This window comes from Lactuca saligna, chromosome 4 (genome assembly GCF_052625555.1).
Source record: "Lactuca saligna cultivar CGN05327 chromosome 4, ASM5262555v1, whole genome shotgun sequence".
Lineage (NCBI taxonomy): Eukaryota > Viridiplantae > Streptophyta > Magnoliopsida > Asterales > Asteraceae > Lactuca > Lactuca saligna.
This window is the reverse complement of record NC_136420.1, coordinates 110026708-110098796: the sequence shown is the minus strand read 5'-3', so window position 1 is coordinate 110098796 and position 72089 is coordinate 110026708. Positions and strand designations below refer to the sequence as shown.

Below are 72089 nucleotides of genomic sequence, written 5' to 3'. Positions count from 1 at the left end.
ATTGAGTTCTTAATAGTAGCAACATGTCAAGAAGTTAAAATAACAATTTCAACCTCAAAGCATGCTTCAAGGTACATTTCTTTTATGGGAAAAACAAGGTGAATTGCTAAAAGAGAACACCATTAATGCTTGAGTTTTCTCCACCATTAAGCCTCATTAAAAGACTTTTAGGAACTGTTTTGAAGACATTTTGGGTGGCTCACAAGATGTTCCTTTGATAGAAAATTACTCACTTGAATCAAGATAGCAATAACATGCATTTCAACAATCAACAAAGAAGACAATGTCCCCCAAACTTGGAGTAATTCGAGGACATGAACAATATCATTCATGAGATCATTCATAACCAAATTTTGAAAACAAAAAATCATTAGTACTAAATAAAATATGAATGGAGTGTTATCACATAAAATCATAAGATTGAAGGTTGAAAGAAGTATGATCAATAACACTAAAATGATCCACCAATTCTCAAGATTGAGATGAAAACATGAGAAGAAGAAGAAGGAGAGAATTTTACCAACAATTAGAATGATTTTCACAGTTTAATACACCTCTAAGAGTTGACAATTGTAAACCTTCCTTCCCTCCCTCACTTCTCGGTTTGATGGCAGCGTTCCCCCTCTAATCGGTCACTTTTTTCATTGTCTATCATCGAGCAACGCATACGAGAGACAAGTAGGAATCAATTGCTTCTTTTTTATGAACATGTGTAGGAACAGATACAATGAAAAGGATCAATCCTTCTCCTTAGGGGATTATACTACATTTTTCCAATTGGTACTTCAAGAACCATGAGAAAATTTCAACACTCCTAACCCTATTTAGTTAACAATTAAAGTTTCCTTTTATGACATCTTGACCCCTCTATTAATGTTAAACCTTTTAATGACCATAAATTAGCCTAAATACCCCCACAACAAAGTTTTAGGTATAAAATAACACCTCGTTTATTTTAATTTAATGAATTTATACACTCAAACTTTGAAATCACTAATGCAGATTAACATTCAAGTAACGTAAACTAACATTGGAAACAAATGGGAGTTTTTGGGTCGTTACATCTCATACGGTACAAGGTGATATGACCTCTTGGCAATATACACTGCACCAAAAATTAGATCGATCTTGAACTCAACCTGCCTTTTTAGATGCATGCCAGGAAAATCCTATGGAAAAACATTTGGAAAATCGCATACCAGTGACACATCTGAACCCAATCTCTTATTCTCTTCCCGAATATCAACCATGTACACAAGATATCTCGAACAACCATACTGCAAATATTGACCAACCTGCTGTAGATGGTTAGTTCTCCCCCACTTGGGGTACAAACCACCGCTAACCGTCGCCCATAATCAATTAGAGCCCCAAACTAGCTCAACAAATTGATACCCATAATCACACAGACATCACCGATTAGAATGGGAACTAAATTAATCGAAAACTCCAAACAAAAGATCTCGAACACACAATCCCGATAAACTGTCGTAGCTAAAGCCGTATAAACATCCCCGATGGTGACCTCCAAAGGAAAATCCAATGTCCCAAAAGGCAACATGAAGACCCCTACTAAAAGAGGGTGATACAAAATACCAAGTCAAACAACACTAAAGCATGAAATGAACCACTAGAAACATACCTAAGAAGAACCACAACGTAAGCATGTAGTAATAAAATTTAAACAAAAAGATAAATAGATACATACCAGTAATAATATCATGCGCTGCCCTCACATCCTCTGTTGTCCGCTGATAGGAATGACCCTTGTCCTTCTAGGCTAAATCTCTCTCATGGCGGCTATCAGTGATTTGTAATGTCATAGGTGTTGGAGCCTATATTAGTCTAGATGCAAGTAATGGACAATCCGCCACAATATGGTCCACTTAGTTGTAGTTGAATTAAACCTACATCCCTTGAACCCCTTGAGGAAAATCCTTTGTATGATGTCCTTCATTGCCACATTTGTGGCACCCGATCCCTACCCGGAAGGAACCTTCATAACTCTTCTTTCACTTGCTACAAGCAGGACTTCTCTGTCCTCCCGAACACGGGTCAACAGGTATGAACCTCTTAGTCTCTAGATGTGACTAAACTTGGGTCAGAGTCTTCTCTTTCCTCTAGGTTTCCAACTTTATCTCCATCATCTTGGAATGTGACTAACTCTTCTATAGTCTGGTACTGGGTATTCACCACGAACTCCCTAATCTTAGTCTTGAGCATACTGGAGTATCAGGAGATCTTGGCTTCCTCTGAAGCTACATCCTCAAAGAAAAACATGGCCCTCTTAGTGAACATCTTTTTGATCTATGTAGTAGTGTTGATTATGATGCCATGTGCATAATTAGAAAAGATCTAGTGAATCATCATGTAAACTATGAACACATGGAGTAAATAAATAGTGTTAACCTCTCATTAGATCTAGAAAGAACATACAAATAGGTCTTGTAAAAATTCTCTCTCTTGTTTAACACTCCAAAATGATAATTACATAAATGAGTGCCACTCACTTCCTTATAAAGGAAAGACAACTCATTACACACATACAAAGGAGTAAATCACAAATACATCCAAGCGTAAGTTTGCACCCTAACATTCTCCCCCTCAAAGTTAGGATATGATGTCCGGATTCAGTATCCAACGAGCTTGCACGATCAAGACCAAACTCCCCCTCAAATTAACACTAGTCTTTAAATCCGTAATGAATACCCGAAAAACCCGCTTCGAATACCCATCATTCTCCCCCTTTTTATAATTAAAAATGATTATAAAACCCATTAAGGGTGATAAGCACCCGAGGAATGAACTTGACAATACTCCCACTTGATGTGTACAAAAAATGGAACTCCCTAAAAACTTGTACGGAAAAACAATCACAAAAAAGCCATGAAAAAATTTCCAATTTATGAAAATTTTCGACTTTTGGGTAAGAGTTGCAAGATTTTCCAAAATCCGGGTAAAAACTATCAATTTTTGAATTCTGCAGTGACCTGTTGCGCAAAAAATAGCTAAAGATGCGAAACACTCCCCCATTTGTGAAACTGGGCATAAAGTGAAAGTTTACATCAACTGTAGGGACTAATCTTGTAAAATCTTCAATTTCTCAGCTTTATTACCGTAATTCTTAAGTTGGGTATTTTCTGCCAACATTTCGAAACTGTAGGGACTCACTTCGAAACTTTTGCATTCTTCACAATGTTTTTCACCGATTTCGAATTTGGATCGATTTTGACAAATCTTCGAAACATTAGAGACCAATTTCAAAACTTTATTTGGCTTCTTCCCCGATCAGTGTTACCAGTGACGAATTCGCTTTTCTCCTACTACGACTTCGACGGTCGAAGCACAACCCAACATGCAATCCTTCACTTTTAGGTTCAAAGAATTCGTTAATCGAAGCGAAAATCAACAAGCCTTCGACTAATGAACCATCAAGCCTTCATTCGCTTTCAACAAGCACACTTCGTTTTTCAATAACCTTCATGAATCGAACTATGGTGACTCGACCATCGACTACAATGCTTCACACATTGACTTCAAAACACGATTCCATGGCCTTTGAACTCTTCGGTTTTTGATACTATCCCTTCATTTTTCATTCATCAAAATATGACATACCATTCACTATACCAAAATCCATTACAATCGAACAACCACAATCCATATCAAAAACTTTATAACGAAAGTCGACTAATTCCAAAATTAAATAGAGTTTGTTCTTAACCATCAGCATCAACAACGAATCCAAACCAACTATCGACATCAGTTCGTCTACAGGCCCATCAATTTGTCAATTTTGCAAGTCAATTCTTCTTCTTCGAAATTCAATTATCGAATTCTCAGTACCTGTTCATCGATTGACTCAAGGCTCCATCGATTCCAAACTATCGCTTTTAACAAATCAATTTAATTCAAAAATCATTCATCCTCCATCCTTTGTTTTTTGATTCCCAATCCAGTCCATATCCCCTTCATCTTCCTGCTTTGTTTTCAGATGAATCAAAATCAAACTTTGACTTTTACTTTGACTTTCTTCATCATCAAATCGAACAATTATCCTCCGTTAATTCGTATATCATCTTAACTCAGACTGAGAATGAGAACTACAATCGACTCAATACTTCGAATTTCAAATCCAAATCATGATTCAAATATCGATTTAGTTATTTTCTTCACTTCCAATATGACGTCGACTCACAGTAAGAACATTCCAGTTGACATACAACCCAAAATCAACATTATAACTCCGTAAGCAATCTAAAATTTGATGTCAACTAGAGTTCGTATCAACCAATTTTGAATCAAAATTCACTGAATCATTGTGAAAATTTTGATTTTGACTTTTGTTTCCGATTTTGACTTCCAACTTTGACCATTAAAATCCAATTGCAGAGACACAACAATGTCATTTTTCAATGTCAAAATTCAGATCAAAATACTGATAAAACCAAATTCATCTTAATCTTCAACTTTCCATCATCTATCATTCATCGAAAATCATCAACTAGTTATTTTCTAAAAAATTTCATTGAATTGATTCAATCACAAGATTCGATTCACACATCCACATATCAATTTATACCCAATTGAACAAAAGAATACCAAATAACCGATTCAATTTCAAAAATCAGGAATATATGAAACTGAATAAAAATACGTTCAAGATGTAATCAAATTGACTAACTCGATTGATTGTTGTCTAACGAGCAAAGAAAAGATCGCAAAATGAGTTGACTAAATATAAAGCAAGATGAATCGAAAGAAGGAAAATAGATCTGTTTGACTTCAATGAACAATACCGAGATCAAATATTTAGGCTGAAACCGTTTATCAACAGTATTGTTCATTTGGGCTTACATTTTGAATTAATGAATAGTGATGAATTCAGCAATTGGGCTTCTAAGATTAGTTCATGAACAGTAAAAACAATAACTGTTTTGATTTTGATTTTGGTTTGGATTGATCTAAACAAAAAATAATTGGATCAATCAATGAGGTTGAAACGGATTTGATCCAATGAGGCAAATCGATCGATAATGGAAAACGCAACATATGAATTACAATTATGGACGTTTGGAATCCATTTGAGAATTTGAGATAACTTTTTGACAAATCGTGTTCCATTTGCAACGAACGAATCAAATTTAGAAGATCTTGGTTCTTTTGATGGAACGAGAAAATCTCCAATGTGAATATTATACCACCCACGATGCGTGTTATACAACTTGTTCTTCGTGTTCTTCAACGATCTAAGAACATCTTCATAAGAACCACCAACACATTTTGGGTTTTGACTTTAAATTCAATGCAACACTTGGAGATTGTTGCTTCGGAACCCAAACTTGCTTCACGTATTTCAACTTCACAACATTTGATGATTTTTGTGAGTAAACCCGCTTGTTTTTGCGTTTAATCTTCTTCTTCTTTTTATTTCTCATCTTTTCTCATCTTGAAGATTTGATTTCATGAACAAACCCACTTTCCACAACTTTAATTTTTTGAGTTTGAATCAAATCTTTTGGCGTTTGATACTTGTGAATTTCTTGGATAACCGGCTTCTGCTAAGGAATCATTCCTTCAAACGAATCATAAGAACACAAAATATCATCGGTTTCAACTCCAATCGAGAAAAAAACTTTTTCATTATGAGAATCAACTTAAACTCCTTTTCTTGAACATCAAGAACATCAAGAACATGATGATCATCATCAAGAACATGTTCTTGAGCTTCATGACAATTTGCATAATATTCAAGTTTATTTCTTCCAGGTTTACATTCAACAAGAAAAATTCCTTTTATGACTTCACATTCTCTCTTATTTCTTCTTCTTTCTTGATATGTTGTAATCAATTGATCAAACAAATCTTTGGTTTGATAAATTGGATGACCAATGAAGTCTCCCTTTTCATTCTTTTCTCCATTTGAAATGAGTGCGTCTTCACTTTGCAGTCCAATAGTCAAGCAATAAAGAATGGATTCAAAACAAGTGTATTCGTATATAAAATTTTCATTTCGAATCAACTATTTCTCCATAATTGCTTCTTTTCTTTTGAATATGAACGTGAGTTTTCTAAAGAGAGAAAGTAGAAATCAAAGAGATCTTTAGAGAGAGAAAGGGAATATGAACCAAATTCTAGTGAGAGAAAGTGGTACAAACAAGTATTCTAGAGAGAGAAAATCAAATTATGGATCAAATCAAGGTAAAATACGATTTCTAGAACATCGAACACTCTCTAAACACGAAGCTCAATAAGAACATGAAGGATCACCAAATCGAGATTGTCGTCATGGATCAATTCTTGATTGAATCAAGATCACCCGCTCTGATACCAATTGTAGTAGTGTTAATTATGATGACATGTGCGAAATTAGAAAAGATCTAATGAATCATCATGTAAACTATGAACACATGGAGTAAATAAATCTCGTTAAGCTCTCATTAGATCTAGAAAGAACATACAAACGGGTCTTGTAAAAATTCTCTCTTTAGTCTAACACTCCAAAATGATCATTACATAAATAAGTGTTACTCAATTCCTTATAAAGGAAAGACAACTCATTACACACATACAAAGGAGTAAAGCACAAATACATCCAAGCGTGACTTTGCACCCTAACAATCTCGATCACCAACTCTGTTGTTTATTTGAGCAGTATATAATCCTAAGCTAGTCGATCCCTCTCTATAAACTCTAATCTAAACATCTCAGTGAACTGCTCCCAAGTCATAATAGCTTGCTCGGTAGGAGAAAGGGCATTGGATGCCAAGCCCCACCAATCTTTCGCTCTCAAGTGAAGAAGATTTAAGAACACATATAGAAACATCCATCCACATATGAAATCCACATCGTAGGAAGAATTGGGTCATTGACACCGTCAAACTCCATGGGTTTCGTGTTGTTGAAATGATGAGAATTAAAGTCAAATGGCCTTTGATTTTCCATTAGGGATGTGAGGGGAGCACTAATGGATTGGGAGGAATTTCCACGAAGCATTTGAAGCGATCTTCATTTTTTTTCCTGAATTAAAAGCAAAACAACATCAATACCAGCAAAAAGAATCTATAGGTTTTGATTTGGCCTCTTTGGAATCTGTATCAAGGTATTTATCAATCCACGTGATTATTTGTTTCTAATAGATATACAGTACATGCCAACAATTTGTGGACTTGCCCAAGAGAGTCTATATTTTCAAAGGTAGACTCAGACAATGAACTTAGAATGTCATACATCAAAGGTAGACTCATACAAAGAACTTTTATTAGTTATATGTGTTGCATTTATCTGTCTTCTTGACATTTACAATGTCATAGATAAAATGGATGTTGAGATTAAGCCGCAACATATCCGGAATGATGAAAAAGAACTTGGAATTGTTGCCGCTCTACACTATAAAGTAACTCAAGTTTATAACGGCCTTGAATGCTTAGTATAAGTAATTATACAGTATAATAACATCTATTTGTAGGATTTTGACAAAGATGAGTTTGATAACTGTGGGCATGAAAATTACATAGAGTTAGGTACAAGTCTTCTTCCCCGTATTCATATCATCTATGCTGAAAATGCTAGTGGTTCTGGGAAGGTACTTAAATACAAGAAATAGCAATTTGCAACACACTTTCATTAATTTATTTATTATAGCATCCCACTTCCTTTTTCTTTATTCAATGCCTTTTGTGCATTTTTGAGTTGATAAATTTCAGGTTTGGAATGAAAAGGAGTAAAAACTAAAATCATATTTGGGTTTCAAAAAAATGATTTATAAATTAATGTTTTCATTTAGATGGATTACCCCTTAAGGTGGTTTTCCTTATTAATCACCGTTTACTAGATTCATAAATCTAGAAGACTTACAAGGCATTGCCAAGGTACCTATACTTATTTTCATTCTAATTAACAACTATCAATGGGCTTGCCGTTACTTGGTTTTTTCGCTTCCTATCTAATCGTTTCTCTTTAAGCGGGCCATTAAAGGCATAGTTTCTCTTCATGAAAATGGTGTTACCATTATATCTTTTAGGTAAGAAATCACAATTTCAATTTCTTATGACTTTTTCTTTGATTCCAAAAGTGAAAGCCATCAAGATAAGGTTCAAATAACTATTGCTTAAAAATTTACATATATGAAGGTTGCATTTATTAATGTTTAGTACATGGGTGTGGTGGATGTGAGATGATCATTGACAAAGCATGATTCTATTGTGTTGTGGTTGTTATGAAATAAAGCCTTGATACTTATAATATTTTGCTTATTGCTCTTGAGTTATTCTTTATTTTACTCAATTTAATGATTGCTAATAAGTGAGTGAGTTTTTATTTGATGCACTTACTTTGGGTTAAAGGAAGAAACAACATCTTACTTTCTTTAATTTATTTATCTTTGAATTTTTGTACAGGGGTAAAATAGGTCCACTAGATTACAAGGAAAAAATGAAAATTCAGTTGAAGAGGGTATTGTGCAACAATGAATTGTCATGGTTCTACTATTAGTAGATAGATAGTTCTAGACTTTTGCTAACATTTGTCTTTAATCGTCTTTGTTATTTCTTTTGGATTTCCTATGTAACCTATACTTTGTTTCTACCGTGTAATGAAATTTATGATATTTTAAAAAACACTGTGTATCTCTAAACATAAAAGAGACTATGCATCTCTAAACATAACTCATCCACCCGATGCAAAGGATGGGCAAATCCTCTAGTTTTTCATTAAATGTATTTATTTTATCCTTTAAAATATATTAAATATTAAATATTTGTTATTTATTTACCAATTAAATTGCACAAAAGTCACTATGTTTTTATGTATTTTTTCCTATTATGACACTAAATTTTTTTGTTCCAATTAAGTTGTATTTTCCAATTTTTGCAATCTTTACTATTTTCCCATTTAGCCGGTTGCCAATGTTGACGTGGCATGGGATGCAGATATGACACGATAATAAGTAATTATTTGCTTATCTGGTGCTGTATGATATGATTGTGTGTTAAAACTGAAACAAATGGTATAAAATATACTAAGTTTTCATTTTAAAAAAAAAACAGTTTGTGAATAAGTTTTTACTTTTTTATTAATTTACTTTCACATTCTATTTTTTGTTTCAAATCGTTCATTTTTTTTAATATGGTTCAATTTGGTATTTAAATGTAAAAAAAATGTCTACATTTTCTAATGTAAAAAAAAAAATTATGTATATAGTTTCAAATGGAAAATGATGAACAACGAACGAAACTGAAAAAATGATATACGACTTGATACAAAATTAATAATGTCAAATTGACAAACATAAAAATTTTGATATCAAAACTGAAAAAAGTGAAAACTTAGTGCATTTTGTGCTATTTTTTTCAATTTTAAGACACTACCATATCATGTTAGCGTCAAATAACCAAATAGTAATATTTTAACACATCAAGTTAACATGTCACGTCAATATTCATGTCAACGTTCATTGCAACATGAGTCATGACAATTGGGAAAATGATGAGGATTGCAAAAAATTTAAAAACATAATGTCTAAATTATATATAAAAAAAACTTAATGTTTAAATTGAAAAAATTGAAACGTAATTACTTTTTTAGTTTATCCTTACATCTATGTAACAACTTGTTTCTTTTTTCTACTTTTTCAAATAAAAATCCTATATTATTGTATTTAAATATTAATGTATATGAATAATTTTTTATTAGAAAGATTTGTATTAAAATATGATGTGTTAAAGACCGGCAAATTAAGTAAGATAGTTTTTTTTAAACATCTTAGTTAGGTGATGATAAATTAGTTAAATTTATAAAATCATATATTAGAACAGAGTAACATTTGAATGTAAATATTTAATTAATGGTTAAAATTAATAGAAAAATGATTTGAAAATAGTTTTAAATTATCAGACAATTTGTATAAAAGACACTAAGTTTACATATAATTTTGATTTTGGCACTGTATATTTTTTTCTCAATTAAATCACTAAGTTTATAATTTTATTGTAAATTTAATTAATTGACTGATTTGCTTAGGTGTTTCATGTTTCTCATTTACTGATTTAGTAAAAAGTTGAGATGCTTTCACATATTATCCTAGTTAGCAAACATTTTGATTAAATTTGAACCCTTAAGTAGATTTGTACTTACTTTCCCTTATTTCTTATTCTTTTATTATTTCACAGTATCATGATTTTGTGCAATGACTTTCGAAAGACCGTTCAAGTGGTTCATTATCCTTAAATGGTGTAAACAAGATAATGAAGGTGGTCTACAATAACATCTCTAAATGAAACATTCATTTCCTTACACCATCCGAGGATGATAAACCACTCAAGCTACTTAAGAAAACATTTATACAAAATCATGATGTTTTAAAAGAAGAAAAAGAATAAAAAATAAATGAAAGTGAGTACAAATACGTAAGTATTCAATTTAACCAAAATGTTTGTCAATAAAGATCATATATAAAAAGCCATATTAACATTTTGCCTACTCAGCAAGTGAGAAACCTAAAACATCCGAAGAAAACCGACCGATTGGTTAAATTTGCATTAAACTTATAACAATAATGAGTTAATTGAGGAAAAAAAAAACAAAATATCAAATTCTAAATTTTATATAAATTTAATGTGTTCTGTACAAATTTCCATAAATTGTAACATTAATTAACTTTGGATTCTCAAACAAATAATATTGAATCAAAATCACATATTATGACATCGACAATTACATTACACACGACTGTCTTGTTTTGATAGTTTTTAATCAAACATACAAAACCCAAAAACATTATGACCGCTTACATACTAAAGTGACATCACTCTGTATGCCATCTCTAATTAACTATGTTACTTGTTTTCTTTAGAATATTTCGAGCATGTAATGAATACAAAGCGTATAGTCCATTTTAGTATCTCAGGACAAATTGTTTCCCACATAAAAAGAATCTTCATCCATGTTGGCTCCGTTAAATACTCATCTCCACGTCTTATACCATCTAAAATCACCTTAGCACAATCTTCTGTTGACACTATGGGTGCCCAATTTAGGTTTGTATGCACAACAATAGTCATGTCACATGTAAATCACTATCGGTGCCCAATTTAATTTTGTATGCACAACAATAATCATGTCACATGTAAATCGAGTAAACAATAACAATAGTTAGTCCAGACTCATAATCCATAGGCCTGACAATCGTGTCGTGTTCGGGTTGGCATGTTGCGGGTTGGCGGGTTGGTGGGTCAAAATATGCCAACCCAAACACGACCCATTTAATATACAGGTCACGGGTTGGCAGGTCACAAGTTTGCGGGTTTAGAACATAAACCCATATATGACCCACCAACCCATTTATTTATACGGGTTCACAAGTTGGTGGGTTCGTGGGTCAGATTTGGGTTCATGGGTCCAAATTTTAGATATTTAAGTCTTAAAGATCCAAATGAAATTTAAAAACATTCGTAGAAATATGTTACAGACTTAACCTTATAGGTTACGACTTATGACCTTAGACCATCCACCACGAGTAATAATATCAAAACAATCAAATGGTCTATGAATAAATGATATATATTATATAATACTTATTAAATATTAATACTTGATACATAAATATATTTAAAAATATAATAATTTTTTACTAAGAATATAAACGGGTTGGCGGGTCAACCCGTTTATTTTTTGAGAAACTCATATATGACCCGTTTAATAAACGGGTTGGCGGGTTGATGGGTTGGCGGGTTGAAAAACCCAACCCAAACCCATTTATTTCGTGTCGTGTCGCGGGTCGTGTCGCGTGTCGTATCGAGAATTGCCAGCCCTAGTAATCCACATTGAAATTAAAACTTCCACAATACGATTCATCTTTTTTACAAAGATGACATCCCAAAACCATCTATTTTACCTGAGATAGCCATTTGTCGTTTGTAATTTCTGATTTGACAACTCCTGGGGTAACAATTGTCACCCTATGTAACGCCTGTGTTTCTAGGCTTGCCATTTTTAGCAATGTAATGGTCTAGGTTAACCTTTGTAACCCGTTTTGAAATAATAAGATTGTATTATTTGAGTATTATGTGTTTTGTGCTTAATTGCTTAATTATGTGGTTCGATTAATTAAGAATAAAAATGAGCGTCAAAATTTAAGTGTAAAATAAACTTGATATCTTTAGATAATGTTGTAGTAGTTAAGGTTTCCGAAGATATAAAGAATGCCGAAATCCGAGTTATAACGAGGAAGTTATGACCTGTCGAAGTTTTGCGACAGAACCGACAACGCTGAATAACGTAAAAAGTGAGATTTACGTTAAAACGATATTTAGCCTTAGTGATCTAAACGAGAATCGAAGATCTCGTTGTTAGTATCAAAGCGATAAAAAGTTAGGCGAGAATGGACGTCAAACGAAGAAGTTATGAATTTATAACGAAAGTTTCTGTCCCGGCCTATTAAAAATAAATAATAAAAATGAAGTCAAAATTAGCCGACGGAGTTTAAACGAAAGTTGTAGAGCGTAGTCTCACCTTTCCGTGGATATAAAGAACGTCGAAAACGGAGTTCGTATGAAGAATATATGAATTTCCGAAGTTTGATAAATAATTTGTATTTATTTTTAAATCAAAAATCCGGCATTATCCGAAGGGGGAGTCACAGATCTGATCCGAGGTACGCGCCGCGTACTCGAGTACGCCCCGCGTACAGCCAAAGTGTCGACACATCGGATGACGCATGCAGTGACGCATTTCGGAAGCAGTACGCGCTGCGTACTGCTGTACGCCCCGCGTAAATGAGGCTCCCAGCCTCCTATAAATAGGATGCGAGGGCAGCCGGCCAAATTGCTAATTTCCTCTCGTTTTTGTGCCGAAGCTCTGCGTTTTTACCCCCGAAGCCATCCCGAAGCCCCGGTAATATTCCCGAGTCCCGAAGCGAGTCCCGAGATCCCGAAGATCCCGAGAAGTGCGGTTTCCGAGTCGAAGCTCTGCTCGCGAGAAGTTCGATTTTCGTAGAGATCTTCCACATCTGCTGAGAATTACTACTTCTGCAAGTCGTAGTGCTGTCCGATCATCTTCTGATCAAGTGAGTGTATACTACCTTTCATAAACGCAATAATAATACAACTATGGTTTGAGTGTATTAAGTTTATCGTCGTTTATACGTGCGAAGGTGTTGTTACTTTCTCCTAACGTATAACTATAAAGTATTTTATACGAGATACGTGTTATGTGTATATTTTGTTGTTATGTGTGTGAATGTATATTCACTATCTTCTATCTTACAGATATGATTATTTCTATATGAAATACGTGGTATGTGTATGTGCCTCATTTGTTATATGGAAAATGTATTGATCAAGCATGCTATACAGGTTTTGAAAATATGTATAAAAATGTATGTTTTTATCTACTAATATGTTGGGTAGAACATGGGTAGATAGTTGGTGTGTAATAAACAGATGAGAGGTCTCGTTGTTGTTTTGATCCAGTCATCTAGCGGAATTTAGATGATGACCACGGACTTTTCTAGATAGTCCAGTGGAACGCTAGCAGGCTCATAACCTGTAGGTGTTAATGAACTTGGGTGTTCATTCGCTGTATTCCATCCCCCTCATGGTTGCCTTATTTGACTTATATTGCTGAGGAAACCCCGCAGCATGTGTTGTCACCCCGATGAAAATATTCTTAGATTAGGTCCCTTGTGTTAGTTATTTTAAGGACGTAAAGTGAGAATAACGGGAATGGGTAACTGGGTTATTGTTGGTTGATAATAATTAATTTAATTATTTATTGTGGGTTGAAAACCATATATGCTCACCAGGCTCCCAAGCCTGACTCACTCAGTTTTATTTGTATTACAGGAAGTGGCGCAAGGGCGTAAGATGGATGAACCATCAAGTTGTTTTGTTTACAAGTCTACATATGTTTATATTTGTTATATGACTTGTAATGTATTCGTTTATGCTTATTGGTCTGTATCGGAACATGACACCCCGAGTTTTGATTATAATGAAAATACATTTCTTTTATGAAATGCTTCGGTAAACATTGTTTTATCATGTTTTGTTTTTGGGAACAAATTCCGCAACTCTTTCAAATCAAAAGGATTTACTCTGAATTTATTTTAAAAGCATAAATGAAAATCGGTCTTTTCTGGCCGAGATTTTGGGGATGTCACAGTTGGTATCAGAGCATTAGTTTAAGCGAACTAGGAATTTTTAGGATTTCTAGACTTAAACTTAGAATGCTAAGTGGAATTTTGAGATGTGTGTCTGTTATGTTTTAGACACGAACACTAGTTTATTTTAGGAATGTTGCCTAAAATGCTTTATGTGCTAAATGTTGTATGTTGCCATATATGATATTATTGGTTCGCATCTATGGTCTGTTGCCGACCGGATCTAGAAACTTTATGTGTGTAGGATTCTAAGCGTACGTCTACGATATTAGAACTAGCATGTAAACGTTTCGGAGTGATAAGGATGATTTGAATATCTATCGTGAATAAGGATCTAATTTCACCTTATTCGGTGTGTAGATCAAAAATGGTGAGAACAAGAAGTGGAGTTGGAAATGCTGATGAAAACAGGAATCAACCACCAGTGATTGAACAAAGACCTGTTGTAGCAGCAGCACCTTAGCCAATAACCATGGCTAGTGTGCAATTGATGATTCAGACGATGTTGGATCGTCAGATGGAGGAAACTAGACAGTTGCTTCAACAAAATCGTAAAGAACTGTCGATTCGTGTGGAAGAGCCTGAATTAAATGAAGGGCACTCGGAAGGTGGAAACTTCAGTGGATCAGTTGGTCAAGCCAACCCACCGATAGTTAGGCAAGATAACCGCGATGGAAGGAATGATGGAATGGGATGCAAGTACAAGGAATTTTTGACTTGCAAACCATCGACCTTCAATGGAAAGGAGGATCCGATTGGGGTTATGGATTGGATCTCCGAAATGGAGCTAGCCTTCATGACGTGTGGCTGCAGAGGTAAGTTGCAAACTATCTATGCCGTGCGTCAATTCCGAGGTGGAGCTGTTCGTTGGTGGAACACTCTAGGGAAGACTTTGAGCCCTAACGAGCCACTGCAATTGTCATGGGCAGAGTTCTTGGTGCAGTTTAAGCGCAAGTTCTGCTCGGCTCAAAATCTGTTGGAGTTGGAGAACAAGTTCCTGACATTGACTAAAGGCAGTATGTCAGTTGATGAATACACCAATAACTTCACCGATAAGATGGAGTTTGCCTTGCGTATCGCTCCAGACGAGCTGACGAAGGTGGACCGGTATGCGAAGGGACTCCCATGGGAGTATGAAGTGCCAGTACGTCAGGCACATACTTTAGAGGCAGCTATCTGGGCTGCCAAGTCTGTTGAGAATATGATAAAGGGGAGAACCACCAACAAGGTTGAGGTTGGTGAGAAGAGGAAGTTTGAGGGAACATCTGGTTCCGGTAAGAAAAGCAAATTTTCGAAATCTGATTCGAAAAGGTTTGGTGGGGGAAAAGGGGGAGAAGCGAAGTGGTGTGATAAGTGTAAGAAAAAGCACTTTGGGAAATGTAGCGAGGATGTGACCTGCTACAAGTGTGGAAAGGTTGGACATTTTACCAATAAATGTCCGAACAACAAAAGGATGTGTTTTGGCTGTAATGAAGAGGGGCACATTTTGAAAGACTGTCCGAAGAAGAAGGAGGCAGCTAAGCCCAACATTCCACCAAAGTCGAAGGCGAGAGCATTCCAGATGACACTGGAAGCTGCTAAGGATGAAGCTGATATCGCTTCAGGTACCTTTCTCGTTAACAATTTGCCTGCCCAAATTTTATTTGATTATGGAGCCAACTACTCCTTTATATCGCATGAATTTGGTAGAAAACTAGCTTTGCCTATTAATAGACTAGATAATGCTTTATTAGTCGAAGTTGCTAGTGGCAAGTTTGTACCTGTTAGGCATCGTATGAAAAACATCTTAATTGACTTGAATGGGAATAAGTTATGCGAGGAATTATTGCCTATCAAACTTAACGGTTTCGACATCGTGTTGGGAATGGATTGGCTCAGTGCCAATGATGCCGAAATTTTATGCAAGAAGAAGATTGTTAAAGTAAACCCGCCTGGGAAGGAATCGTTTATGGTGTATGGGGACAAACGCCGAGTAAATTCTGGAATCATTTCTCTAATGAAAGCCAGAAAGTGTTTGACCAAGGGATGTACATCATATTTAGCATTCGTGATTGATGCTAAGAAGGAAAAGAAGGTGATGCAGAGTATTCCTGTGGTGTGTGATTATCCGGAAGTATTTCCCGAAGATCTTCCTAGATTACCACCTGATAGACAAGTAGAGTTCAGAATAGACTTGTTACCAGGAACCACGCCAATAGCAAAAGCACCTTATCGATTAGCACCGACGGAGATGAAGGAGCTGATGATGCAACTTCAGGAGTTATTGGACAAAGGTTTCATTAGACCTAGTTCATCGCCCTGGGGAGCTCCGGTGTTATTTGTGAAGAAGAAAGATGGAAGTATGAGAATGTGCATTGATTACAGAGAGCTGAACAAGGCAACAATAAAGAATAGATATCCGTTGCCAAGGATTGATGACCTATTTGATCAATTGCAAGGTTCGAGCTATTTCTCGAAGATCGATCTTAGGTCAGGATATCATCAGCTGAAAGTAAGAGAGCAGGATATAGAGAAGAATGCATTCAGAACTAGATATGGACACTACGAGTTCTTGGTTATGTCGTTTGGACTAACCAATGCTCCGGCAGCATTCATGGATTTAATGAATAGGGTTTGTAATCCGTTCCTTGATAAATCCGTGATAGTGTTCATCGACGACATTCTGATTTACTCAAAAAGCCAGGAGGAGCATGGCAGACACTTGCGAGAAGTGTTAGAAGTCTTGAAGAAGGAGAAGTTGTATGCTAAGTTCTCCAAAAGTGATTTTTGGATTCGAGAAGTCCAATTCTTGGGTCACGTGGTCAACCAAGAGAGGATAATGGTTGATCCAGCGAAGATCGAAGCTGTGATGAAGTGGGAACAACCGAAAAGTCCCACAGAGATCCGAAGCTTTTTAGGATTAGCCGGATATTACCGAAGGTTTATCCAAGGCTTTTCTTCGATTGCTACTCCATTGACAGCTTTGACCCACAAAGGAGCTACTTATGCTTGGAGTGAGAAGCATAAAGAAGCATTCGAGAAGCTAAAGAAGAAGCTATGCGAGGCACCGATACTTTCTCTACCCGATGGAGTTGAAGACTTCGCCGTTTATAGCGATGCGTCTAGGGTTGGATTGGGTTGTGTTTTGACCCAAAGAGAAAAGGTGATAGCATATGCCTCTCGACAGCTGAAAGAGCATGAAAAGAATTACCCGACTCATGATTTGGAGTTGGCAGCGGTAATTTTCGCTCTGAAAATATGGAGGCATTACCTCTATGGCACGAAGTGCAAACTTTTCACTGATCACAAGAGTCTCCAATATCTCTTTAATCAGAAGGAATTGAATATGAGGCAACGACGCTGGCTGGAATTACTCAAGGACTACGACTGTGAGATACTTTACCATCCCGGTAAAGCTAATGTTGTTGCTGATGCTCTCAGTCGGAAAGTCAATCTTGAAAGGAAAAGGCCAAGAGCGTTGAGAATTGAAGTTGTCTCAACCATTGTGGAAAGTATAAAGAAAGCTCAAGAGGAAGCTTTTGAGAAAAATGACCGAAAGGAGGAACGTTTGGGTAAAACGTTGGTGTTTGGTACAAACGGTCATGGACTGAAGGTATTCCAAGATCGTATTTGGGTACCTAAGTCAGGAGGAATTAGAGATCTTCTGATGGAAGAAGCTCACAAGACCATGTATTCGATTCATCCCGGTAGCACTAAAATGTATAGGGACCTGAAACCCTACTACTGGTGGCCGACGATGAAGCTTAATGTTGCAAAGTATGTGGCCGAGTGTGTGACTTGTGCGAGAGTCAAGACACAACATCAGAAACCGTATGGGAGTTTAGAACCTTTACCTGTGCCTATGGGTAAGTGGGAAGACATTGCTATGGATTTTGTCACTAAACTACCCAGAACAAAGAATGGTCACGACATGATTTGGGTGGTCGTTGATCGATTCACTAAGAGTGCGCATTTCATAGCAGCCAGGGAGAAATGGTCTATGGAAAAGCTTGCGAATTCTTATGTGAAGGAAATTGTGAGACTTCACGGTGTTCCGCTAACAATTGTCTCGGATCGTGATAGTCGTTTCACCTCAAGGTTTTGGAAAAGTCTACAAGAGGAAATGGGTACCAAGTTATGTTTAAGTACAGCTTACCATTCGCAGACTGATGGTCAGAGTGAAAGAACGATACAAACACTTGAAGATATGCTGAGAGCATGTACCTTGGAATTCCTAGGTAATTGGGATGAACATTTACCGTTGGTAGAATTTTCCTATAACAATAGTTTTCACTCGAGCATTAAGATGGCACCTTACCAAGCTTTGTATGGACAAAAGTGTCGTACGCCGTCTTGTTGGCTTGAGGCTGGGGAAAAGCAGTTTATGGGACCGGAGATGGTTCATCAAACTGCTGAAAAGTTGAAAATAATTAGGGAAAGAATGTTAGTAGCTCAAGATCGTCAAAAGAGTTATACTGACAAAAAGCGAAGACCGATGACTTTTGAAGTTGGGGATTCGGTTTTGCTTAAAGTCTCGCCGTGGAAGGGACTTATAAGATTTGGAAAAGGGGGAAAGTTGAGTCCAAGGTTTATTGGACCGTTTAAAGTTCTCCAGAGGATTGGGAACCAAGCTTACAAGCTCGAACTACCAGAAGAACTGAATGGAATTCATAACACTTTTCATGTGTGTTATTTACGGAAGTTCACGGGGGAAGTTCCCGACATGATTCCACTTTCGGAGTTGAGAATTGATGAGAACAAAAGGTTGATTGAAGAACCAGAGGCAATTGTTGACCGAAAGACTAAGAAGTTGCGACGCAAGATGGTCGAGTTAGTGCTTGTCCGATGGAAACACACGAATGGGCCGAATCTCACCTGGGAGATGGAGAGTGACATGTTGAGTCGCTATCCGCATTTGTTTGTTGATGTGTGACTCCGAGGACGGAATCATTCTAAGGTGGAGAGAATTGTAACGCCTGTGTTTCTGGGCTTGCCATTTTTAGCAATGTAATGGTCTAGGTTAACCTTTGTAACCCGTTTTGAAATAATAAGATTGTATTATTTGAGTATTATGTGTTTTGTGCTTAATTGCTTAATTATGTGGTTCGATTAATTAAGAATAAAAATGAGCGTCAAAATTTAAGTGTAAAATAAACTTGATATATTTAGATAATGTTGTAGTAGTTGAAACAAGGTTTCCGAAGATATAAAGAATGCCGAAATCCGAGTTATAACGAGGAAGTTATGACCTGTCGAAGTTTTGCGACAGAACCGGCAACGCTGAATAACGTAAAAAGTGAGATTTACGTTAAAACGATATTTAGCCTTAGTGATCTAAACGAGAATCGACGATCTCGTTGTTAGTATCAAAGCGATAAAAAGTTAGGCAAGAGCGGACGTCAAACGAAGAAGTTATGAATTTATAACGAAAGTTTCTGTCCCGGCCTATTAAAAATAAATAATAAAAATGAAGTCAAAATTAGCCGACGGAGTCTAAACGAAAGTTGTAGAGCGTAGTCTCACCTTTCCGTGGATATAAAGAACGTCGAAAACGGAGTTCGTATGAAGAAGATATGAATTTCCGAAGTTTGATAAATAATTTGTATTTATTTTTAAATCAAAAATCCGGCATTATCCAAAGGGGGAGTCACAGATCTGATCCGAGGTACGCGCCGCGTACTCGAGTACGCCCCGCGTACAGCCAAAGTGTCGACACTTCGGATGACGCATGCAGTGACGCATTTCGGAAGCAGTACGGGCTGCGTACTGCTGTACGCCCCGCGTAAATGAGGCTCCCAGCCTCCTATAAATAGGATGCGAGGGCAGCCGGCCAAATTGCTAATTTCCTCTCGTTTTTGTGCCGAAGCTCTGCGTTTTTACCCCTGAAGCCATCCCGAAGCCCCGGTAATATTCCCGAGTCCCGAAGCGAGTCCCGAGATCCCGAAGATCCCGAGAAGTGCGGTTTCCGAGCCGAAGCTCTGCCCGCGAGAAGTTCGATTTTCGTAGAGATCTTCCAGAGATGCTGAGGATTACTACTTCTGCAAGTCGTAGTGTTGTCCGATCATCTTCTGATCAAGTGAGTGTATACTACCTTTCATAAACGCAATAATAATACAACTATGGTTTGAGTGTATTAAGTTTATCGTCGTTTATACGTGCGAAGGCATTGTTACTTTCTCCTAACGTATAACTATAAAGTATTTTATACGAGATATGTGTTATGTGTATATTTTGTTGTTATGTGTGTGAATGTATATTCACTTTCTTCTATCTTACAGATATGATTATTTCTATATGAAATACGTGTTATGTGTGTGTGCCTCATTTGTTATATGGAAAATGTATTGATCAAGCATGCTATACAGGTTTTGAAAATATGTATAAAAATGTATGTTTTTATCTACTAATATGTTGGGTAGAACATGGGTAGATAGTTGGTGTGTAATAAACAGATGAGAGGCCTCGTTGTTGTTTTGATCCAGTCATCTAGCGGAATTTAGATGACGACCACGGACTTTTCTAGATAGTCCAGTGGAACGCTAGCAGGCTCATAACCTGTAGGTGTTAATGAACTTGGGTGTTCATTCGCTGTATTCCATCCCGCTCATGGTTGCCTTATTTGACTTATATTGCTGAGGAAACCCCGCAGCATGTGTTGTCACCCCGATGAAAATATTCTTAGATTAGGTCCCTTGTGTTAGTTATTTTAGGGACGTAAAGTGAGAATAACAGGAATGGGTAACTGGGTTATTGTTGGTTGATAATAATTAATTTAATTATTTATTGTGGGTTGAAAACCCTATATGCTCACCAGGCTCCCAAGCCTGACCCACTCAGTTTTATTTGTATTACAGGAAGTGGCACAAGGGCGTAAGATGGATGAACCATCAAGTTGTTTTGTTTACAAGTCTACATATGTTTATATTTGTTATATGACTTGTAATGTATTCGTTTATGCTTATTGGTCTGTATCGGAACATGACACCCCGAGTTTTGATTATAATGAAAATACATTTCTTTTATGAAATGCTTCGGTAAACATTGTTTTATCATGTTTTGTTTTTGGGAACAAATTTCGCAACTCTTTCAAATCAAAAGGATTTACTCTGAATTTATTTTAAAAGCATAAATAAAAATCGGTCTTTTCTGACCGAGATTTTGGGGATGTCACACCCTAATATCTGAACCAACTTCGACACGTAATGTTTCGAAATATCTTATAAGTGCCGCTTTGTTTGCCTAACAAGGACCAAATTAAACACAATGATTACAAAATTTTTGATATAGCTCAAATCAAATCAAAACAAGTGATGATATTGATATCTAATACTTCTTGTTCTTACACAACAAATCCCTAATTTTGGTGTGGCAAACCATCCGGCACAAGAAGAAATGACGACTATTTTGCCTTTGTTGTTACGTAAATGTGGAAGTGCAAATTGGGTTGTATACACCGAACCCCAAAAGTTTATGTCCTGTTCAAATCAAACAGTTGGTAAATCCAAGGTGGTTAGTAAGTTGTGATTTTATTTAAATTTGATTATATGAATTAGATTAGTATATAGTACCATGAGTGAAATATAGTCCGAAGAACATCTTTGATCCTGAACGTAGCACACTCCCGCATTGTTCACTAAATGATCCACTTTTTCACATAAAATAAATTAATTAATTTAAGAAAAAAAAACATATCAAGAAAATGGGCATTTTATTTTGTTGTTTTACTTTCTCATTTATTTATTGGTTGTGGTTGGTTTATATTTTTATTAAATATAAAACTAATCCAATTATAAATAAGTCTTCCTTTATTTCTATTTAAAGAAATATTGATATTAGTATTCTTTTTTAAACTATGACATCATTTTGTAGATTCCTTACAATTTAGAATAAAATAAAAAATTGATTACGCATAATAGAATTTTATAAACAAATTAAAGGAAAAGATATTTTGAGAAAAAAATAATAAATAATTTAGAAGTGAGAGGTTGGTCAACGAACAAGGAGCAAAGGTAACAGTAATTAAACACTCACAGGTACCAAAATGGTGGATGGTTTCGTCGACAAACCGCTTACAGTCATCGAGCTTCGAAACGTCGGCGAAAATCACGATCACTTCCGGCGACCCCAACTCCCTCGCCCTCTCCGCAACCACCTCCAGCTGTTCCTTTCTTCTTGCAACCAATGCTAAACGCGCTCCTCTTTTCGCATATTCATACGCCAAATACTTCAATTCAATCAGTTCACAAACACCGAACCCATCTTTTGTTAGTTAATCTCAGTTTATAATGCTGATTACTAATGAAAATTCAATGCAAATATCGATGATTCAACAGTAAAACTGCTTGTACTTTACCTCGCCAATACCAGAAGAAGCTCCGGTGATCAGCGTTACTTTTCCGGCGAGGTCTTCAGGGAAAGCGAATTTAATGAAGTAGTTGAAGAACCTGAATACTAAGACCAGGGGATAAAGCAATAGTAACAGGATAATGGTTAAAATAGGAAGAATAAGGTTTAAGAGCTTGTGAATGAGATCCATGAGAGTATGTATTTGAGTTTATGCTGTAGGGAGGAAGACGTAGTTAAGGGCATACATACAGAATGTTATCATACACGGCACTAGTTTATAATTAATATTTTAGCCGGCATTCTCTATGTATAGGTATATACGCATAATAATATATAAAAGATTAATTAATGTCTCACATATTAAAAATACGCTGTTTGTTTTAATTTATGTAGTATTAAGCTCGACCGTTTTCTAGTTTATGTAAAAAGTTAGTAGTTATAGGAAAAGTGGAAAACTAGTCATGGTATATGTGTTAGCATGATAAGTAATGCCATGAGTTTTTATTTAGCCTTTTAGATCTTGGTAGTGAATATGTCGAACTCATTAACAACCAAAATCAACCGTTTGTCCTTCATATTTTCTTACCCTTCAAATGGATCTTGGAGTGTGTCCCAGATCTCTTTAGCAGACTTGCATAGTTTGATGTGCTCGAAAAGAAAAGGAGGAACACCAAACACCATTTCAGAGAATACAACTTGATCAGCATACAACTTCTTAAGATCATCAACTGTTAGAGGAGCTGGACACGTTTCATATTGACCTATAAGCTGAGCAGCAACATCTCTTACAGTTGTTCGAACTGGAACATGAGGACCTTCTTTGACGGATCTCTAGATAGATTTACATTTTTCTTTTCCAAGTAAAAATCTCTCCATTATTACTTTCCAGTGATCATATTCTTCAATAACTAACAATGGGGCACGAGTAGGGCAACCCACACTATTTGCTATTTGTATTGAATACATTTGTTGAGGATTGGAAGCAGCTATTGAAGTTAAGATATCTTGAGCAAAAGTAGTATATAGTAGAACTTTTATCCTGAACACATAAATGATTGAAATACCAAGGTAATTTCAAATCAATGATAATCTGATATTGTGGATTCAAAGGATAACCACTCAAGCTCTGATACCAATTGTGAGAACAAGGATGATCTGATGCGCAGAGATAAGGTTTGAAAACTCAAACCTTGAATGAATACTTAAGATCAATGTCTACTTACTAATAAGTGTTCCAGTCAAGTCTGGCAAGACCAGTCAAGTAAGTACTTCAAACAAAGTATTCACGGTATAAATGAAGAGAGAAGATAATGATCAATGTAAAGATATAAAATGAAGAACAGTAAGAATGTTTCTGAGAGAAAGTTAGTAAAATCACTAGAATTAAATGAAAGATCCGACATTGACTTTGCATTGAAAGTTCCTATAAATAGGAGTCAAAGTTACATCTAAAGAACTAGGATACTTACATAGGACTGGACAATAGAAATGTTTCTGATATTCTGATTATCTAATATTACAAAAGACTAACTCCTATGAAATGTCATATCAATACAAAGACAAACTTTAATAAATGCATAAAGACAAAATATATTGACTCCGGATTAGCACCCATTCTGGACATGAGGATCATTTCGGAATGCCTTCACTACAGCTTCTTATCTTCTACTCTGTGACAACCCGATATTTCAACTCTATGTAAACGACTTAAAAAGTCAAGTATTGTAACTACGTTTGTTATAATGAAATTAACTTCGAAAATAAAATATCCAAAAATCACTAACTAAATTACCTATTATGTTAGATGTCAATAAACCGTGATCCTACGTAAAAAGAACGCCCAAATCTGACTTCGTATAAGAATGTTATGAATTTTCCAAGTTCCACTTAGCAACGGACAGCTAAAAACTCGAAACAAAGATCGAGAAACTTTTGACCAGAATGACCTAAATGAGAATCGAAGGTCTTGACAATGGTTTTTGAACGGTAAAAAGTCTGGCAAAAACAGACGTCAGATAATGAAGTTATGAATTTTTAAAGAAATTTTCTTACCGTGACCTTTTAAAAATAAATAATAAAAATAATTTCAAAATTTGCCGACGGAATCTAAACGAAAGTTGTAGAGTATAGTCTCACATATGCGTGGATATAAAGAACGTCGAAAACGGAGTTCGTATGAAGAAGATATGAATTTTTGAAGTTTATTAAATATTAAATCTATAATTTTTAATGAAAACTTCGGTATTATCCAAAAGCTGAGTCACGCCCGAGTACGCCCGAGTACGCCCAGCGTACTCAAGGCCTTGGCCTCGGATCGTCCATGTCGTACCCTATGCGAAGCTACGTCCAATCCCATCCGGGGGTCCGAGCTAGTCGAGGATGTGCGCATGTGTGAAGCACAGGTACGCCCCGCGTACGGAGGCAGTTCACACCCCCTATAAAAGGGATGCGAGGGTTCCGAAGAAAAGGGCCATTCTCTCTCATCTCTCTTACGTTTTTGCCTCGTTTTTCATTCCTGTGCTATCCCGAAGCCCCGGTCACATTGCTCAAGTCCCGAGGGTCGTTTGTGCTCCCGAGATTCCCAAGAAAATCCGCTTTCTCGAGTCGAAATTTTGTCCAGTTTTCATCCCGCCTTCTCCGATCTTTCAAGTGAGTTCATACCCCTATAATTCACACTTTTAAACCTTTTATAAGTACTTTTATACGCTTTTAAGGGGAGGAATACAACTAAAACACTCGATTATTATTGTGTGTTATATAAAGTTTCATTATTCGCTTTTTATCAACGGAATCATATGTGATTTATAACTATTATAGTGAAACTTTCATATGCAAATTACACCACGATAACATATTATCTTTTGAAATAAGAAATGATTTATGTATTTATGTAAATCAGACACTCTGCTTATACTATATTTATGTGTGTCGGTTTTGGCACTACAAAAAAATATACTTTTCATAACAAGTGAACATTTTCACTAGGAATTACTATACTAACAAAACGCACTTTTAGAAAACTATAATAGGTATAGTTTTACGAGAATACTGCGAACTTTTACATACATGGAAATACTATTTCAAGAAGCTACTTTCATATACAAGAATAAACGAACATTTTCACACGTAAATCTGTTTTATACTAAGTTTTGTGAGACATTAAACTTCACGTACACTCGAGTACACATTTCAAGTCCTGTATTATATACCAGAATCCCTTGGAGGGGGAGCATGGTGTTTGTGTATAGATCTATACGGGATTGACAACCCCGCACCCTGACTGTTAGCTACAGTACACCATTTGGGGTGACAAACGTCAGAACATTCCAACGCCTGAAGAACGTTGTGTATAGGCATTCGTTGTCAATAGCATGGTTATAAAACTCACATAGAGTATTAAAAACACATTGATTTACGGGGTTTTTCAGATGTAATGGAGGTTTTATACGTACATAAGTTCATTTACTTTATGCATGAAAAACGAAATTGTGATATAAGTTTGGAACTTCTAACCACTACTCATAAATGGGAAAACATCAATTTTTTAACATATATTGTTCTTGATTTAAAGCTACGTTTATACCAGTAGGAAACATGGGATTTTCTAGAGACTAACAAACAAAAACGAACCATTTCATTTTCATACAAATACTATCATTAAATGCTTATGAAACTCACCAGCTTAAATGCTGATCTACTCTTTCAAAACTACTTGTATGTCCTAGGGACTCAGTAATTACAGGTACTAAACGACTTTTAAAGAAGCAATGCTGCGGCACTAGTTTAAATTCATATTTTGGCATCATATTGTAATTGGTTTTGAACATGTACTCTTTTAAACAATGTAAACTTTCAATTATATATATGATGGTTGTATTGCTTTCTTTACTATGCATTCATTTGTTACGTTACCACATGAAGTCATCCGCCCCCCGAACGTTTCCGCCGTTCCGGTTTGGGGGTGTGACATACTCTTCTGGTCCGGACAGATTCCGGACCACTCTTCACATTTTGACTTCGGACCATTCTTTGTTTTGGAACATCTTCACTTCAGAATTAGATCTTAGGATTGCTAGAGGTTCACTTTTAGGTTCCAACAAACTCATGACGTGAGCATTATTTCTCACAACGTGAGTAGAGATGGCAATGGGGGCGGGGAACACAGGGGACCCCAATCCATTAAACCCCCGTCCTCACCCCCAACGGGAACTGGGGATCCCCAACAGGGAAACGGAGATTTCTTTTTCTATTTTAATATGCAAACTTTTACATAAGAAAAAACCCTAAATTTCAATTTTACCAGCGTAAGTTTAAAAATTTTATAAAATATATAAGTACCCATAAATTGCATAAAAAATATAAATAAATTTTCTGCCAATTTTAAATACATACATGAAAAATCAAGTAGAAAAAATATTAGATTGATATTTTAGGTAAAATAAATCAACCAAAGAGAAAAAAATATACAAGAGTTTAAATTAGATAAAAGAAAAAGCAAAAGTATAATTTCAACCAAGTAATTACTAATGAGTTAGGTTATTTAGATCAAATTTTATGTATTATAAACTCTACTATAAATATATGTTTTGTATTATTTTTATATATTAATATATATCGGGGGCGGGTTCAGGGTCGGGGATTAAGAATATCCACACCCCCATCCCCATCCCCATTTTTTTTATTAGGGGATTCCCATCCCCATCCCCATGACGTGAGAAGTCGTCCAGACATGTTTCGGAGCTACAAACACAAATGAAGAAGCTACGAGGTGATACTGATGGGTTATAGCTAATAGAACATCCTATGTGCTCATACAAACCCTAATACTTGGATATAGATTTCTCTATTGTACATGCAATTCATCCAAGACTTATAAACCCTAGATCTAGATATGTATTTCGAAATAGACATAAGAATACATATCTAGGTGATTACCTCTTCTTCAATGGCTTGAATTTCCTTGTCTTTGGATAAATCATAATTAATCCTCTTTCTCCATAAATCATTCTGTCCAGTTGCTTTGGTGAAGGCAGCCCAAAAGGACCATGCACAACCGGGTCAAGTACATACCAAATATAGTTACGGGCTTAGACACTAATACAATAGATACAACCATGACTCACGATGTGAGCATTAATTCTTTTTCTCTCTCTCCCTCTCTCTCTCTCTCGTTTGTTGAGGCCGTTACTGCATCCCGAGCCCGACGATCACGAACCGCTGACCATTTCTAGATAGATTCTATTAAAGTACGTTACAAGTAAGTGCATAGTTACTTTCATCTTACACACACACACACACACATATATATATATATGCAGTATTTTATATAAATTACATGTTATGTGTGCATATTTACTTGAGATCTGTGCTAGAAGAAAGATTTAAGCTTCTTTGTTTTTCAGATCTAAACCGTATATGTATTTTGATCTCAGATCTAAACCTTTTTCTTCCGATCTAGGCTATAGATGTATTATATTTTCAGATCTGAACCTTTTCTTCAAATCTAAAACTATAGATGTATTTTATATCTACAAATATGTTAGTTATAACATGGGTAGATAAATGATGAGTTATGAAAGATGATATAGATGAATATTGGTAGATGCACCACAACCTGTAGATGTTTTCGAACTACGATGCACTCTAAACATCCTAGCAGTTGCGCAAAAGGATAACATCAGCAGCTGCGCCTAATAGAGAACGTCATAATCCTGGCAGCTGCGCCTGAATGATAATACTGACAGGTGCGCCTAATAGATAACATTGGCAGTTGCGCCATAGGCAAAGATGGACTTCGTGCTTATTCCATGGGAGAATCCTTAGGAATGAAAAAGTGAATGGCAGTTTATTCTTAGGGTAGAACCTTAAGAGTAAAGAAGATAATGGGGATGGGTAATTGGGTTGAATGCTTAATGTTTAAACATAATAATTATATTATTGTGGGTTGAAAACTCTATGTACTCACCAGGTTTCCCAAGCTTGGCCCACTCAGTTTTCTTTATATTACAGGTAGTGGCACAAGAGCATAATTGGACGATCTGACGAGAGATTATGGATTATAGACCAGTAGAAATAAATAGAATATTTATAAGGTCTATGTTATTTTAAGGCCTATGTTGCCTATGGTGTTCTGTTTATGCTTTTGATCTGTAATGATGATGACATCCTGGGATTTTAATGCAATGAAAATACATTTCTTTGCAAATGTTTTTATCTATATTTTATGGGAAAAAAATTCGCAACACGTTTTGTTAAAAGGATTACTTTGATTTTGAAAATAAAACATAAACAAATCGATCTTTTCTGGCAGTGAATTTGGGGATGTCACAGATTCTATCTTAATTAATGTATTTTTAATAAATAGAACTCCATCTTCTATTCTAAACGGTAAAAATCCTTTTGAATTAATCTATAAACATGTTCATGTGTATGATAAAATTCATGTGTTTGGATTTTTAGCCTTTGCCACAAAATTGAACAATAATGATAAATTTTCTGAACGTTCTGGAAAATGTGTTCTCATTAGATATTCTAATGTTAAAAAGGATACAAGTTATTTAGTCTTGATAATGGTTCTTGTTTCTTTTCCAGGGATGTGAAATTTTATGAATCAGTTTTTCCTTTCAAGTTGGCATCTAAATCAAATGAAAAGTCTTAATTTCTTGAGACAACTTTTTTGAATAACAATAACCCTTAGGACCCATTTTCCACTTATGAACTTTTATTTTCTAATTTTTTTTATGATAATCAAAATAGTAGGGTTTTAGGTTGTAATAGTCAGGATGGTTATATAGTTGTTAATCAACCATCAAGTGCAACTAGTTTTGGTATTGATGGTAGTTCAATGCTCTTGGTTGTGAAACTTCTGGTTTGCAACCTGAGACTATTACATCTGATCCCACTAGTAGTACTGAGGAATATTTTAATAATAGTATTTCTTCTTTAGATTCTCAGTTGTTAGAAGTTAGAAAATCTAATCGTGAGTCTAGATTTCCTAAAAAATCTAATGATTTTGTTATAGAAAGAAAGTATAAATATGGAATTGAAAGATCTGTTAATTATTCTTTCCTTAGTATTGATAACAAGTGTTTTGCAACAAATTTGAATAAAACTATTAAACCACAATCTTATTATCAAGCACCATTGGATTCCAACTGGGTAAATGCTATGAATGAAGAAATTGAATCTTTGTATAGAAATAATACGTGGGATATTTTTGATTTACCTACTGATAGAAACCCATTGGTTGTAAATGGGCATATAAAATAAAGTATAAATCAAATGGTGAAGTAGAAACATTTAAGGCAAGGCTTGTAGATAAGGGGTATAACCAGAGGTAAGGGAAAGATTTTGATGAAACTTTTTTGCTTGTTGCTAAAATGGTTACTTTTAGAATTGTTATTTCTCTTGCAGTTAATTTTAATTGGAATTTATTTCAATTAGATATAATCAATGCTCTTATTTATGGGGAGTTAGATGAAGAAGTTTATATGTCTTTACCTCCTGGTTATAATGATAAAGATAATAACAATGTTTGTAAGCTACTGAATTCATTATATGGGCCGAAACAGGCTCCTAGAAAATGCAATGAAAAGTTATGTGGTTTTTTGCATGAGTTTGGTTTTATTCAAAGTGTGAATGATTTTTCCATGTTTGTTAAATCTTCTAATGGTAAAATTATTATATTACTTATGTATGTTGATGACATCATTTTGTGTGGTAATTGTGATGAAGAAATTGATAAAGTTAAAAGTTTTTTGAAATCAAAATTTTTGATCAAAGATTTGGGAAAATTAAAGATTTTCTTAGGGATTGAAGTTGTAGACATAAACAAAGGTGTTTGTTTGTGTCAAATGAAATATTGTATGGTATTGTTACATGAGTTTGGATGTTAAGCTGTAAACCAATTAAGATTCCTTTAGACTGTAATGTTAAAGTTAGAAGAGAAGGGATTGATGCTAATGATGTGCTTGTTCAAAATGTTGTTCTTTATAGAAAAAATTGACTGGAAAATTCATTTATTTGACTATTACTCGTCCAGATATTTCATATGTTGTACAAGTGTTGAGTCAGTTTATGCACTCACCAAGGAAATCTCATTTTAATATTGCTATAAGGTTAGTTAGATATTTGAAATCAAATCTTGGAAGGGGTTGTTCTGTTACAAAGAGTAATCTAAATTTAAAATTTTTTGTTAATGCAAATTTGGCCAAGTGCTTAGTATCTAGAAGGTCTATTATAGGTTATATTGTGTTTCTTGGCAATACTATTGTCTCATGGAAATGCAGGAAACAAGATACTGTTTCACGGTCTTCTACTAAATCCGAGTATAAAGTACTTGGTGTAATTTCCTATGAAATTATGTGGATTTTAAAAGTATTATTTGATGTTGGATTGAAAGGTCTAACACATGTTCCTATTTTTTGTGACAATGAGTCAGCAATAAAACTTGTCCATAATCTTGTATTTCATGGTAAAAACACAAAACATTTTGATATGGACATTCATTTTATAAGAGATAAGGTTTCAAAAGGTGTTGTTGAAGTTCATAAAGTAAGTTCAGATTTTAATTTGGCAGATATTTTTACTAAACCTTTAGGAGTTGTTAAGCATGATTGGGTTTGTAAAAGTTTAGGGCTTGTTGATCCTTTTCAAGATAAGTGCTAAAACTATTTTGAATTTTAAGTTTGCGGAGGGGTGTTGAATTATAAGGATTCATTGTTCCAAGCTTATAATTCAGATTGTATCATTTTTATATTTTGTTTATATATATATATATATATATATATATATATATATATATATATATATGTGTGTGTGTGTGTGTGTGTGTGTGTGTGTGTGTTACAGTTTGATGCAGGGAGGTTTGTTGTGAATACATTATTAAAGTATTGAACTAGAATAATTAAATAAGAAGATATGGAATACGTAGGTTTTACCCGACCCTATTCAAGTTTTGGTGATCCGGATGTATAAATTGGTGATCTGTTTAAGAACTGTAGACATAAACACATACATTCATCTTCATACTGATATTCTTCTCTTTTTTGTCATTAGTGTTTTCTGTTCTTTTATCTTGTCTATTTTTTTCTGTTCTTAATCTGTTTGAGAGTAGAATAGGTGAGAGATTTGTAGTTAGGATCTTTGTATAGAGAAGAGAGTTTTGTGTAGTGAGGTTTGATTTGTAAGTATTGCTTGAAAACCAATTGGTTCTTAATAAATAAGAGTTGTGGAGGTTGTGTAATATTGTGTGTTGATGTGTTTGAGTTTCATTTGAGTATGCCAATTTGTAGTGTGACTACAATAGTGTCTTGATTAATATTTATGACAATTTGTAGTGTGGTGAAATCTACTTCTTGTTTGCATCTCGCCTAGTTACAAATCATGACTAAACTCGAATAGATTGCAAACTATTATACACCTTTCAATTTTCATAAATTTGATTACTTGAGTGACTTATAGATATTTATCTCATTGTTTTCACAAATTCCAATCGATCTTTCATGAAGAAGCCTACTGATTTTTAAAAAAGGAAAATATCAGCTAACTAATGACATGTCACTACTTATTATGTCATGTCATCAATAATTAGTTCAAGTCATCATTTAACCTATAAGACCTAGTTACCAATGACTAATCTTCATATATATATATATATATATATATATATATATATATATATATATATATATATATATATATATATATATATATATATATATATATATATATATATATATATATATATATATATATATAAAAGTGTTTTTTTGTACAATAACTTTATTTGAATTGTTTTTTGAACATAATACCCATGATATTTTTCAAACGATTTTAAAACATAATTACCATCCTAAGTTATTTTCTCTTTTTTTTTCCCTTTAATTATTGTTTACTGGTAACTGACGTTACGCTTATGAAATTTGAAAAAAAATATATAGTTTATTGTTTTTTTTAACAAAAACTTTACTTAAATTATGATTTTTTAATTTTGTTTTTTCGAACGATAGTTACCTTTATAATTCATTTTCTCTAAATACAAATACGTTAATTAATGGATACTTTCGAGTTTGGTCCGCTTTATTTTGTTTTTGGACTGTTGTGCATCTGATGTGTAATTGTTGACTTTCAGACGCCACGTGTACAGTGTGAAGAACGACCACCTGTGCATTTTCGCCACCTCCTCTTTTCTTCCTGGCTTCTACTGTTCTACATGACCATTCCCTGCTATTTTTGATACCAATAGTCATGGATTTTCTTCACAGACTCCTCAATTTGATTGCTCCTATAGTAACCCTCAATGCACTCTTCTTCCTCACTCCGCTTTATTGCGTTTTCAAAGTTTTATGCTATATCAATCGTTCCATTTCTAAGGAAGACGTCACCGGAAAAGTTGTATTGATCGTCGGAGCATCTTCAGGAATCGGTGAGGTTCGTAAATCGTAAATAATCCATTTTACTTCGAATTTAACATTAAGTTATTCAAATTTCTGAGTTCCTCTTTCAGCGATAATTAGGGTTTATAAATTGTTAAATAAGTTCTTCCATGTTCATCAAAATGAAGCATATCGCGTATGAGTACGCCAGAAGAGGATCATATCTGGTCCTGGCTGCTAGAAGAGAGAAGAGTCTCCGTGATGTTGCGGAAACCGCTAAGTTACTCGGTGCACCGGAAGCCATCGCGATTCCGACTGATGTTTCCGATATTGATGATTGCAAGCGACTAATCGACGAAACTATCAAGCGTTTTGGACGACGTAAGTGTCATTTCTTCACCAGTTTTAATTAAATCGTTTTCATTTCCTCCATAATCGAGATCTGAGTAACATAGGGCTTCGTTCCAGACTTCCAGTTGACACTTATTTAATCGGAATTGTTAGAACTTATTCATTTTCAGGGGCTTTAATTAGCAAAGATGATACGAACGAAATATTGGTCATGTTCTTGTTGAATTGATGCAGTAAATCATCTGGTGAATTGTGCTGGGGTGACACCAATGTGCATGGTAGAAGAGATAACAGATATCACAAGTTTCACATCAGTCATGGTAATCGTCTAAGTATTTTGTTCTTCACATTCTCCACAAATCCAAATCATTGAAAAAATTGTAATTTACAGGATACAAACTTCTGGGGTTACGTGTATATGACATATCTTTCAATTCCATACCTGAGAAAGACGAAAGGGAAAATTATAGTAATCGCTTCATCTGCTTCATGGATGCCTGCACCTCGAATGAGCTTCTACAATGTAAAAATAAGAACCAATTTATTATTTTTTATTTTCTTAATCTTTCATCGCTGAGATCTCAGATTTCCATCGTCACTTTCAGGCAAGCAAAGCGGCAGTAGTAAGCTTTTACGAGTCATTAAGGCTTGAACTCGGTTCGGACGTCGGAATCACAATCGTGACTCCGGGGTTGACGGAATCGGAAATGAGTCAAGGCAAAATCATGAATAAAGATGGGGAGATGGTAGTTGATCAGGACATGAGAGATGTAAGTGATCGATGTATATATGTAATGTTTATTTAGAGATGAATTAATTTCTGTTTTTGATAGGCGGAGATGAGTATTGTGCCGATTGAGTTGGCGACGGCGTCTGCCATGGCTGTTGTTGATGGTGGTTGCCGGGGAGATGTGTACTTGTCGGAGCCGAAGTGGATCCAGACGACGGCGTATTGGGTGGTGTTTTTCCCGGAGATGGTGGAGTGGGTGAATCGATGGTTTTTATGGGTGAAGGTAGGGGCGTCGCCGTTGGATGCACCTAGCAAGAAGCTGTTGGATGTGCCGGGACTGAGGCATCTGGCGCAGCCGGATTCTGTCAGATCGCCGGAGATAAAGAAAGGATAATTGGTAAAATCTAATATGCTGTACGGACGTAAGAAGAAAAAAAATAAAAGCCCTAAAATATGTAATTTTGTAGTATCGTTGTATAATTATAGACGAGAAAATGATAGAAGCAAAGTAAACTATAAGGTAAATTACATTATTTGTTGCTCGTGAATGTGCTAAAACGTAAATTTAGTACGTGGTTTTAAAAGTTAATTCGGATCATTCCTAATGTCATTAAAAGATCACTACTAGAAAAATAGCCTTTTACGACGCGCAAATTACGACACTCATTAATATATGTTACGCAAACGAGAGTGACATTAAAAAAGTGTCATCTCTTCAGAAAATTTAAGGATTTAGGTCACGCATTATTTCGTGCCTTTAAATTAGTGTCAAAAGAAAAAAAAAAATAAAAACACGGAGGGCGCTGTACCTTAAATGCGCGCCCTCTATATGTGTCGCTTTATAATTTTAATGAATGCGCGTTCCTTAGTTACAAGCGGGAAAAGAAAAGCCAAAAAATTAGAAAAGCCCGCTACCCTCCCTGCCCTAAGCATTTTCACGCATCTTTCATTCTCCTCACACTATTGTGCAACTTCTCAATCAAAGATCGAAGGTTACGATTTCATCTCCATCTCTCGACTTAATCATCTGAATCAAGAAAAAGGGCTTCTGATTTCCATTCATCTACTTCATCGTTGCTGTAATTTCACCTTCTTCATCTCTCTACTGTTATTGAGAATACTCGCCAATAGTTTTCTTATTCCCCACTCGATGTTGAAATTTTCAGAAAAAGCCCTAATTAAGTATTATACTCTCAAGTCTCAATATTAGAATCCAAATATTGATTCTCGTTTGTTTCTTATTCCCCACAGATAAATCGAAAAAGGGGAATTAGAATGACGAAGGTAGCGGGAGTTTTGGTCCGGTGGTCGTGGTTCATCTATCGAGAAAGGAAGATGAGAACGCAAGCAGCCATGGTGGCTCGATGATGGAAATCAATCGAGAAAGGGGAAGCACCTATGGTGCGGGATCGATTTGACAAAAGGAGAAGGGAGAAACAGCGACGCTTCTCTTGTCTGCCACAGCTTGGGGGGGGGGGGGGGGGGGGGGAGGTGCTCCGGCGGTCTCCTTGGCTGTTCTTCCTTGTCACCAGCAGATTACATGTAGGGAGGGGACTCAACTAGTCCGATGGAGTAGGGCAAGTAACGACTGGTAGATCAGGATGATCGATCTATTCATGAGGAGGAGGAGGAAATTATTGGTTCCCGGTGAGCCTTCCTTGGCTTCTTAGACTCCGTCATCGGTAGAAATCGGAGGACCTTTGGGGTTTGGATAGATCGAAGGAAGAAGAATGAAGAAGTGGTGGTCTTTGGTGATTGAAGGTAAACGGATGGGGTTTTCTTGAACCTCACAGGTCGTATTCTTTCTTAGATTTAATGCTTTCCATGAATCTTTTTTGGTGATTGAAGGTAAACGGATGAGATCGATTGATCTATATTATCAGCACCGAATTGACACTCGTGTGCCCATTGAAATCACGGTATGTTTGATTTCAGATTATTCATTTCATGTTTCTATTTCCTACTTAGCATCTGAGATTGGTTAATTTCTTTACTTGAAAGATGGGAGAAATGAAGAAATTAACTGGTGGAAGAAGGGAAGATAAAATACGTAGGATTATCAGAAGCTTCGGCTTCAACCATTAGAAGAGCCCATGCTGTGCACCCGATAACTGCTGTTCAACTAGAGTGGTCTTTATGGTCCAGGGATGTGGAAGATGAAATTGTTCCTACTTGCAGGTTATCATTATTCGAATTTTTTTTAGTTTAAAGGCTAAATAATATAATATTTCAAACACTATATATAATCGTTTTGATCATGAATTGATAAACTAATAAAAGGATTCAAAGATGGCTGAGAATTTGGTAGAGGGCGATTTTCGTCAGGTCTGCATAAAACAAATTGAATCAGATTCTTTATCAATTATAATATAAAATCATTAAACTGAGTTTGAGCTTGTGTTTATATATATATATATACTTGCTCTTTTTGTAGAATCTACCAAGGTTCCTACCTGAGAATCTTGAGAATAATAAAATGTTGTACGAACGAGTTAGTGCGATTGCAGTAAAGAAAGGGTGCACTCCATCACAACTAGCATTGGCGTGGGTTCACCACCAGGGGAAAGATGTTGTGCCCATACCAGGAACCACTAAAATTGAAAACCTTCAGCAAAACATTGGAGCTTTATCTGTGAAACTAACACCACAAGACATGGCTGAACTTGAATCTCCACTGGGTAATTTCTTGTCCTTCCCAACTCCCAAGTCTTAGTTATGAACATGCTTATGGATGTTTGTTTGGACAAACATAACTTGGTCATTGATCCAATGTTCAACCGTCCATATAACTAATATTTCTGATGTTTAGTTGCTATATATTAACTCAGCTTCAATGACTCAGGTTTATGCTCTTACAAGAGAAAGGGATACACTACGTAGAGAGCAAAATAAAAGAAGTGATGCCACTGCGCTTTTAAAGGAAAAGGATGACATAATCACTCAAGTTATGGAAGAGGGTAATGAAATAGCTAACTGCTAGAAAAGAGGTTTCCCAAGTTCTAGATGAAGCTTTCAAAGACCACATTTTCTATACTACAGATGATGATGTTGTTCCTTTTTCATTCATATAGGTGAAAACCTTTCAAAGAAACAAGTTGTTCAAGAGTCTACAATAAGAAAACTATGGGCACAGGTATGTTATGTCATATACTATCTTTCCTTTGGACCCTATAAATATTTAGCTGTACATTCTCTTATTATTTGAACATTGTTTTGCGAGATCCCTAGATTAGAGAGTTTGAAGAAGAAAAGAAAGGATTTATAAGCAAGCTACAGGTAATTACTTCTACCCTGCGACTATATTTTTGTTCCACAAAATATTTTACATACAGGCCATGAGTGTGGATGAATTACATCTAACAAATGTTTGTGGTTTTGGTTCTATTATTTTGGGCCACCACCTTTCTTTTCATCCCATTTAACATCAAAAATCTACTTTCCCCCTCATTCAAATACCAACTTATCTTTTTAAATTCTTTATGCTTCATCAGCAACCCAATATTATTCTATTAAAAAAATTATTATCTATTATTAGATTTTGTTCTATTAAAGATAACAAAAACAAAAAACTATTTATTAACTGCAAAAAAAAATTTAACTATTTTTTTCATATATGAAAATAAACTATAACTAGAACAAAAAATTCCGATTTTTTTTGGATTGTACATGAAAATATGACAATAAAGTGATGACATAGCAAAGTTTCTTGTCTTGAATTTTTGACATATCATGATTTGAAAATTATATACATTATGAAGCTCTTTAAATGATAATAGCTAGCATTTCAGAACAGTGTTAGGTTACTTTTACCATTGACAAGGATCACAAGTAGAGTATAAGATGAATAACAGATAGTTCATCATACCCGAATTTTCTTCTTCTTTCTTGTTTCAATGTCCTGTCATATTTTTATCATTTCTTCTCTCATCATTAAATTTATTTAACTTTTTCAATAACTTTCAGGCTGAAGAGAACAAAGTGGAAAATTTGAAGAGTAAGAAAGCAGCCACAGAGAAACTGCTGCAAGAAACAATAGAGAAAAACCAGTCTGAAGTTGCAATACAAAAGGAATACTATCTGAATGCATTAAGTGTAGCCAAGGAAGCAAAAGCAGTAGCAGAGGCACGAGTAAAATGATGAAGCTAGAACTGAACTAGAGATTGGCCTAAAGGAGGCCAGGGAACGAGAATCTATGCTAATTCGAACTCTGGAAGAATTAAGACACACTCTGTGCAGAAAGGAGCAACAGGTTTTCGCTTAAAATACTTTAGTTGGTCCACATAAGAGGCTTTTTTTAGTACAACTTGTTTGTGCCACGTCATTGTCAACCCAACAACTAAAACACTGAACATATCTACAATAACAAAAACCTTTTTATGATTCCCATTAATTTTTATTATATATATATCTATCTTATTCTCTTTTATATAAATAGATATATTCGAAATTCAACCAAAATAAATTAATAGTATAGAATTAAAATACAAGTTTTATATATTTTCTAAATTAAATTCTAATTTTCCACTTTTTAAAAATAAAATACTTATGTTTTAAATTAGATTAAAGTTAGTTTTCTAATATTTATGTATCTCCAAATGTTACTAAATTTCTAACACTTAAAATATAAAAAAAAAGCTTTTTGTCAGTTTAAGTATAATATATACTAGTTTACATTAAATTAAACAAAAAAGGAATTTTTACATGTAATTAATAAAATAAAAAGAATAAAAGATAAAGAAAAAACAATGAAAAACCTCCTATGTTTGATCTTGTAACTGCAGAAACCTGTGTGAACAAGATGTGGGTTTAAAATAGCTTTCTAATAGGAGATTTGATTTAGTCTAAAGCTTATTTGACCAAAAAGCTCCTAGTCTTGAAACAACTGCAACATTTGATCCCCAAACGGACAAGCTTTATACATATGATGATGAGCATTTTGCACTACTTCACAGGTATGAACTCATTATCATTATCATTATCATTACATTTTTTTAATTAAATTATCTTATTGAGAGTATTCTTCTCCTACAAATGTCTTGGTATACTTCTTCAGAAAGTTGATAACATGACTTATGTTCGTGATAAAATCGTCTGGATGTACAAACAAGCAATTAATCTAGATTTCAAGTATTCCAGCACCTTGATAATTATTACATTGCTATGTTTCACATTTAACCCTGTTTTCTAATATTGTTTTGGTTGAACATGTTATTCCTCAAATTTTAACAGATTCTTGAATTGTGACTCACCCCTGCAGCTTTCTGAATGCAGGCTTATTTTGGTGCTGGATTAAGTGGAGTTCTGGCTTGGTGTGTGCGAGTGGGAAGGAACCAACCCAATGCCCCCGGAGTTCTGGCACCTTCCATCTTTACTTCCTATGTATCCAGGTTAATCTAATCGTATTAATTCATGTCTCAAAGTGTGTATTCCAATATCAGGTATCATGATTTGTGTATTTATAAAATTTTGAAATAGGGTCTTGTTCAATGCTTTAGCTGTGTTTGCTCTAAGGGAGATCAACTTATCAAAAGTAAGTTACTTTTTCACCCTTTTATTTAATATTTTTGTGATTGAATGAAAGTCTTAATGAAAGTAATTGACAACCCTTTCTTTGTAAATGATGTTGTGATTGTGGGAGAGGTGTTGTGTTTTTCTCTGTTGCTAGGTAACCTTCTCAACAACAACATTCTACTTAAGCAGGTGAGTAATCAAGATTAAGGGAGACTTGTAATCATGTTTGACATTCCTTTCCAGTAACAAACAGAGTTGTATGATTATTTGTTAGTTTTATAGGAATGTATAACCCATGTTAGCAATGTATTATTTTTGTTTAACATTTGAATGATTCTTTGTATGACATTATAATTTGTGCAATTTATTTTATTTTTTGAGTATGAAATTTTATTTTATATTATGCAATGGATTGTATTTTTTGTATATGGTATTTTATTTCTATTATGAGAAATTAAATGCAAATTTAATTTAAAAATTAATAAATATATAAATTTATTTTTTTTAAACATTTAAATTTACGATACGCAAAAATGTGTGTCGTCTTCATTTATGACATGGCCTTTCTTGACATGGCCTTTCTTGATACACATTGCGTGTCGTAAACACGCGTCGTAATTGCGCGTCGTAAATGAGCGTCGTAAAAGGCTGTTTTTCTAGTAGTGGATATACGTTAAGTCATCTGCATACATAAAATAACTATCTTACCATTTCATTTTCATTGTAGCATCCCGATTCTCAGGTATTGATTTAAATAAAAGTTTATTTGGTTTTAAGATCTACTCAACGAGTTGGTTGACCAACTCATCGAGTAGCAGTGGGGTGAGATCGTGTGTTTAGTGGCCTACTCGCCGAGTCCATGAAGAACTCGACAAGTAGGAGCTGGCAAAAGAAACAATAGATCCTGGGTTTTGCACCCTATTTAAGGAAGCATAAGCCTCCTTTGGCCTCTTGAGAGCTCAAAAAACCCTAATTCGTGTGGTGCTTCATCCTTGTGTGTCTTAAGCTTTAGAAATGAGGTTTTTGGAAAGGAAGAACTTGGAGGGCAAGAGACTAGGAGCAAAGAAGGCGTGGGAATCAGAAATCTACCTCAGTTAGCATCATTTGGAGGTATCAAGTCATCACATTTACTTCATTTTCCTTCTAGACCTCATTTGGTTGAGATTTAGGGTTTTTATGGTTTGATTGAGATAATAGTGGGGGATATGAGCTAGATCTGAAGTTGTAACTTCAGATCTGGATCCTTCTTAGGTTCTAGAGTCATAAAGCTTCGAGCTTGGTCATGTATGAAGCCTCCTTGAGTATGAAACCCCCATTGTGAGCTTGGATTTGACATTAAGAACCTTTTTAGCCATCCATGCACGTAAAGTTTGCAACTTTATGTGAAATGCATGCCTTAAAAGCTTGGATCTGTAACTTGGAGCCATTGCATGGCTTAAAAGAGTCTGTATGGCTTAAGGACTGAAGGAACTCAGCGAGTCATATGACGATAGGCCTAGACCTGACGAGTTGGATGAACAACTCGGCGAGTCCGATGAAGATTGCCATATAACTCAAAGAGTTGTATGAACCACTCGACGAGTCAGTTGAGGTTTCCCTAATTTATGTATGTGTGTGTAACCATCGAGTTGTAAGAAGGAAAGTCGACGAGTGGCCTTAGAGTTCAATCGTAAACCAAAGGAACTCGACGAGTCGGCGAGTGGGCAAGTACTTTAAGTAACTCGGTGAGTAAGGGTCAACATGGACTGTTGACCTTGATTGATGACTTTGATTTTGTCCAGGGTTTGATTAGTTGGCTTTTGGGGAACCTTGAAAGGTTGGGAACTTATGGGTATAATTAACTTATGGTAATAGGTGGTGGTGTTATTGACAGTGATCCGAGAATTGGAGTTCATCTACCGAGTCGACATCTACAAGGTGAGTTATCCTCACTATATCAATAAGGTCTATGGCACCAAGGCCGGCCCTTAATTTTTTATTGTTATGATGTGCTACATATGGTTATGATGTCTTAGATCGGAATCAAGATAAACAATATATTATGCTCTTATGATCCGTAGGGATTGGTATGTTAGTGACCAACTAGGTCGGTACTCTAGTTACGAGAGATTTCTATGATTAATGATCAGTGAGATATATATGGTTGATGTTTGTATATGCCAGTATATGATAGTTATGCGCACATGGTTATTTGCTTGTTGGTTGGGTTGAGGTGGTCCTGCTTTATGCTGAAGGCCAACATACCCTATGAGCGGTCCGGGGAGACTGTAGGTCCACGTGACGGTCGAGTAATGCCGAAGGCTCGAGATAGGATTAGATAGACTGAAGGCCCTGCAGGGAGGTCCAGTCAGGCCGATGGCCCAGTATGCATGTTATTGATTGTCTGTTACTGATATGATATTATCAACGTGGTATTGGTATTTTGGGGGTAGCTCACTAAGCCCTCGAGCTTACAGTTTTCAGTTTATTGTTTTAGGTACTTCAGGAGATCATGGCAAGGAGAAGGCGTGACCGTACCACTCCTCATCCTTTTGATCTAGTTTTCGGGATACTCTGATGAATATTGATTTGAAAACATTTTGTAAACAAATACTATTTGGTTTTATTTATAATTGAAAAAGTTTAAATTTGACGTAAAATTTTGGATGTGACATTCATTTTCATTTGTTTTTCAATTCTTTATAACTTATCTTATTATTATTTTTTTACCAATTATAATTTAAAAAAAAATAAAACATACTCTTAAATTGGTTCAACCGTCATCAACCACCTCAAACTATAGTCACTTCTAGCTACTATACCTCCGGTTACTAGTCATTTCCGCCTACAAGCTAGCATCTTTCTCTCTCTCTCTCTCTCTATCTGTTTGTCTATCTATCTCTCTCTCTCTCCCCCTCTCTCTCTCTCCCTCTCTTGTAGCTCCACGTCGAACACCTCTGATTATCAAACAAATTTCAAACCCTAAAAGTTGCAAATCATTTGAAGATGAACTAAACATGAAAACCCATCAAAAATTTAATCTTGAGTTAAACTCGTTATAGTTGTTGCTCCTAATTGGTGGCATGAATACATTTCAATCCTTAGAATTGACCACATTGTTTGTGTAATCACTAGAAAGACGGACTACACATGATATCCAACACCACTAGCAACATCTCAGATCTACATTTTAGATCTAAAACTCGAATCCATAGATCGTTGGAGCAAGGTTTACTACTTACTAGAGAGATGATATCGGAGAAGAACAAGATTCAGATCGAAGAAGATTGATGGTGGTGCACAAGTGAAGAAGGTTTTTAGTCGAACAACATAGATTTGAGATGGAGAAGGTGTAGATCTGAATGTAGAGATTCAATTAGGATACAATGGTGGATTAGAGGTTGGATGTACCTCCGGTGGTGGCAACTTCACTAGATCCATGACTGCAACAACGTCGTTGATTGTGAGGAGCACACAGGTGTGAGCTAGGTTTTCGTTGTAAAAAAAAGTAGGGTTCAACCTCATGGATGAGGAAGATGTTGAAAGATCTAATAAACTTCTTGTTTCCGACTTTAGATAACCACCAGTGGCCAACATCATAAGGGAGGTAGCAGTTTCCGGAGTTTAGGTGGTGATAGTGGTGTGTGATGTTCTCAAGTTTAGACAGAAGAGGGGGATACAAACTTGGGTCGGTGGGGTGAAGGTAGAGGATGAGGGGTGGTGGAAGTGGGTCCCATTTTCTTTTTAAATTAAAAATAATAATAAATATTATTAGATTAATTGAAAAATAAATACACAAGGGCATTATGGTCATTTTAAATCTGGAACGGACTAAAACCACAACAAATTTATCTTTCATGGATGAAGCATGCAAGTATAAAACAAACGAGGGACGGTCCGAGTTAATTTTTGAAAATAAAGAGCAAATACGTGTTCTGACATTTACACAAGGGAGAATTGGTGTAATTTAACCTAAGTTATATAAATGGTCCATGTGTTTGGAATGGTATGCATGTTTGATATAAGTTTTTTTTATTATGAGTTTGTATTTGTATTATTTAATATTTTGTCCCTAATCAGTATGAAAAGGCAAATTTGAATGCTAATTATTTTACCATAATTAAATCCGAAATACATTAATAATCTCCATAATAAGTACATTTAACATTTAATTATGGTAATATTTGTCATAATTAATGTTTCTTATATGTGCATTTAGGACACATATTAGAAAATCCTATTATTACGACCCTTTTATTATTTCCTCTTCTTTCCTATACTTAATGATAAACATGTTAACCATGACTAGATGCCTCTTTTCCCTTTTCCATCCTCTCACTTCACTAGAAACCTGGATCTCCCCACACCCCACTTTTGGAAAGCCTACATCATTGTAGAACCAATAACAAGATCTTAATTTCTAGTAGCCATCATCTCTCACATGTTTCGTTCTCCCCTTTTACATCTTCACAACATTTCCTTCTTCTCCTATTAAAACCATATTCGTGGATACTTAAGATGCAAATCAAATCATATCTTAACCCTAATGTTTATTATTCTTTACTTGGTCCACTTGTAATATTTTTGAATAAGAGGAGCATTTCAGGATCTTGTCATATTCCCGAAGATACAATTTGTGATCTACTAAAAAGCAATATTCTAGAAAAAGGGACCGTTAGGCTTTATGATTATGAACAAATTGAGTTCATACTTTTCTATTTCTATTAGAGTTTATCACTTTATGTTTAAAAGGTACTAGCCAAATTCACTTACAATATGCTTTGGTTACACACACACACACACACATATATATATATATATATATATATATATATATATATATATATATATATATATACCTTTAATTTCACCTTCAATATATATATATATATATATATATATATATATATATATATATATATATATATATATATATATCAAACATGTACGATAGTTAAGGGGATGACGACTATTTTTCAGAATCTGCATCTTGATTTATAGTTTTGCAAACTTGTATCCACGTACTCGTAGTCGCTAAAAATCATAAGGGAAATCAGAGTATGTCAATAATCATCCAAAGGTACATCAAATTGTCTAATTAGAATTTGGAGGAGATTATGTTACAATTTCTGGCATTAGCAAATGTTAAAGTTCAATACAATCAATTTTGTAATGTCCCAAAAATTCATGGCCCAAAATTTCATTTTTGTTTCAATAATACCATTAACTAAACATGTTTATAAAAATCATATGGAAAATCAAAGTATGTCGATAATCATCCAAAGGTACATTAGAATCATCAAAAGTGGAAAATCATGGCCTATGCAATGCGATCATCTGAAACTCTTCTCATTCGAACCAGAAGTACCTGAATAATAAACTGAAACTGTAAGCACAAAGCTTAGTGAGTTTCCCAAAATACCACATATCATATATAAACGTCAGCTCAAGGCTGAACTGAGTCTGTTTCATCCCCGAGTCTATTTCACCCATGATTCTATTTCAACTCACATGATAACTCAAGGCTCTACCAGGTCTATTTCACCCCCGATTTTATTTAAGCTCAAATGAAAACTCAAGGCTATACCAGGTCTATTTCACCCCAGGTCTATTTCACCCCCACATACATATAGCAAACAGGCATACATACATACAATAAGAGTCACAAAGACAACAAGCACATACTACCTTAGTATCGTACAACAGAGTGAGTAAACTTACCTCGATCCGCTGATAAACAAATAGATGCTTGGGCTGCTGAACCAGAGAATCCTCACACTAATCAATCAAATAATATCGTAATTAATAATTAGGTCATAAACTATAACTGTGAATCTAATTCATTAAACCCAACTCCTTAGGGTAAAAAGGCCATTTTACCTTTTCCCTTCATCGGCCCAAAACTATGACCCAACCCAAAAGCAACAGAAGCCTAATATGCCCCAAATCCCTCTAAGCCCATAGTAGGGTGTACGTATAACATACCCAACTCGTACGCCCCGTGTACTCTAAAAGGTTTTGAGCACTCTAACATTCCTATGGTGCACATGCAACCTTATATGCTTTGGATCTAAGTTTTCTCTAATTATACATACATATTTCAATTTTCTAAAGCACGCATCCTAATCTAGCATACAATTTTACAATTGAACAATACAACCAGTTAGAAACTTTACCTCTTGTTGTAGCTAGTTAAGTTTGGCCTTTAAAAGCTTAGCACCTCAAATTTGACGTCTCAAATGCTTCACAAAACACCACCAACAATGGAGGACTTGAGAGAGAGTATCTTGCACAAAAACTGGCTCCCGTGAACTCTTAGAACATATGTGGTGACCGATTTTAGCTATAGGGTGATACACACACACACACACACACACACATATATATATATATATATATATATATATATATATATATATATATATATATATATATATATATATATAGAGAGAGAGAGAGAGAGAGAGAGAGTAGGATTCTAAGAGTCATGGTTAAACCCTAATCGATACCCATGGGCTTATTATCCATGATCCATATGGACTAACTCTTTATGGATTCTTCCATAAACTTAGTCCACCATGTATCATAAGCCAAACCACATATATAACTACTTTACACAATTAGTCACCATTAATTTAATTAGTCTCTTTTGATCACTAAATTAATTCCAAATGAATTCTTGATAAATACTAATTAAATTATATGATTTCTCAATATATTATACTTATAATATATTGGTAAATCATATACAACTTAGGGATGAGCGTAGGCGGGCACTCGCCTCATTTGGCGAGAACTGGAACCGGCGGTTCCTAGAAAGTTAGAACCGGAATCGGAACCGCTCTAGGCAGTTCTTAAATGTTTGAAACCAGTCTCCGAACCGGCGGTTCCGATTACGGGAGCGGGTAACCCGGTTGCATTAATTTTGTTATTTTTTTTTTCGAAAAAACCATAATTCAGTTCGATCCAAATCAAATCAATTCGGACTAAAGACAAACAAAATCGGACCAATATATTCTAAACCCGTCTAAGTAACACACATCTATATGAAATTATATATATATATATATATATATATATATATATATATATATATATATATATATATATATATATATATATATAAACCGGTTCCAGCGGGTACCCAGTAGGTACCCAGCAGGTAATAGTTCTAAAAAAACGAGAACCAGAACCAGAACCACTTAAGGCGGTTCCATAACTTTATGAACCGGAACCGGAACCGCTTAAGGCGGTTCCAGTTCCAAAACCGGAAGTTCCGATGCGGTTCCGGTTCTGATACTCATCCCTAATACAACCTCTTTCTCAACTGTCCATCGTATCAGATTGTTCTGGTGAAATGTAACCGAAATGAACCATGCTACTCTCGGGTCAAGTACATACCAATTATAGTTATGGGCTTAGACACCTAATCCAACAGTCTCCCACTTGGATAAGTACAATAACTATAACTGTAAGTAAGACTTAATAAAACCGACTAGCAATCGTAGCTCTTAAAATCGTTTTTCAGACTTTGGCACGCCATTTAGATGATAAGGGATCATATAATCCCCTGTTCTTCAATATATCAGCCAGACAAATACATGGAACATGGTCATATTTATTGTCCAGCAGTTTGTTTCCTGAATTCTGATTTGTTTGACATAGAACTTAATCGAACACATATATTGAGCTCTGACTGGGCCCGACACATAAGTCAAAAAAAATCATTGAGGGGCCCACGATATTGCTTTTAATTGTTCAAGAATTAAAAGGAACATATAAACTTCGACACTATATGCTTGTGCTAACTATTCATTAAAGTATACACAACAATGCGTTTTATAACATCAAGTTACTGATGCGTTTCCACACTATCAATGTACAACCAACTCATAGTCAACAACTCATATCTTGGTTTGAAGACTTATATGATATTATCGTCTCACGATCACTCGTGATAAATTCCATGAAGTGATTCAAATGAGCGTGGGTTTAATCCAATACTCAGACCTTATGAGCACTCATGAATGTTGCAACAAACTTTTGCTATCTCTAAACACTTTAGACAATCTACAAGCCAAATTCATGACAGTCTTGCCTCAATAACTACTTCAAAAGTATGATCGACTGTGGACAGTTTAAATAATCTTATTATTCTGGAAGTTAAAATATGCAAAATGAAACAATAGTAAACAATTGACACAAGATAGTAACTTTACTCATAAATACAACACCTTTTATTTAGTCAGCAAATGTCAATTACATTTTATCTATTACAAGCTTCTAAATAGCTATCTAATCAAAAAAACTAATATCATCCTTCAGCCCAATACTCCTTACATGCTACAAATGCTTAACCCTACTCAGTCTCTTCGTGAGGGGATCTGCTGGGTTCTCATCTGATGATACCCTCTTTACCACAAGGAGTCCTTCTTCTATCCAATGTTTTATGAAGTGATATTTTATGTTGATATGTTTGGATCTTTTATGATCCCTTGGTTCCTTAGTTAAGGCAACCACACTCTCGCTATCACAGATAATCTCCATAGACTCCTTTACAGTCGGTACAACTCCAAGGTCTCCAATGAAGTTCTTTAGCCATATCGCCTCCTTCGACGCTTCGCTTGCTGCTATGTACTCTAATTTGCATGTTGAATCATCTGCAGTCTCTTGTTTGTGTAACACCCCGAACCTTGTAGGTATATCTTGGAAACCCTTCTTCTTTTTTAGTTACCACTTTTGGTCCTTGGGGTTGGTTATGTTGGGTCGCGAGGAGTATAAGGACTACAGTTGCAACTTTAGGACTGTAAGGAGTACGCTGAGTGTACATAAGGGTATGCTAAGCATACTAGGCGTCCCTAGTATGCTGGGCGTACACGCATGTACGCTGGGCGTACTTATGTCCGATGAAAACCCTAATATTTGGGGTTGGGGACTATATAAGCATCCTTATGGCTCATCTTTTTTCTTACCCTCAACCTCCATACCTAAAAAAACGTACCAAACCCTAGTATGTGTGAGAAGCGTGAGTTGGCGTGCATTTTGAACCTTGGGAAGTGAATACATTGCACCAAGGAGCTAGAGGAGGAAAGCAAGGTTGTAGACCTGAAGTTGTTTTGTGCCATTGAAGCTCCAGAAGGTAAAAAGCTTGAAACTTTATGCTTACTAGTTATAGATCTAGACATCTAGCTTTAGGAAAGTCTTCTTGTCCCAAGAATCCCCAAGATGGTGCATGTGATGTCTTAGACGAAATGAGTTGTCCTTTTAGACCTTAGGAGAGGTCTTAAGTGATAAAAATCAGTTTCCAATGGTTAGGCTTGTTCCATGCATAAAGTGAGAAGGTCTTAATGGGTTAAGACCATGAGTAAGGACTTTCTAGACATCCAAAGTGATAAAGGCTGGAGCTTTATGGTCCCATGGCATATTTAGTCGAGGGATCTGTAATTTGAGTTTAAGAGCTTAAGCCATTAAGAATTTATTAGGGTTTTAGTAAAACCCCACGTACACTCAACGTAAATTCTGTACGCCCATCATACGGGGTCAACTATTCTAATGACAGTCAGTGTAGAACGGCATTACGCCCAATGTAACTAGAGAGGTACGTCCTGCGTATGCTCTCTGATTGGGCTGATGTTAAATGGGCTTAGGGTTTATGGGATAAATGGATTGGGCCTTTGTTGGACGCAGCAAATAGGATATTTTGGCCTAGGTTATGATAGTGGATCATGGGGATAGGCCCAATACGGAGGTTGGGATCAATTTGGTAAATTGGGCCAATAATGGACTTCAGAGTATGGACCTTCAAGATAAGGACTTGGTGTTGGGCCTTGGCCCGACAAAAAGAAACGGACTTTATGAATTATATGGACACTTAGCCAAGGTAGTGATGTCGGGTAATAACCTAGTATTTATTATGTGTGTCAGCTCGGGATTTCCAGTGAGGCAACGGTTAGAATTTCAGCATTTCGACACTTCTAGTTAGTTGAGTTTTCCTCACTATACTCAGGGGTCTAAGGCACCAAGGCCGACCCTTTGAATTGTTATGGGTTATGTTATGCTAGTATGATCTGTTAGATCAGTATCCTAGAGGGTAGGATGATAATATGTGATATATGTTATGATCTGTTAGTTAGACATCCTAGAGGGTAGGATAATATTATATGATATGTGGTATGATCTGGTAAATCACTTTGTTGTCTATATATTGTTATGTGATTATCTGTTATATGTGCGCATGTTTGTTTATTGGTTGAGGCTTCTTTGCTTTTTGCAAAAGCCAATAGAACTGGGCATTCCAACCTGTTGGTTGTGGGCCTGGAGTATTCCATCCCAAGGATGACTGCACCCATAGTATGTGGGCATTCCAACCTGTTGGTTGTGGGCCTGGGGTATTCCATCTCGAGGATGAGTGGACCCATAGTATGTTTGCATTCCAACCGAAAGGTTGAGGGCATAGGGTATTCCAACCCGATGGTTGATTGGACACATAGTATGCTGTTTATGATTATATTTGTATTATGTGAGTATGGGTATTTTGGGGGATCTCACTAAGATTTCGGGCTTACAGTTTCACTTTATTGTTTCAGGTACATCAAGGGATCGCAGCAAGGCAAAGGCGTGATCTAACAGCTCCTCACATTTTGTTTATGTTTTTAGGAAAACTCTGATAAAGACTATTTTGAAAACAAAGATTTGTAATAACTCTTGGATTTTAAATCTGTTGAAAAGTGAAAATTTGGTTTAAATTTTTATGGGTGTTATAGTTTGGAACTTTTCCAAGTTATTGCTCCTCTATTTAGGGTAAATACCCAGCTTGAATGAGAGTGGAAATTATCTTTGTCAATCTAAAAGTTGGCATCACTATACCCCTTCAGTCTTAAGTCATTACTCCCACCGAGGGTAAGGACCCAATCCTTAGTCCTCCACAGGTACTTAAGAATGTTCTTTACCACAGTACAGTGAGCTTTACCAGGATTCCCTTGATATCTGCTGACCATGCTCAAAGCAAAGGCCACATTAGGGAAAGTACAAGTCATAACCTACATGATTGAGCCAACTGCGGACGCATATGGTACTCGACTCATCTCAACTATCTTAGCCTATGTAGTCGGACTCTGAGTATTACTTAGTTTGGTATTGCTTTGGATAGGTAAGTCACATTTCTTACTCAGCTATCCATAAACATAGTCTACCATGTATCATAAGCCAAACCACATATATGACTAATTTACACAATTAGTCCCTATTAATTTAATTAGTCTCTTTTGATCACTAAATTAATTCCAAATTAATTCTTGATCAATACTAATTAAATTATATGATTTCTCAATATATTATACTTATAATATATTAGTACATCATATACAACCTATTTCTCAACCATCAATCCTATCAGATTATTCTGGTGAAATGGAACCTAAATGGACAATGCTACTCTTGGGTTAAGTACATACCAATTATAGTTATGGGCTTAGACACCTAATCCTACATACTCATCCTTGACCAAATTACGAGGTTTGAACCTAGTACGCGTAACGTACATGCAAGTATGCCCGACTTGCTAGTCTATGAGCTAATCTTTCATTGGAACGCTTAATCCCTTAAGACCTTTTCGTTCGAACTTTAGATCTACTCTAAAACAAGGTATTAATCCATATAATCTGAAGCTTTAAGCTTATACATGGCTTATAATAAGCCCTAAAACCCAACTTTAACACTTTAACCTCATGAAAATGAACATCAACCTTTGAATGGTTGAGTTAAACCCATAAAGCTACCCTTTTTATATACAAGGGATCTCAGAAACACTAAGATATAACATCCTAAGCTTCTGGAGTAGCTTATACTCATACGAACAACTCAAGGGGCCAAAATATGCAAAAAAAAACTCCAAGCTTTCTAGATCAAGAGGATAAATTAACAAGGTTTCAACTTTATACCGTCTGGGACATGCCAGGATGATGAATATTCTGGATCTTCAAGCTCTACTCTAACAAATGGCTGATCACCAAGCTCCTACTTCTTCACAATGCATAAAACCATTTAAAGTTTACTTCCAAGGCTTAAGAACATACAAGGAAAGACTATGGTTTCATGGAGAGTCTTTAGAGGGAAGGAGGCTGATGAGGGGGCGGCCTCAAGGTCCATATTGATATTTAAATAGGGGAAAAATCCTAAAAATTAGGTTTTGTCTTCTCCTTATGTACACTCGGTGTACGCATGTGTATGCCCATCGTACGCCTTTAACGCCCGCGACCCATTTAAGGCAGTATGCCCAACTTACTTAGGGACCAAAATGCAAATGTTTTAAAATCAATTCCAATGTTAAAGAGTACCTAAAACTCGACCGTTACATAATATTTTTTTTTCAGTTTAAATAATCAATAAATATTTAATTTTCTCAAAATGCTTTTTATCGAATTAAATAGACTGTACAAGAGAATATATGAAAAGTAATTGTTCATGTATAAAAATCATTTATGTCACTTGTTATTTTTGGTTATATTATGCCACATGTCATTTTATGGTAATTTTAGATTAAATAATATATCTATATGTCATTTTGTGATTTTATTTTATTTTATTACATTTCATATAATGTTTAATTGTATTAAATGTAATAATAAATGCATATTAAATTTATTAATATAACTATCCTTATAATTTATAAATTTCTAAATCGAATCAAATTATTTTAAATGTTTATTTATTTTAATTATTTATTTAAATTTAAAAGAGAAACAAAAACATCAATTTTAATAGTTAATTATTTTTCTCTATTTCTTTATAAATTCAATTTTTTATTTTATTTTATTTAAGTTCTTTTTTATATAAAAAACTTGAAAATTACATAGACGTAGCGGGTAAACGAGCAACAAACTGTGCTGCAACCCTTTTTGGATGACAAAACTAATTTTTTTAAACACAACATCTATAGATCTTAGAGTCATAACATTACAATGCATGACCCGTTGGACTCTATTGAGTAGCTCCACAGCTTCTGGCGCAAGGAAACCGAAAGTATCAAAAGCAAAGGGTATAAACATGTGTTGATTTTCCATGCACGCTTTCTCATGTTTTGCCACTTTGCTTGATGTAGCTTTTAAAGCAGCTTGCCATACTGTGAAAACTCCACTCCCCAAGCCCACAAGAGGGGAGACCCCTATTAGATCCATGCATGCATGTTTTCCTCCAGCCCGTCCAAATACCAAAAAATCAGCTGGTCTAACACCCCGTTTCGAGTTCAATTTAAGGAGAGAAAAGAAAGGAAATGGGTGGAAGTGAGAGGAAAGTAAGAGAAATTGGTGTTCCCGAGTTTCATTAAAGGAGGGAAGTGGAAGGAAATGGAGGGATCACTTTTCCTCCTAACTTTCCTTCCAATTTGGAAGGATTTGGAGAGAAAGAACAAATTTTTAACTTTCCTTCCATTTCTCTCCAACTCGGGAACACAAAAGACAAATTTATTTTCCTTTCTATTCTCTTCTTTTCTCTCCTTACTTTCTTTTCTCTTCTCTTCTTTTCTTTGCTACAACTCGGGAACAGGGTGTAAGTGTTGATCTTCTTTCCAATGGGTCAGTCAGAAAGTTCACAGGTGCCTCTTTCTTTGCAGAAATCCCAACGCGTCTAAATATGTCAAACAGAACATTCCTAACCAGATCGTGTCGGTACTTGATACCCGGGATCTCTTTACAATGAACTGCATGCTCCCCAAACGAGTCCAAACACACCTTATGACAAACAGGGCAAGTCTCGTCAGCTGGAAATAAAAGGATCATAAGGCGATACTTAAGGATGGCACGATACTCCATTGGCGATATATGCAAGCCAAGACCGTCAATAGAAATAGTCATAAGAAAATCCTGAGCATGTGGGTCCCTTAGACACTCAAAAATGGCTTTCTGCTTAATCGTCATGTCGAAGTGAACTTCCATGTCTTGGACAATTTTACTAAAAAAGGGCACTCGCCAATGAATGTTGGGCTTTTGGAGGGGCGATGTCCTTATTAGTGAAACCGCTAAAGTCAAAGCCTGGAATCGTATCATGAAGACAAGCCAAAGCACAAACATAATCTGAATCCATACCACATATGCCGCTATTTTAAATCTACATATTTATTTTTATTTTTATGAATAAACACATGCAATACATGAGTCTCACAACTAATTCCATAATATTATACATAATATTTTCAATACTAACATCAACTTAGTCAAATGAATGATATACGTTTCGTTGCCAAATCTGATATTATAATTTCAATATAAAATTCAATGACTATTGAATCTTTTAAGAAATTAGATTTTATTTATTAAACTTTATAAAATTTAACATAGGGAAATCTGCGAAAAAGTCTCAATATTTTAGGCCAGTTTACGATTTAGTCCCAAATTAAATTTTGTTTACAAAAAAGGACAGATTACCGACTAAAACTTCGGATTAACCCTTCGTGGCCGGTTTCACAGATTTAGCCGGTATCTCGTCTTTTTTCATTAATTAATCAAAATTTTGGGGCTTTTTCATTAATTAATCAAAATTTTAGGGCGTTTTCATTATTTATTACCAATAAACCAAAATATTTGGACTTTTCTGAAGATTACCTTTAAACTAATATATATTATATGATCTAATTTAATATGTACTATTCCATGTCTTCTTTCTTATGCTCTTCTAGGCTCACTGTGTGTTTTTATCGGTGTCGTCAAACCCAACAACAAAAATCTCACTCACAAGTTTTGTTAACTCCATCGATTTTCCAAAATTATCTATTCATAACTCTATGATCATCTTTCAATCTCCAAATAAAGAACGGAGAAAATCTTTGTTGATTACGTGGATGTCCGTATTACCTAACCATGACTTAAACCATGGTTCCAACACTTGGATGTTCCTATTACCTAACCATGACTTGAACCCATACACTAATGGCGTTGTCCATAGTGTTGTTAACAATAGAAGACGAATCTCACATGTTCAACCACTGATACATTGGCTCAAGTCTTACTTGGCCCTTGTTTCCTTACAACACTATAGAAGCCCCGACATAAGATAAATCCCACATGGTTCATCATTTATTGGTTTTTTTTGTCAAAAAGTAAAGCATTTTAGAAGCCCCAAATAGACTAAAACGTAAGAATGACAATTATTGTAATATTACAATAATTGTCATTATTACGTTTTAGTTTATTTGGGGCTTCCAGAATGCATTAGTTTTTGGCAAGACACAAACCCTGGAAATTAGGGTTTTCACACTCAGCTCCTACTCGTCGAGTTGGGGTCCTCCAACTCGTCGAGTGGACTCTAGAAATTACGTGACCATTAACACTCTCTACTCGGCGAGTTGGGGCCTCCAACTCGTCAAGTTGATCAGACAACAAGAATATAACTTAATTAAATATTATACCTGGGAGTCGGGATGTTACACCTATTGTAAGGAAACAAGGGTCAAGTAAGACTTGAGCCAAGGTATCAGTGGTTAAACCATGTGGGATTTGTATTTTGTTGTTAACAAAACTATGGACAATGCCGTTAGTGTATGGGTTCAAAATAAGGTTCGAGTCATGGTTAGGTAATAGGAACATCCGAGTGTTGGAACCGTAGCTCGTAGGTATACCAAATTAATATTTTAATAGTTTATGATGGATAGCTTGTTGACATTTTTTTTACAATTAGAGTTAACATTCTTCATGGTTTTCAGTACATCATATCGAGTTGATTTTTTTTACATATGTTGAGTTTTTTAAGATTAATGGTTCATTCTTCATGGTTTTCAAGCCCTATTGTAAGGAAACAAGGATCATGTAAGACTTGAGCCAAGGTATCAGTGGTTAAACCATGTGGGATTCGTATTTTGTTGTGAACAACACTATGGACAATGCGACTAGTGTATGGGTTCGAAATAGGATTCAAGTCATGGTTAGGTAATAGGAACATCCAAGTGTTGGAACCACAGTTGAAGTCATGGTTAGGTAATATGGGCATCCACGTAATCAATAAGGATTTTCTTCATTCTTTATTTGGAGATTGAAAGATGATCATAGAGTTGTGAATGGATAATTTTGGAAAATCAATGGAGTTAACGAGGCTTGTGAGTAATATTTTTGTTGTTGGGTTTGACGACACCGATAAAAACACACAGTGAGCCTAGAAGAGCATAAGAAAAAAGACATGGAATAGTACATATTAAATTAGATCATATAATATATATTAGTTTAAAGGTAATCTTCAGAAAAGTCCAAATATTTTGGTTTATTGGTAATAAATAATGAAAAAACCCTAAAATTTTGATTAATTAATGAAAAAGCCCTAAATTTTTGATTAATTAACGAAAAAAGACGAGATACCGGCTAAATCTGTGAAACCGGCCACGAAGGGTTAATCCGAAGTTTTAGCAGGTAATCTGTCCTTTTTTATAAACAAAATTTAATTTGGGACTAAATCGTAAACTGACCTAAAATATTTGGACTTTTTCGCAGATTTCCCTTTAACATATTATTAAAAAAAAGTGATAAAATTACGTATAATGAAATGGATAATAATGCAATCAATTAAATGATAAATTTAATAATATAATGAGTTTAATGTTGATTCCCCTAACCTAGAGATATAAATCGGTTCATTGGTCTAGAAGCAAAATAAACGAGATTAAACAGTGAATGGAGAACCGAAAAATAGATCGGGTACCACTAGTTCTTGTTTCGATGTTCTACTAAGAACCAAAAAATAGACCAAATGCCACTAATCAGTTCTAGTTCCAGTTCCGATTCGGTTCTACTAAGAAGTTGTTTGTAGTCGGTACCGTCTCAAACCGAATTAGAACCAAAATAATTGAAAACTGAAAATGATAGATTGGAAGAACCAACAATTATACTGAATACAACTAACCAGTTCGATTTGGTTCCCGTTTCTTTTGAAGATCATTTTGTCATCATTTCCGGTAGCAATGCCTCATTTATCATCTTGGTGCCCAAAATAAACAGCCCATTAAGCCTTGTCGATTTTAGGCCGATTAATCTCATCAGATGCATGTACAAAATCATTGCAAAAACTTTGGCTATGAAATTGAAAAAGGTGATTGGGTTGGTTTTCAGAAATGAACAAACGGCTTACATCCAAGGTAGAAATATTCTCGATGGTCCCGTTTTGTAAATAAAGCTATTTCATGGGCCAAAAAAGGAAAAAGAAAATGCTCATTCTTAAAGTAGATTTTGAAAAGGCTTTTGACGGTCTTCGTTTCTTCAAAATATGCTTGAAATCATGGGATTAAGTGTAAGGTGGACTAGTTGGATTTGTGCTCATCTTACTTCAGCCAAGGTCTCAGTACTTGTCAATGGAAGTCCTACTAAAGAATTCAAGCTACAAAGGGGTGTGCGACAAGGTGACCCTCTATCATCATTTATTTTTATTATAGCTCCCGAAGGTCATAAGATTATTGCACTTGAGGAGGCTTTGGAGAATGATTTATAAAGGCTCCCATCTTCGTAAAAAGGCACGTGCTTGTCCCTTCTTTAATACACCAACAATGCCATTGTTATAGGGGAATGGTCAATACAAAACACGATTAATCTTATTAAAATCCTCAGATTATTTTTTTTGCATCTAGGCTCAAGGTAAATCTCTCAAAAAGTAAAGTGATATGTGTTCGTGTTAGTGAGTCGAAGATTATTGACATGGCTAATAGCTTAAAATGTGGTGTCGGTTCCTTCCCGATGAAATACTTTGGAGATCCTATTGGAGCTACCATGTTTAGAAAATCTAACTAGATTTCGTTAATTGACAAGTTCAACTAGAAGCTATCTAATTGGAAAGCTAAAAATCTCTCAATTGGTGAGTCTTATCTTATGGAAATCCTTTCTTGGTAACCTTGGATCATACCTTTTCTCCCTTTATAAAGCCCCTACTGTTGTCATCAAGCTTCTTGAAAGCATTAGATGTAACTTCTTTTGGGGAGTAGCCACGAGAATAAAAAGATTGTGTGGGTTGCATGGGAAAAAGTGCTTAACTCAGAACAAAATGGTGGCAAGGAAATCGGAAGCTTTTGGGTCTTTAACTATGCCTTGTGGTGGAGATTTAGAACCGAAAATGGTACCATGCATGTGGCATGACGTAGTGGCTTCATGGTAGACGGTGTGGTAGGAGGGGAATGTTTGGACGTACCATTAGTCACCTACACTTGTCTTTAGACAAGCTGCAGATTCATATCAACAATCTTTTTTATTGTCAGGATAATCAATGGCATGGATTGGAGATTCTAGTGAAAAATACACAGCGTCGTCTTTTAGAAGAATTATAGATGACAACCCACTTAAGCCAAAGATAGTCAAGACTCTTTGGAACTGTATTTGTCCCGAAAAAGTCTACATCTTTGGGATATGATCAAGATTCTCGATCTTCAAAGCAGTGGCGGAGCTAGGATTTTTAAATAAAAGGGGCTTAAATCGTAATAAAATATTAAAATATATTTTATATATTCATAACATAATATAGCCTATAAGCTTGAAAGAAATTTTGACAAAGACAGATCGACTTTTGCATGAATGAATCTTCCAAAATTTACAAATGACTATAAACACTTATTCATAATCATCGTTAACTTTCTAGTAATAAAGTAATTAGTTAGAATATAAACGCATACGATCGATGCTCCATTTTAGAACATTTACTATTAAATAAATGCAGTAATACTCAAAGGGCCTTTGACCTATCAGTAATAAAAGATATAATAACTAATAAGAATTTAATTGATATTTTCTTGAAGTGTCAGTTTAAAGAGACGAGGGTTGATTAATTGTGGAATTGAAAACTATAAACTATTTAGTTTGTTTAAGTTTGTTTAGTTGCATATCGTGAGTGGTTTTATTTTTTGTAATAAATTGCAATTCCTCATATAATATAATTAAAGAATTTGGCCTCATGCGGACCTATGGACTTGGACACTTAGATTATCAACATTATATATTTTGTTTGAAACAATTAAAGGAAAATACAAGTTAAATTATATGTTGGGGGAGGCTAGGCACCTGCTAGTCCCCCATGAGAACGATCTGAATTGATTTAACCAAAAATCATTACAGAAGAAAGACCATACAAAGACTAAATACTTGGACAATTATACATAAATGACAAAAAGAGTCCTTCAACTATATTTATAAATATATTAACACCCCCCCTCAAACTCAAGATGGTTCATGAGGGACCAAATTGAGTTTGGAAAGTAGAATAGAGAAGCGTCTTGGATGATGAGCTTTAGTGAACATATCAGCAGGTTGGTCGGTAGATGAGATTGGAGATAGAGTAATGGTATTGCGTATGACATGTTGTCGAACAAAATGGCAATCGATCTCAATGTGTTTGGTGCGCTCATGGAACACGTCATTGTAAGCAATCTGAATGGCACTTGTATTATCACACCATATGATGGTCGGTGAATAAAGAGAAAGACCCATATCTGATAGAAGCCAACGCAACCATACGAGCTCTTGGGTGGTGTCAGCAAGAGCCCGATATTCAGCTTCGGTGCTAAATCTGGCGACTAATGATTGTTTCTTACTACGCCATGAAATTAGCGAATCACCAAGGAAGAAACAAAATCCGGTGGTAGATCGATGATCTTTGATATCCCCATGCCAATCTGCATCCAAGAAGGCACGAAGCTCTAAAGATGAGGTGGATGAGAAGTAGAGACCATGGAATATGGTACCTTTAATATACCGTAAGATACGCAACACTGCAGTATTATGAGTTGTTCGAGGAGAAGCCATGAACTAACTAACAATATGAACAGCAAACGCAATATCGGGACGCGTAACGGTCAGGTAGACAAGTGAACCGACGAGCTGACGGTAAAGGGTAGGATCAGAGAGGAGAGAACCATCACCTGGTGATAGATGAAAGTTAGGGTCTAAGGGTGTATTAGCAACCTTACAATCGGTAATACCGGCACGTGAAATAAGATCTGATGCATATTTTGCTTGAGATAAATAAATGCCAGTGTCATGAGGAAGCACTTCAAGACCAAGAAAATAGTAATGTAAACCCAAATCCTTCATCTCAAAATAAGAACTGAGTGACTGTTTTAGATCAAGAATACCATGAGCATCGCTACCTGTAATAATCATGTCATCCACATAAAGAATAAGAAGAATAGTGCCCGAAGTAGTGGTTTTAGTGAACAGTCCAGAGTCATAGTTGCTGGCGGTGAAACCCAAAGACTGAATAATTGTGCTGAAATTTTCAAACCAAGCTCTTGGTGCTTGTTTAAGACCATAAAGGGCCTTTTTGAGACGACAAACATGATCATGTGGGTGAGTAACACCTGGAGGGGGTTTCATATAAACTTCCTTGGTGAGATCACCATGGAGAAAAGCATTTTTGACATCTATCTGATAAAGAGGCCATCGGCTTACAGCAGCAACAACAATAAGGCTACGAACCGAAGTAACCCTAGCGACAGGTGCAAAAGTCTCCTCATAGTCAATTCCATATTCTTGATTAAAACCTTTCGCAACTAATCTGTCTTTGTACCGATCGACAGTGCCATCCGAGTTTGTTTTGACTTTAAACACCCATTTGGAGCCAATGATGCCCTTTCCTGATGGAAGAGGGACGATGTCCCATGTATGAGCCTTATTAAGAGCCTCTAATTCGTTGGATATAGCTCTTTGCCAAAGTGGGTCAGAGGATGCTTCTTTATACGAAGATGGTGTATGGATAGAGAATAGAGTAGAATAACACTTGTAGTCACCAAGATGAGAAGGTATATGTCTTACCTGGTGGATCGGCGATTGTCGGTAGTAAGTTCATCAGGCAAAAGAGACATTTCAGGAGAGTCCATAGAGGAAGAGTCGGGAGTAGAATCACATGTAGACAACGATGTAGGATCAGATGGTGTAATAGAAGGAGAAGTATCGACAGGTGAAAAAGAGTCGGGAAAATGCAATGGTGAGGAATGAGATGGTGTGGCAGAAGACATGTCCATAGATGGAGACCAAGGATCGACAATTGTCTGTGAAGGTGGGACAGAAGATGATGGTTGTCCCGGAAATAGTTGAACAGATGTATCAGTAAAGAAAGGAGGAACATGATCATATTCCAATTGAGATGCTGAAATGGAGGAGAACATTTTGTGTTCCCAAAAGACAACATGGCGAGATATACGAAGTCGTTTGGAGATAGGATCCCAACACCGATACCGTATCCCAGGAAACAACAAAGACGGGATCGAGGTTGAAGTTTGGTGTGTTCATGTGGTTGTAGCAAGACAAAGCAAGCACAACCCCATACTTTGAGTAGATTGTAGTTAGGAGGTTGTCCATACAAAGCTTCATATGGAGACTGATTCTGGAGAAGTGTAATGGGATGGCGATTGATGGTGTAGACTGCTGAAAGGGCGGCCTCACCCCAAAAACGTTCTGGGCACTGAGCTGAGATAAGTAAGGTACGAACAGAACAGTATCTAGGATATGGCGATGTTTGCGTTCAGCTCTACCGTTTTGTTGGGAAGTACCGGGGCAAGAGTACGGTGCCTTGTTGGCGGAGGAAGTCAAGGAAAGAACGTTCTTTGTATTCCATGGCATTGTCGGCACGAAAGACTTTTATGTGTTTAGCAAACTGGGTTTGGATCATACGTGCAAAATTCATGTATATATGGGGTAGTTCAGATCTATTTTTCATTAGATATATCCAAGTAAATCGCGTATGATCATCAAGAAAGATAACAAAATATTTTGACCCTCCCATTGAAGGAAGAGGAGAAGGTCCCCACACATCTAAATGAATCAAATCAAAAGAAGCAACTGAATTAACATCATTTCTACAAAATGGTAAGGCATGTTGTTTTCCCAATTGACATGATAAACAAGATAACTTGTCAGGTTTAACCGACCCCAAAATACCAGATAAAGTAAGAACTTTAAGTTTATCAAAAGAGATATGTCCCAATCTTGAATGCCATGTATCTATATCACTGGGAGAGCCATCGGATGCTGATAGAGAAGAGTGATCAACAAAAGGTTGTGGTTTGCGGAGATAAACTAGCTCAAACTGCCGACCCACTTTACGGCCTATCCCAATTGTTTTCTTCGTGCTGGGATCCTGAACATAACAACCAGAAGGAGAGAATAAAGTGTTTAGACCCATATCACAAAGCTGGCCCACTGAAATTAATTTAACTGATAGCTTTGGGATGTAAAGTGTATCTGGTAAAGACAATTGGGCTGTAGAAATATGACCACTGTAATGAACAGGTAGACTGGTTCCATTAGCGGTCATAACAACAGATGGAGATGTAGTTGTGGTTTTTGTGACAAATACATCAGGTTGTGAGGTCATGTGATTGCAACAACCAGAATCAAATAACCAAGCTTTATTACCTGCAACCGTTGAATTGGCCATGATTGGTGAGGAGCTTGACATAACTTGTTTTATGAGCTCGATTACATCAGATCATCAGAGGTAAAAGTGTTGAGGCTCTGAGCTGTTGAGGACCCGGAAGGCACATTGGAAGAATCTGGAGCACAAACTGTTGCAGTGATAATTTTGATGCGATCTGGATTCTTAAAACAGTTGGATGCAAAGTGCCTAGGATGTTTCTTTTGACAAAAAATACAAGAACGGTTCGGACAATCCAATAGTTGATGACCATTGTCATGACAATATGAGCACTGAGATGATTTTCTGTTGTGTGGAAACTGAGGTTTGTTGGATGTGAAGTTTCGAACGCCTTTTTGGAAAGGTACAGCAAGAACTCCATGCATCAGGGGATAAACTAGTTGATGAAGCAGGAACTCCCAACCTGGTTTCTTCTGAGATAAGTTCAGCTATCGCAGCTTCAAGAGTAGGAAGAGGAGACCTATGTAGGAGAGAAGCTCAAACAGGTTCATAACGATCTTGTAGCGCCATAAGAAAGATCATGAGATGTTGTTGTTTTTGATGGGTAGTTGAAATCATAGCATCCTCTTGACATTTGAAAGTCGGTCCCGCAAGAGTCAGTTGATCCCATATAACTTGTACTTCAGATAGAAATGCACTGATGGTTTGACCTGGTTGTTGACGTTTGCTAAGAAGCCCAGACAAAAGGTGATACTGATGAGCCATATCAGTGGTGGTATACCTATCTTTAAGAAAATCCCATATTTCTTTACCAGTGACAAAAACCCCAAATTGTTGATTGATTTCTGTTGTTGAAGTATTACACAGAATGGTGACAATTTCTCCATTCTTACACAACCAATTTTCTTCTCTAATGTCAAAGGCATCTTGATCTTCCCTTTCTTTTTGAACTGGTCTAGGTATAGCACCTGTAACAACCCTCCATAGTTTGCGAGATTGAAGATAACTTGTCATATGTCGAGCCCATATAACATAATTAGATCCATCTAATGTAATTGAGATTGGGCGAGGTGTGATAAGAGGAGTTGTCATTGTTTAGGAAGGAAATACAAGAAAGGAATGAGAAACTTGAAGAATGTTGTGGAAACCTCGTGTGAGTTCAATTTTACCAGAAAATAGGGGAGATAATGGCTGCTCAGATGTTATTACGAGAGATAGCTGCTACACGGGTGACGATGAGAGATTGAATCGACTATTGTTGTAGTGGTAATGAGACACACCACAAAAGTCGACCAGTCAACCGGAGATGGTGAGAGGAGACGAACTTGGTAGCCACTGGAAGCCCTAGCGATTTGGAGCCCTAAGCTCTGATACCATGAGAACGATCTGAATTGATTTAACCAAAAGTCATTACAGAAGAAAGACCATACAAAGACTAAATACTTGGACAATTATAACAAAAAGAGTCCTTCAACTATATTTATAAATATATTAACAGTCTCCGCCCCTGCTTCAAAGACTACATTTGATAATATCAAGCATGCACAAAAGGTCTCAACTCATCCAGCTTATCGGTTTCTTATTTATACACAATAAAACCACACACAAACCTAAACGACTGTAACAAAGCCAACGTACATCTTATTAACACAGACAACCCGCATGCAATTTAGTCCACCTTCATCTCCGACGACTGAATACTCTGCGGATACAGAATGTTCTGAGCTCCGGAGATGTCCAGAACCTTCTTCCCAAAAGTGTCATCGCGAGAATCCCCACCAACTGTCGTCATACACATCAACCGATTAATCCACTCCATAGCCTCCGGCCACAATACCTTCCACACGTAACTCATTTTCATCCACCCAGGTTCAGTCACATAGCGTTCTCCTCTAAGAGCTCCTTTCACTATCGACCTTGCACATCTTTCAACTTTCATCACCGGCGACAAGTTCACTTGCATCTGATCATCGTTCAGTATGTCAACAATCAACTTCCGGCGACATTAATCAACAGATAGAAAAAACAAATAAATAAATAAGAAGCTAACTTACATCTCGAGCATCATAGTCGACTACTAATTTGCCTTCGTGGGAAAGGAATTTGCCTTGAGTAAGTTCAGACTCTATGAATCCGGGAGTCACAACAGTGATTTTGATATCCGACCCGAATTCAACCCTCAACGTATCATAAAACTGTGCGAGTGCTGCTTTGCTTGCCTAAATTAATTCATCATGCATCCCAAATATTAATTAAAAGCATTAGATAAAATCACCATTTTGACGCAATATTGTAGTGAAAGAGAGGACAATACATTGTAAATGCTCATCCTTGGAAGAGGAATCCATGAAGCCGAAGAAGAAAGTACGATGATTCTTCCAGAACTGTTTCTCAGGTGAGGAACTGCAAACTTTGTGGTGTAAACCGAACCCCAAAAGTTTATATCCTGTAAAAATCCGAAATTTTTTAGATTGTTCATGATTAGTTTAGTTCAAGATCATGTGAAGTTTACCATAACAGGGCGTAAATTCGTGATATCATCTGCTTCTTCCAGCATGCAGACTTGAGAGATTCCAGCGTTATTCACCAAATGGTCCACTGCATTCATCTAAAAGATTAGATCTATGGCAACCAAAATAATCACAGAAATGGTGTTTTGAAATTATTCATAGAATTTGTATATGAAGTATATGTATACATCGATTGAAGTGATTAACAGTTTCATCAACAATCCGTTTGCAGTCATGAGCGTGGGAGACATCAGCGCGGATAACTATAACATCAGGCGATCCTATACGCCGGCACCGGTCAGCTACTTCTCGGAGACGACTCTCTCTCCGAGCACACAGAGCTAAGCAGGCTCCTCTGCTAGCATATTCGTATGCGAGATGCTGCATCGTGAAATTTTAATTAATGATTCACTTAGTTATTATGTCGATGGCTATAATCTAAAATGGAGATATTCATTTAAAGTACCTCGCCGATACCGGAGGAGGCGCCGGTGATAAGGACGACTTTGCCGGAGATATTTTCAGAGATGACGGAACGAAGGATGCCGATGCAGAATTTGAAGAAGATCCATGGAGGGAGGAAGAGTAACATGGTGAAGAAGGTGAAAGGAGGTGCTACTAGATTCAAGACTCCATTAATCAAATCCATGGCTGCTTCTGTGTGTATGTGAGTGGGGTGAAAAACTGAAAATGAAGAAGAGGTGGTGGCGAATGGTGTATTATGTTTGAGGTGATGAAATTGAGAAAGTGGAAGGAGGTGATGAAAATGTTGCATGGACTCAAGAGAGAGTGCCACGTAGAAGTCTCTTCAAGCGGTGCCACCGTTTCTATAAATTTTAAATTTTATCAAATTCTAAGCTAAAAATATTGGATATAAAACAATAATATTTCTTTCATAATTGTTTGGGATAAGATGGAATTCACATTATCAAAATAATTATTTTAATATGTTTTATTGAAATTCAATGGTAATTGAAGTCTTCAATAAGAAAAAAGAAAGTCTTTAAATATTTTTTTAATATGTTTTATTGAACTTATAGAGTTTAATGCATTGTGGGATAAAAATGAATAGAATTGTATGGAATAGTGAATGATGATGTAGTACTCCATTGAACTCTGTAAAGTTCAATGCATTATGAATGCTCTAAGAGCTCAATGCATTGAAGATGACCTAATTACGTGAATTTAGTCTATATGAATATGGAAATAATAAATCAAATGAAAAGTAAAAGCACTCGTAGACCTCTTTTGCCAAGGTGATATTTCATAATGGTGGAGTTGTATCCATTAAATAACAAGTAGGCATGACACATCATTCAACTCTTCCATTAAACTCTCAATTGTAGATGCTCTTAGTTCAATGGATTGCCACGTTAGCATTCCACTATCACTATTATTTTATTCATTAAAGTCAACACTCTATTCAACTCTATTAAGGTTTAATGGATCGCCACATCACCATTTTATTATATTTTTTATTTAAATAATATTAATATATAAAACTAAAATATTAAAATAATTCGAAATTAGAAGTTATATTTTTATTTAAAAAGGTTGTTTATATTTTCTACTCTTTATTTAAGACAATTAAAAAGTAAATTATAAAACAAAATTTAATTACTTACAAAATTAAAATATATCATTTTAATTAACTCAATATTATTGAACACAAAATAGTTTAAATGATAAATAAAAAATAAATCAAAATATAATAAATAAGTTGTGTATATAAAATAAATTAAATAAATATCTTTTAACTATATATATATATATATATATATATATATATATATATATATATATATATATATATATATATATATATATATATAATTCATAAAATTAAACTCACATTAATTAAACTTGGGTTACAATGGTGTGTTTAATCAATTAGATAACCAGGTTATCACTTTTTCACCGTTAAACTTCTCATTCAATCCCCATTGGGATGACCTTATAAATTTCATATCATATGATATAAAAAAAAAAAGCGTTTAATTCGAAACGAAGATTTTGTTTTTTCATAGCATGTTTTTATATTTATAATCTTTTTTCTATCTAACAATTTTCTATATTTATAAATTACGATTAAGATCCGTTATTATATTTTAAGTTATGTTTTCATATTTAAAAAATTACGATTAAGATCCGTTATTATATTTTAAGTTATGTTTTTGTTTTTTATATAATTTTTTTTTCTTATAATTTTTGTTTTCATTAAATTCTTTAAGATACGCTTTTATGTTTTATTATATGATACGTCTTTAATATACATAATCTTTTTGATTGAAAACTTTATTTTAATAGTTTTTGTAATCCATTTTATATGACGTACGGTGATATATGTTGATTTTTGATATTTTTAAATTGTATTCTAAATACGAATTGTAAAGGAGTTACGCCGTAATATTTACATTTTTCGCATTTTACATAATTTTTTATAATGTTTGTTTTAATTAAATTTCTTAGGATATACTATCAAGCTTGAACCATCTCATCATTTATGTCTTTCAATTATTTTGAGAAACTTCTTTTCCGATATTCTTTTACCAGTTAGAACCATTAGCTTCATTTGGGTCGTGGTTTGGAGAAATGTCATGATATGTTTTTCTCTTTTAGCCTTTGATCAAACGATTCAATCACATTTTTCTCATTTTCTTTGAGAGGAGAAAGTTTTTCTTGCTCGTAATCATTACCATTCTCAATGGCTTTGGAACAAGATTGCGTTGCCCTTTTAATGATGTCAGCTGCAATGACTCCTAAAAGTTCAGAACGTTCCATTAGGATCATATCGAGATTTCTTATATGACAGTTCATTATGAACTGACTATACGAATCTAGAAGCGAGTAGAGGACAAAATCAATAGCTTGGTCCTTCGAAAATTCGACACTCATGATACCCGGTCTTTCAATATACGACTTCACTTCGTTTACATATGCTCGTACATTAGTTCATTCTTTGTATTTTACATGCAAGTAAAGCCTTCGTGATGTCGAAACTTTCTAGGCTCATAAGAATGGAGAGGAGAGATGGTTATAAGTTAGGGGGAGTGGTGGGAAAGAAATTAAACCACGTGGAGGAGAAGGATGAGGGGAAAGAGGAAGTTCATTGTGACTCGACATCTATTAAGAGAGAGAGAGAGAGAGAGAGAAAAAAAAAAAAAAAAAAAAAGAAGGGGAGGGAGTTTAGTTGGTTGATATAATCCTTTAAATAATTACCCTATTTATTTTAAGATTAGAATCCATATTTTCAATTCTTTTTATGAAAAGGAAAACCGTAATCATATTACAAAATTATTTTAGGTAGATAATTCACTTTACCAATTTTAATTACTATGAAACTTTTATGTCTTAGAGATTCAGTGAACCTATTCAATGACATGTTAATCTCGAATTTGCACATCCTATATTTGTATCTGGGATACCAAGGTCTCACAAATATGATGGAGAACCAACCATGCAAGAACACGTAACCCTTGATTATGTCATGACTCTTAAATTGATGTGTTAGTGAACCACACACGCTCCATCAATAAGCCACAACCACAAGTTTACATCACTTCCCTTTTGCGTCTCAATTTTATGAGCCAGCTAACCATCTAGGCTCCACAAATAGGCTCGTAACGAATAATGTGTGTTAATCATGGATTAGCAACTATTCATATTTTCCTAAAATAACTAAGAACAAGAATTTTGTTTTAGTACTTATACTTGTTATAATTTTAACGAGACATTATCTTATCGAACCCTTTCGGCTAACGAAAATTGACCACACAAAGAATCAAATAATGAAAATAACACTCATTCAATGGTTATTTTGTATGTCGTCTCCTTATATCTCTTTTATAGTATGGATTCATGAATGGGACCTAGTCTTAATTCGACTAACGATCATTAATTAAACATGTAAGAGCACATATTGTAATATTTTCTTTTACATATAGTAAAGGTAATATTTACACAAACACACATACACACATATATATATATATATATATATATATATATATATATATATATATATATATATATATATATATATATATATATTCTTGTATAAACCTTTATAATAATACGAGGGATGAACTTTAATTTAACTAAATTATCATTAATTAACTTTTAATTAATTAATTTTTAAATCATTATCAATAAATTCATATCAAATAGGCATATTTATCTTCTTAGTTTTATTATATAGTTTTAACCAGATTAACACAATAACTAAAAATAAAGGTAAACCCTGAATCTAAACATATTGCATAAAATCTAAAATCACTAAAAACTGGGCGGCGCATGTTTCTTTTTGTGATTAACATGTTTTTTTTTCCTGAAATTCTTCAGTTTCAAATCTTGTGCATATAATAAAAACTAAAGGATCTATACCACTATTGGGTTTTCTATGCAACTATATCCTATATTAAGGCAAACTACTACAGAAACACACATAAGACACGCTATATAAGACCCGGTTTTTGAGAAAACCAGGTTTTATTGTGCAAAAACCGGGTACAATAAAGGGACAAGGCATACGGCCCAGTTTATAATACTGAACCGGGACTTATAACTAAGTAACTCAGTTTTTATTGAAGAAACTGAGTCTTCTAGGATACACCAATATAACCCGTTTTTTAAAACAAAACCGTATTTTATGAAAGGTTGTACACAAATTATACGAGCCTCAAAACCCTTTTTCCAACAACTGAGATTTTTTTAAGCAAAAACTTATAAGAGTTAAACCTTAACAATTACAACCAAAATGCAAATAAATTACAGGAAAGAAAAATCTCACTTTGAAAAAAACAAATAAGATTTATCAAAAATAATAAAATAGCAATTTCAACGTTTAACATATCATGAAACAAAAATTAAAATTTTTAAGCTTAGTAAAAAATGATAAAATTATTTTGGAGGATAATTGTATTTACTTACTAGGATTACTTACTTCATTGCAATCCACCATAAACAACACATAATATCAGAAGACGAAGAAGGCATTTATTATTGCATTAACATTCAAGAAGAAACCCAAAAGCAACTTGATATGTATCTGTAATCTAGTCAAGTGTATACTTTTAATAGCTTTATAATTCCTCTACTATTACACTCAATTAGTGACAACATATGTCGACAAGTTTATTGTTAATTTATCATGTAGAAAATCGAGAAACACAATAGAAACAAGTAGACTGTAACCTACAAGTTACAACACAAGTGTTCGTATTCTCTTCAATAACTTCTCTTTTGACTGCTCTGAGACACACCTAGAGGACCACGACAAGAGGGGATCAGGGTAAACCGGATATAATGGAGTTTGGTGTAACAAGTTGGAAAGTCGGAGAACTGGAGCAGCTCACCCGTTGACAATAATCAATGTTGGATCAACCAGATCCATCACAATCCGGGTAGGAACGGTGTGAAACGTTGATATCTGGTTGAACTTGTGACACAAAGATGAAAAATAGGAAGATTGGAAGAGGGAACTGATTGTTGTAAATGATACCCAAATAATATGATTGTTTTGGGGAGGAGAAGGGTGGACTTATATGCGATGAGGAGGAGGTATAAAAGGGATGAATTTATAAGGTAGACGATGATGAATTTTTGGCGGGAATAAGTGGAAGTAATCCCGCCTTCCTCCCAAAACTAAATGGCACGAATGGCGCTATATTATTAATTTCATAGTTTTTCATATTACCAAACAAGTGAATGAACAATTCATTTTATTGTAAATACCAAATCAAAATAATAATAAATCGTTACATAGCCTCATTATATTTGATCACTTTATGCTTAATTTATTGCTCATTTTAATATCACATAAATGTTTCATGGACTTTAGTTAATCATAAAAATGCATTCTAATATTGTCTAGCAAATGGAAATAATGTAATTATTGGAGATCAATCATAGCATTGAAATCAAACCAATATGCATCAACGTGGACCGGTTCGGGTATCAGGTGATTTTGTTCCATGAAAAAGAAAGGATCAAATTAACTAACATTCTCCTAAATAACACATATGTCTCCTAATAGACTTGAACTCATGACCTATATCGTTTATTGTGTAACGACCCATACTTCATAGGTAAAAATTTCATTTTAAGTACATCATATAACGGCCACCGCCCAAATGAGATATGGTCCCCGCCCACAAGCATACATATACAAGTACATACAAGTATCATGCATACAACAAGTATAATAACAGAACCAATCTAGGGTCGGCCTTGGTGCCTTAGACCTGCTAAACCCAGTGAGGAAATTCACCTCGAAAAGCAAACGATAGTTGAATAGGTCCCGACTCCGAATATCGGCTCAACACGACACCTAACAGACATCTAGGTCATACTTGGTCAAAGATAAAAATTATAAGGTCAAAAGTCATGGTCAGCAGTCCCTGTTGACCCAACACGGCGTGTTTCTTTACCAACTTCAGATCGGGAAAACCAAGCCAACACGTCGTGTTTTCCAACAAACACGTCGTGTTCGCCTAAAGTCTAACAACTTAATGCATTAAGTTGTTTTCAACGAATCCAAGAGTTCCAAAACTCAGATCTTGACCAAAATGGAATCTAGAAGGGTAACGTTTCCAAGTTTACCCTAGGAACCACCGAAATGGGTCGAAAACCCAAACCCTAGGCTTAAAAGAGTAATGGCCTAATCATTAATCACTTAATCATCAAAGACATAGCTCCAAAAATGCAGATCTGATCCCTTAAAGCTGGAATGCCACGTAAAGTTTCCAACTTTACCTGCATGCATGACTAGGAGAAACTCAAAAGCTCAAAAATGGCTTAATGAAGGACTTAATGAATGCATGAAGCCCTTAATTCCATAAAGTTGGCACCTTTATGCCAAAAGAGTTCATGTAGGCCATAGATCTAAAGGAATAAGCATTTAGGATGTAACATCTGTTCTCGGTAAAGATTAATTTATACAATTTTTAGGGTTTTTTGCAAGGACTTGGCGAGTTGGGGTGCTCCAACTCGTCGAGTAGAGACTAGTTGGGGACGCGGGATTTGGATCCTACTCGACGAGCCGGAAGGCCCCGACTCGACAAGTTAGCACTATAGAGGAAACCCTAAATTTTTAGGGTTTGCACACTATTTAAAGAGCATAATCTGCCTTTTGTGGCCTCCCTTATCACCCTACTAGCCATAGAAAGCCCAAGGGCAAGGGCAAGGCCATCAAGGATGAACCACAAAGGAAATAGCTTAAGATGTGGAGTAGCAACCCCATATCTAACTCCAAATCCGAGATAGGTCTCAGAACAAGTTAAAGAGCCCCCAAAACAACCATCAAGGATGAACCACAAAGGAAATAGCTTAAGATAAGGGCTCCGACTCGTCGAGTAGATAACTTACCTTTTAGTAGGACTTGTAGTTCTTGGCCTTCAAAAGCTTTAGCACCTCAAGTGTGATGCCTCTAATGTGTCACAAAAACCAAATGCAAGAGGAGACTTAAGATAAGTGACTAGATAGCATAAAATCGGTTATGACTCTTCACCATGAACACATCGACCAATTTTACAGCTAAGGTACTCCTTTCATGGTGTGGAAAAGACTAGAGTTACATCCATGCAAACCCTAATGCACCATGACCTTTCATATTACTTAGACTCCATGGGTTAAACCTCCATGAACTTGAAGATCCTGATTCTTCATCAACCTTGCAAGATTTATAAGGTATAAAGCTTCTACCTCGATAACTCCATTTGCTAGATATAGGTTTCCCCAAATAATTATAAATATGAGTGAAAACCTACCTTCGAACTCCCAAACAATCAACTGCTTCTCGCCATTGACGACTGTTCGGTGCAACA

General features: G+C 35.4%; 3 protein-coding genes and 1 pseudogene across 3 annotated transcripts; 2 read left to right on the top strand and 2 right to left on the bottom strand.

Annotated features, from left to right (window-relative positions):
- Positions 1-21367: 21367 nt before the first annotated feature.
- Positions 21368-22743, bottom strand: LOC145038750 (11-beta-hydroxysteroid dehydrogenase-like 2). Its single transcript, XM_078987008.1, has 4 exons — positions 22491-22743; positions 22169-22361; positions 21706-21782; positions 21368-21612 (listed from the first exon to the last, which is right to left on the bottom strand). Exons 1-4 carry the CDS (start codon positions 22671-22673, stop codon positions 21436-21438), a joined length of 630 nt encoding a protein of 209 aa, XP_078843134.1. The 5' UTR covers positions 22674-22743; the 3' UTR covers positions 21368-21435.
- A 9988-nt stretch (positions 22744-32731) lies between these two features.
- Positions 32732-34370, top strand: LOC145038749 (11-beta-hydroxysteroid dehydrogenase A-like). The gene is made up of 6 exons (XM_078987007.1): positions 32732-32914; positions 33048-33240; positions 33445-33530; positions 33602-33733; positions 33816-33980; positions 34044-34370. Exons 1-6 carry the CDS (start codon positions 32732-32734, stop codon positions 34332-34334), a joined length of 1050 nt encoding a protein of 349 aa, XP_078843133.1. The 3' UTR covers positions 34335-34370.
- A 1300-nt stretch (positions 34371-35670) lies between these two features.
- LOC145040025 (putative aldo-keto reductase 4) lies at positions 35671-36653 on the top strand (annotated as a pseudogene).
- Positions 36654-63405: 26752 nt separating this feature from the next.
- LOC145038748 (11-beta-hydroxysteroid dehydrogenase A-like) lies at positions 63406-65028 on the bottom strand. The gene is made up of 6 exons (XM_078987006.1): positions 64733-65028; positions 64455-64647; positions 64269-64354; positions 64071-64202; positions 63811-63975; positions 63406-63719 (listed from the first exon to the last, which is right to left on the bottom strand). The coding sequence occupies exons 1-6, from the start codon at positions 64913-64915 to the stop codon at positions 63426-63428; spliced, it is 1053 nt and encodes a 350-aa protein (XP_078843132.1). The 5' UTR covers positions 64916-65028; the 3' UTR covers positions 63406-63425.
- Positions 65029-72089: the final 7061 nt, after the last annotated feature.

Excerpts from the sequence above, each read along its gene's own strand:
- LOC145038748 (XM_078987006.1), bottom strand. The coding sequence starts at position 64,915 with ATGGATTTGATTAATGGAGTCTTGAATCTAGTAGCACCTCCTTTCACC. Across the intron at positions 64,648-64,732 it reads CCTCCTCCGGTATCGGCGAG|CATCTCGCATACGAATATGC; the intron begins GTACTTTAAATG and ends TTCACGATGCAG. Across the intron at positions 64,203-64,268 it reads CGAATTTACGCCCTGTTATG|GATATAAACTTTTGGGGTTC; the intron begins GTAAACTTCACA and ends GGATTTTTACAG.
- LOC145038749 (XM_078987007.1), top strand. The coding sequence starts at position 32,732 with ATGGATTTTCTTCACAGACTCCTCAATTTGATTGCTCCTATAGTAACC. Across the intron at positions 32,915-33,047 it reads CATCTTCAGGAATCGGTGAG|CATATCGCGTATGAGTACGC; the intron begins GTTCGTAAATCG and ends ATCAAAATGAAG. Across the intron at positions 33,981-34,043 it reads TTGATCAGGACATGAGAGAT|GCGGAGATGAGTATTGTGCC; the intron begins GTAAGTGATCGA and ends TGTTTTTGATAG.
- LOC145038750 (XM_078987008.1), bottom strand. The coding sequence starts at position 22,673 with ATGGATCTCATTCACAAGCTCTTAAACCTTATTCTTCCTATTTTAACC. Across the intron at positions 22,362-22,490 it reads CTTCTTCTGGTATTGGCGAG|TATTTGGCGTATGAATATGC; the intron begins GTAAAGTACAAG and ends ATTGAATTGAAG. Across the intron at positions 21,783-22,168 it reads CATCCACCATTTTGGTACCT|TGGATCATTTAGTGAACAAT; the intron begins GTGAGTGTTTAA and ends TATGTGAAAAAG.